The sequence below is a fragment of the Salmo salar genome, chromosome 27 (assembly GCF_965601325.2).
Source record: "Salmo salar chromosome 27, fSalSal1, whole genome shotgun sequence".
Lineage (NCBI taxonomy): Eukaryota > Metazoa > Chordata > Actinopteri > Salmoniformes > Salmonidae > Salmo > Salmo salar.
In genome coordinates this window covers 2,671,309-2,742,997 of record NC_138317.1, presented here as the reverse complement: position 1 = coordinate 2,742,997, position 71,689 = coordinate 2,671,309, and the positions used below count along the sequence as shown (strand labels likewise).

General features: G+C 44.2%; 3 protein-coding genes across 10 annotated transcripts in view; all 3 read left to right on the top strand.

Moving 5' to 3' along the window:
• LOC106588184 (secretory carrier-associated membrane protein 3) overlaps positions 1-3,294 on the top strand; it is a 7,146-nt gene extending 3,852 nt beyond the window's left edge. For all 3 annotated transcript variants that reach the window (XM_045709558.2, XM_014176920.3, XM_014176919.3), the window contains one exon: positions 759-3,294. In XM_045709558.2, coding sequence (XP_045565514.1) covers positions 759-911 — 153 coding nt within the window. In that variant the 3' untranslated portion in view covers positions 912-3,294. The remainder of the gene's footprint in view (positions 1-758) is intronic.
• Positions 3,295-6,581: 3,287 nt separating this feature from the next.
• On the top strand, positions 6,582-11,787 carry LOC106588183 (E3 ubiquitin-protein ligase RNF115). The gene is made up of 9 exons (XM_014176918.3): positions 6,582-6,736; positions 8,027-8,085; positions 8,350-8,410; positions 8,511-8,746; positions 10,317-10,385; positions 10,501-10,573; positions 10,676-10,769; positions 11,065-11,180; positions 11,534-11,787. The coding sequence occupies exons 1-9, from the start codon at positions 6,659-6,661 to the stop codon at positions 11,657-11,659; spliced, it is 912 nt and encodes a 303-aa protein (XP_014032393.3). The 5' UTR covers positions 6,582-6,658; the 3' UTR covers positions 11,660-11,787.
• Positions 11,788-14,967: 3,180 nt separating this feature from the next.
• Positions 14,968-62,623, top strand: LOC106588182 (histone-lysine N-methyltransferase ASH1L). 6 transcript variants are annotated; one of them, XM_082970311.1, is made up of 27 exons: positions 14,968-15,156; positions 16,157-16,248; positions 20,282-21,050; positions 22,072-26,509; positions 29,926-30,556; positions 30,741-30,914; positions 31,050-31,144; positions 31,233-31,306; positions 31,570-31,615; positions 31,817-31,925; positions 32,165-32,371; positions 39,228-39,374; positions 40,922-41,030; positions 41,701-41,856; positions 42,242-42,312; positions 42,429-42,592; positions 44,539-44,691; positions 53,558-53,612; positions 53,900-54,032; positions 54,729-55,013; positions 55,366-55,452; positions 57,757-57,847; positions 58,559-58,697; positions 58,812-58,984; positions 59,081-59,247; positions 59,626-60,070; positions 60,217-62,623. In XM_082970311.1, the coding sequence occupies exons 3-27, from the start codon at positions 20,481-20,483 to the stop codon at positions 60,306-60,308; spliced, it is 8,811 nt and encodes a 2,936-aa protein (XP_082826437.1). In that variant the 5' UTR covers positions 14,968-15,156; positions 16,157-16,248; positions 20,282-20,480; the 3' UTR covers positions 60,309-62,623. The 6 variants fall into 6 exon arrangements, with proteins under 6 accessions (XP_082826437.1, XP_082826436.1, XP_045565475.2 ...); XM_082970310.1 differs by having other exon boundaries at positions 16,154-16,248; XM_045709519.2 differs by having other exon boundaries at positions 14,968-15,244; positions 16,154-16,248; positions 41,701-41,850; positions 54,732-55,013.
• Positions 62,624-71,689: the final 9,066 nt, after the last annotated feature.

Genomic DNA, 71,689 nt, shown 5'->3' with positions numbered 1-71,689 from the left:
AATGAAGGCGAGGGATGGGAATTTAGCCGGTTTTAACCAGGCTAAAGGGTATTGTATGCTAGGGCAAATCAGGACAGTGTGGAGTAATTACAGTAGGTACACAATGGCTTGGAATTAGGTACAACATGGGGGAGGAAAGAATAGGATGAGGGTAAAAAGGCTACAACATATACACCTAGCTTCTCACATCTTTTTCATCTTGACCCAGTATGTCAATAAACATTTAGAATCGTCCACAGAAATTAAAGTAATTGTTTCGGATTTTCAGAGTATTATTTACAGTATTGTTTTCAGATTGATGGCGAGTATGGTGTTGAGATATGGAAAATTCCACGGCAACAGTTATACTGAGACTAAGATTCATCACTCTAAAAAGCAATGTCAAACAAAAACCAATGATTGCAAAGTTAAACAAACCTTGGAACTCTATGCACTAGGACTACTTTTAACAATTTCCACTGAATAAAACACAGTGCAGATGCAAAGTTTGGCAACAATATAACAGTTTGTGCTGTTTGTGCCGTCATTCTGTTACCAAACTTTACATCTGCACTGTTCTTGTGTAGATGTGTTTTTGTCAAATGTTTAGTGGAAATTATAAGTAGTCCTTGTTCATAGTATGGTTTGTTTAACTTTGCAATCATTGTCTTTTGTTTGACATACTTTTTTAGTGAAAAACGGAGTCTCAGTGTCACTCTGTTACTGTGGAATTGCCCATATGTATCATGTATCAAAGCCTGTCTTCCTCTCCCCTCCAGGTCCACTCTCTGTACAGGCAGACCGGTGCCAGCTTCGTGAAGGCTCAGGCTGAGTTTGCCACTGGAGTGATGTCCAATCAGGCTGTACGCCAGGCAGCTGCCAACGCCACTGCTTCTGCAGCTCAGGGGGCCTTTACTGGTGCGGCTCGATAGAGAGAGGGAAGGCAAGCAAGTAGGTCAAGGGAGCTGGTAGAGAGCGAGAGAGGGATAGGTACAGTATGTATGAGGGTGTATAGTACAAAAGGAGTAGGCAAGACTCAGGTGTTTTGATAAATTGTTACATCAAAGTACAGTGCCTTGCGAAAGTATTCGGTAATTTTTTGTGAAGAATCAACAACAAGTGGGACACAATTATGAAGTGGAACGAAATTTATTGGATATTTCAAACTTTTTTAACAAATAAAAAACTGAAAAATTGGCCGTGCAAAATTATTCAGCCCCTTTACTTTCAGTGCAGCAAACTCTCTCCAGAAGTTCAGTGAGGATCTCTGAATGATCCAATGTTGACCTAAATGACTAATGATGATAAATAGAATCCACCTGTGTGTAATCAAGTCTCCGTATAAATGCACCGGTTAAAGCGCAGAGAGCATCTTGAAGAACAAGGAACACACCAGGCAGGTCCGAGATACTGTTGTGGAGAAGTTTAAAGCCGGATTTGGATACAAAAAGATTTCCCAAGCTTTAAACATCCCAAGGAGCACTGTGCAAGCGATAATATTGAAATGGAAGGAGTATCAGATCACTGCAAATCTACGAAGACCCGGCCGTCCCTCTAAACTTTCAGCTCATACAAGGAGAAGACTGATCAGAGATGCAGCCAAGAGGCCCATGATCACTCTGGATGAACTGCAGAGATCTACAGCTGAGGTGGGAGACTCTGTCCATAGGACAACAATCAGTCGTATACTGCACAAATCTGGCCTTTATGGAAGAGTGGCAAGAAGGAAGCAATTTCTTAAAGATATCCATAAAAACTGTTGTTTAAAGTTTGCCACTAGCCACCTGGGAGACACCAAACATGTGGAAGAAGGTGCTCTGGTCAGATGAAACCAAAATCAAACTTTTTGGCAACAATGCAAAACGTTATGTTTGGCGTAAAAGCAACACAGCTCATCACCCTGAACACACCATCCCCACTGTCAAACATGGTGGTGGCAGCATCATGGTATGGGCCTGCTTTTCTTCAGCAGGGGCAGGGAAGATGGTTAAAATTGATTTGAAGATGGATGGAGCCAAATACAGGACCATTCTGGAAGAAAACCTGATGGAGTCTGCAAAAGACCTGAGACTGGGACGGAGATTTGTCTTCCAACAAGACAATGATCCAAAACATAAAGCAAAATCTACAATGGAATGGTTCGCAAATAAACATATCCAGGTGTTAGAATGGCCAAGTCAAAGTCCAGACCTGAATCCAATCGAGAATCTGTGGAAAGAACTGAAAACTGCTGTTCACAAACGCTCTCCATCCAACCTCACTGAGCTCGAGCTGTTTTGCAAGGAGGAATGGGCAAAAATTTCAGTCTCTCGATGTGCAAAACTGATAGAGACATACCCCAAGCGACTTATAGCTGTAATCGCAGCAAAAGGTGGTGCTACAAAGTATTAACTTAAGGGGGCTGAATAATTTTGCACGCCCAATTTTTCAGTTTTTTATTTGTTAAAAAGTTTGAAATATCCAATAAATTTCGTTCCACTTCATGATTGTGTCCCACTTGTTGTTGATTCTTCACAAAAAATTACAGTTTTATATCTTTGTTTGAAGCCTGAAATGTGGCAAAAGGTCGAAAGTTCAAGGGGGCCGAATACTTTCGCAAGGCACTGTAGGTGAAAGGGGTGGGACTTGAGTTTGTGATGCATGCACAGAAGTGATGCTCCATATTTAACACTTAATTAATAGCCGAGCGGTTCAATTATCTGTGGCCAATGCTATCATGGTTGCTAAAGTGAGCTGTAAAAAGTCAATTGTCTTGATATCCCAAATGAGAATGCCTACCTATTTACACACACTATCTTTGCCAAAATCACAACTGTAAATGAGAAAAACACATTGTTTTGGGTTGTAATATTATTGCTATTATTATGTTATGTTGATGCTGTATTTGGTTGTCATGGTCGCCATTGTTCTTTCTCGATTTTAATAAAAATCAGTTGATATGCTCAATATTTTCTACTTCCCTTTGGTCACTTCACCAATACAGTATCATTAGTCATGTCAGTAACCTAACCTAAAATAGTGTATGTGTAGGCCTATTACGTCTAAGACTAATATGGGCAGAGCATGTTATTCAGTGTTGTATATAATGTAGAGTTTCTGAAAACCTCTTCAATGGACTGATAAAGATGTACTTTAGTCTTCCCTACAGACTCCTGGGAAACTACATCAATGATGCATTTCTTGCAATCCTTTTAGTCATCACTTCTGTTATTTCTGTAACTTGTGTTTTAATATGCTGAACAAAAATATAAACGCAACATGTAAAGTGTTGGTCCCATGTTTCTTGAGCTGAAATAAAAGATTCCAGATATGTTCCATTCGCACAAAAAGCTTATTTCTCTAAAATGTAGTGCACATTTGTTTACATCCCTGTTTGTGAGCATTTCTCCTTTTCCAAGATAATCCATCCACCTGACAGGTGTAGCATATTTATTTATTTTTTATTTGTTTATTTTACATTTATTTAACCAGGTAGGCAAGTTGAGAACAAGTTCTCATTTACAATTGCGACCTGGCCAAGATGAAGCAAAGCAGTTCGACACATACAATAACATAGAGTTACACATGGAGAAAAACAAACATACACTCAATAATACAGTAGAAAAATAGGTCTATATACAATGTGAGCAAATGAGGTGAGATAAGGGAGGTAAAGGCAAAAAAGGCCATGGTGGCAAAGTAAATACAATATAGCAAGTAAAACACTGGAATGGTAGATTTGTAGTGGAAGAAAGTGTAAAGTAGAAATAGAAATAATGGGGTGCAAAGGAGCAAAATAAATAAATACAGTAGGGGAAGAGGTAGTTGTTTGGGCTAAATTATAGATGGGCTATGTACAGGTGCAGTGATCTGTGAGCTGCTCTGACAGCTGGTGCTTAAAGCTAGTGAGGGAGATAAGTGTTTCCAGTTTCAGAGATTTTTGTAGTTTGTTCCAGTCATTGGCAGCAGAGAACTGGAAGGAGAGACGGCCAAAGGAGGAATTGGCTTTGGGGGTGACCAGAGAGATATACCTGCTGGAGTGCGTGCTACAGCTGGGTGCTGCTATGGTGACCAGTGAGCTGAGATAAGGGGGGACTTTACCTAGCAGGGTCTTGTAGATGACCTGGGGTCAGTGGGTTTGGCGACGAGTATGAAGCGAGGGCCAGCCAACGAGAGCGTACAGGTCGCAGTGGTGGGTAGTATATGGGGCTTTGGTGACAAAACGGATGGCACTGTGATAGACTGCATTCAGTTTATTGAGTAGGGTATTGGAGGCTATTTTGTAAATGACATCGCCGAAGTCGAGGATCGGTAGGATGGTCAGTTTTACGAGGGTATGTTTGGCAACATGAGTGAAGGATGCTTTGTTGCGAAATAGGAAGCCAATTCTAGATTTAACTTTGGATTGGAGATGTTTGATGTGAGTCTGGAAGGAGAGCTTACAGTCTAACCAGACATCTAGGTATTTGTAGTTGTCCACATATTCTAAGTAAGAACCGTCCAGAGTAGTGATGCTGGACGGGCGGGCAGGTATGGGCAGCGATCGGTTGAAGAGCATGCATTTAGTTTTACTTCTATTTAAGAGCAGTTGGCGGCCACGGAAGGAGAGTTGTATGGCATTGAAGCTCGTCTGGAGGGTTGTTAACACAGTGCCCAAAGAAGGGCCAGAAGTATACAGAATGGTGTCGTCTGCGTAGAGGTGGATCAGAGACTCACCAGCAGCAAGATCATATCAAGAAGCTGATTACACAGCATGATCCTTGCATAGGTGCTCCTTGTGCTGGGGAAAGAAGGCCACTCTAAAATGTGCATACATTTCATAAATGTTTTTCCGTACTGGTCCCCCGTGGGAATTGAACCCACAACCCTGGCGTTGCAAACACCATGCTCTACCAACTGAGCCTCACGGGAACACAATGCCACAGATGTCTCAAGTTTTGAAGGAGTGTGCAATTGGCATGCTGACTGCAGGAATGTCCACCAGAGCTGTTGCCACAAAATGTAATGTTAATTTCTCTACCATAAACTACCTCCAATGTCATTTTAGAGATTTTGGCAGTACGTCCAACCTGGCCTCACAACAGCAGAGCACGTGTAACCACGCCAGCCCTGGACCTCCATATCCGGCTTCTTCTTGGACTGTGACCAGCCACCCGGACAGCTGATGAAACTGGGTTTCCACAACCAAAGAATTTCTGCACAAACTGTCAGAAACCGTCTCATGGAAGCTCATCTGTATTGCTCGTCTTCCTTATCAGGGTCTTGACTTAACTGCAGTTCCGCGTAGTAACCAACTTAAGTGGGCAAATGCTGACCTTCGATAGCCACTGGCATGCTGAAGAAGTGTGCTCTTCACGGATTAATCCTGGTTTCAACTGTACCGGACAGATGGCGTTGTTTGGGCGAGTGATTTACTGATGTCAACGTTGTGAACAGAGTGCCCTGTGGGGTCATGGTATCAGCAGTCATAAGCTACGGACAACGAACACAATTGCATTTTATCAATGGCAATTTGAATGCACAGAGATACCTTGATGAGATCGTGACACCCATTGTCCTGCCATTCATCCGCCGACCATCACCTCATGTAGCAAGAATCTGTACACAATTCCTGGAAGCTGAAAATGTAACATTTCTTCCATGGGCTGCATAATCACCAGACATGTCACCCATTGAGCATGTTTGGGATGCTCTGGATCAACGTGTACTACAACGTATTCCAGTTCCCACCAATATCCAGCAACTTCGAACAGCCATTGAAGAGGAGTGGGACAAAATTCCACAGGCCACAAACAGCCTGATGAACTCTATTCGAAGATGTCGTGCTGCATGAGGCAAATGGTGGTCACCAGATACGGACTGGTTTTCTGATCCATGCCCCTACCTTTTTTTAAGGTATACATATCTGTATTCCCAGTCATGTGAATTCCATAGATTAGGGCCTAATTTATTTATTTTAATTGACTGATTTCCTTATGAACTGTAACTCAGTCAGATCTTTGAAACTGTTGTATGTTGCGTTTATTTTTGTTCAGAGTACTTTAAGGGCCAGTTTACCTGACACCAAATCATGGACTAAAAAGCATGCTCAATGGACAATCTCCATTGAAATCATTTTTTTAGTCCACACTACTAAGCTTCAACTGTGACTGTTAAAAACTGTTTTTATTTTACCAGTGTATTCTGATGTTTTGGATAGTCTCATTGGTTGGCCTGTCATGTAGCCTACAACTGCAGATTTCGCTTCAGCTATTTCTTTCGAGAATCAGTCTTGTGGTCAACAAGTGAAATCGGTTCTGTATTAGAGCAGTTTACATGTCGTGTTTATTGGCACAATTTTTTTGTTGTAAATGTTGACGGGACCCCTAGCCCTATGTATAACCTAGGCTGTTGCAACATTGGTTTGAAGATAGCTGCAATAATCTCAAATAGCAACACTTGGTTGAAATTTGAGCAGTATACATTTGATATGTATCACCTTGGGAAATACGATAGAAGCAGTCAGAACAATATGTTAACTAGCAAATGTTAATTTAAAATCGGGAAAATATGTTAAACAAATGGTAGCCTATAGTAAAAAAATATATTTTTTAAACTATCCTATGGACTGGACTGACATGACCCTTCTGACAAATGCCCCTACGCCTTCCGTCGGCTTGAGCTACCATACAGACGTCAGTGACTGTATGCTACCGTGAAGATGGCGGAGGCTGCGGCGGCACCACAAAACCGTTTTTTCTGTCACTGTTGTAAAGGTGAAATCGACCCTAAACTCCCGGTGAGTTGACAGAAGTGATTTTCTTCCTTCCTTTCCTGTCCGGTTCTGGACCGACGTTTCTGTATCAGTATTAGCTAGCAACGCCTCCCGAAATACATTCTAAGAAAATAAACATTTTTATCTGAAACTGAATGTGATTGATAGAATATAATATTGTCATTACTAAAATACAACGTTATAAGTGTTGTTGCATGGAGTGCGCGCCGTTAGATAGATTGGTTGTTGCGAAGAAATCTGGTGATCCAAGTTTTGGGTTTGCTTCGTTGCCATATTTAGAAGCACTACTGTGTCACCAGCTTGTAGTCGCAAGTGTCAACTGCATGTGAAAAACATTATTGCTGCGTTCAAGTGTTAGTCGGAACTAGGAAACTCGGAAACTTCTGAGTCGCCAACTGGTTGAACTCGGCTCGTGTAGGCTACTCCAAACAGTTAGCAAGTCGGATATTTTTGAGTTTCCTAGTTCCGACTAGCATGTGAACGCGACATTTGCATGGAAGGGGATGGTGCTGTGGCAGGCAGGGTGTCTCTTGTCAGCACACCACCAGGCGCACCAGCGCGTTTGTCGAGCAGCTGACACAGTGTTTTTTTTTTTTTTTTTTTTTTTTTACATTGACATGAACGCGCATCTTGACGTAGTGGACTTGATACCGCCAAGTGTGTTCCTTTTGTATTTTCATGTTATGTAAGGGGCGCAACTTTCACTGGGGATGGGGACATGTCCCCCCCCACATTCTGAAATTGCATTTTTGGCCTACCCAGTTTTATTATTGGAATGTGATACAAAACGTGACAACGGTGTGCTTTAGTGCCATGCGGAATAAAAAATGTATAATAATTATTATGCCCTCCCCACTTCTAAAACCAAAGTTGCACCCCTGTGTTATGTCATCATGATTTGAAATAAATAAAATATCAAATCAAATGTTATTGGTCACATACACATATTTAGCAGATGTTATTGCAGGTGTAGCGAAATGCTTGTGTTCCTAGCTCCAACAGTGCAGTAGTATCTTAACAGTGCATTAGTATCTAAAAATGCTTCACAACAATACACACAAATCTAAAAGTAAAAGAATGTAATTAATAAATAAATATTAGATCGAGCAATGTCGAAGTGACATTGACTAAAATACAGTAGAATAGAAAATAGTATATACACATGAGATGCGTAAAGCAGTATGTAAACATTATTTGAACATTATTAAAGTGACTAGTGTTCCATTATTAAAGTGGCCAGTGATTCCAAGTCTATGTATATAGGGCAAATATAAATTGCATTTTTTTCTCAAGGAATTCACATGCCCCAGGTGTGAGTCTGATTTCATTGAGGAGGTGACAGAAGACTCCAGGTAAAGTGTTCAAATCTGTGCTGTTTGTTTTTGTGCTGTTCTGCTTATAGGGGCCTATAGTATAGGGGCCTATACTGGACATGCAATATCATACTATTTTAGGTACAGTATTATGTGCAATTTCAGTTTCTGATATATCTGATATAATAATATATATTAGACTTATTCAATGAAAATAGTTTTACTTAAAAAAAATATTGTATTTGCATTTCTCTTAATGTATTAATTTACAATAATTGAAATAACTTTGTCTTTGTCTTTCAGTCTCTTGGAGAACAGCAGCACTGCAGAGGCCAATGATGATACAGGCACACTCTTTTCAGAGGTACCTGAATGTCATCACAAGTTCTCTTTATCTTTTTCTATCCTTTTCCCCTGTCTTAAACTTTAATCTAAATGTACTGGTCTGCTCTCCCTTCTCCAAGCTGTGGCAGCTGCTGTTTATGGAACGCTCTGCTCTCCTCTTGGATCCCTCCACCTCTGAGTCTGAGTCTGACCAGAGCCATCTACAGGCTGCCGCAGTGGAGGAAGAAGTAGAGGGCCCTTCTGAAGTGCCTGTGGCCTCTGTGGGAGGCACAGATCCTTTAGTGCCTGAACCGGAACGCCCCTCTCGTCCGCCTAGCCAGGGGAGGCGACAGTCCCACACGCCAGCAGTGGAGGGGTTAGTGGAGATGACCAATTACTTATCACTGATCTTGATCTGTCTACAGTGTAACGTTATTACCTTTATCCACTCACTCTCTATTAGCTACCTTTCATGGTTTTGCCCCATGCCAAAGGGTCCAGGCAGTTATAGCTGATGGCTTTTATTTCAGTTGGACGTCAAGCCACCTTAGAGGCAACGACCACTGATTTTGCAATGTTATCTAGCTCTCCATGTCAGTTTTTAGGAAGCTATTCTCATTCGATTCAAGAGCCTGTATTGATATTGAGACATTGTACTGTTGTATAATAACATCCTATAACATGATTAGACTAATGGTGGTTATATAATCAAAGTAGTCCAAAATTAAATATTTCTTTTCAGTTTATCACAGAATATAATTTCACATATTAACAACAATATATTTCAAACACTATTAAACTATTTGGTCCTAAAAGGTATTATGTTACACTGTAACTACATAATTCTATTACATTATATTACATTGTTATTACAATCAAGTAGGTATTGTCTTTCTACATGGCCTTCAGAAAGTATTCATACCCCTTGATTTATTCCCCATTTTGTTGTGTTACAGCCTGAATTCAAAATTGATTAAATATAGATTTTTTTCTCACCCATCAAAACACATCAGTGAAAACATGTTTTTAGAAATGTTTGCAATTGTAATGAAATACAGATATACTGTATCTCATTTATGTTGGTATTCACACCCCTGCCAATACATGTTAGAATCACCTTTGGCAGCGATTACAGCTGTGAGTCTTTCTGGGTACGTCTCTAAGTGCTTTCCACACCTGGATTATACAATATTTGCACATTATTCTTTTTAAAATTCTTCAAGCTCTATCAAGTTGGTTGTGGATCATTGCTAGACAGCCATTTTCCAGTCTTACCATACATTTTCAAGCCGATTTGAATCAAAACAACAACTAGGACACTCAGGAACATTCAATGTCATCTTGGTAAGCAACTCCAGTGTATATTTGACCTTGTGTTTTAGGTTATTGTCCTGCTGAATGGTGAATTTGTCTCCCATTGTCTGAACCAGGTTTTCCTCTAGGAATTTGCTTGTGCTTAGCTCTATTTTTATATTTTTTTATTTTACTTCTTAGTCTTTGCCGATAACGTGATGCAGGCACCACCAATATTGAAAATATGAAGAGTGGTACTCAGTGGTGTGTTAGATTTGTACAGAGATGAGGTAGTCATTCAAAAATCATGTCAAACTATTATTGCACACAGAGTGAGTCCATGAAACTTATGTGACTTGTTAAGCACATTTTTACTCCTGCACTTATTTATGCATGCCATAACAAAGGGGTTGAATACTTATTGACTCAAGACATTTCAGCTTTTCATTTTTAATTAATTTGTAACAATTTCTAAAAACATAATTCCACTTTGACATTATGGGGTATTGTGTGTAGGCCAGTGACACAATCTCAATTGAATCCATTTTAATTCAGGTTGTAACACAAAATGTGGAAAAAGTCAAGGGGTGTGAATACTTTTTTAAGGCACTGTATGTGCAAAATAGATTGAATCTCTCTGCCTATTTCTTTAGTATTGTGCAGCAGTTTTTGGCTGGTCTGTTTGCCAACAATGGAAATCCAGGCATCGCACCAGCTGCACTGTAAATAAGTATTTTTTTAATCTCATAATTATTATTTTCATTACTTTGACTCTTTCAAGGCATGTTAAGCATCGCTCTCTCTCTCTCTGTCTATCTCTCACTCACTCACTCTCAGGTCTGGCATGCTCCATTCAAATCCAGGGGACTATGCCTGGGGTCAGGGAGGTCTAGACGCAGTTATCACAGAGGTCAGTGCTCTAACCAGGCGCAAAATCCAGGCTTTAATCATGGCAGCGCGCTGAGTCACAATCTATCTCTGTTTCTTCATTTCTCAATTTCCTCCACTCTAGTTGTTAGGTCAGTTTGAGGGCACAGGTCCACCTCCTGCAGAGAAGGAGATGATCTCATCCCTCCCCACAGTCAACGTCTCTCAAGAACAGACAGGTGTGTTCCAACCAAGCTGCAACACCAAACCCATAGGCTACCACTCACAGCATTTATGGGAATGGAGGATGTGGATCTTGCTCAGTAGTAGTGTACAGTATACCATCTGCAAAATAGATTCTCAAAATTGTGACAATATTTAGTTTTATTCTGAAAAAGAAAAGGTGAGGTGGTCTTTACCCAGATAAGCACCCCGTTCAGAAGCCTTTTAGTAGTGCCGGCATTACTAGTCAATGTTCTCTCTCTTTATTCTAAAATGTACACAATGAATGAACCCTCCATGCCTCTTTCTCAGATAGCAGACTGGAGTGTCCAGTATGTAGGGAGGAGTACTCCATGGGAGAGTCTGTCAAACAGCTGCCCTGCCTCCATTATTTCCACAGTGACTGCATAGTGCCATGGCTTGAACTGGTAAGCAGGGGAAGGGTTGACTGGTGGGGTTTACAACACCACTGTATTTCAATTGTCATGGAAGGTTAGTGTGTGTGTCATTGGGGTCACATATACTGTCTTGAGGTAGGGTATTTGGTTATAGTGTTCTGGAGGTAACCGTGTGCCACACACAAAGGGGTGGTTTCCTGGACCCCAATCCTGGACTAAAATGCAAGATCAATGGAAAATCTCCATTGAAAGCACTTTTTAGTCCAGGATTAGGCTTAATCTGTGTCCGGGAAACCGTCCCACAGTGCCCATAAGTTTTGAGACTTAACTTGTAATGTTAAGCATGTTTTGTCACATCTCACGTTTGTGTATCTCTCCCACAGCACGATACCTGTCCTGTGTGTCGTAAAAGTCTTGACGGCGTCGACCAGAGCATCCAGCCCCCACCAGAACCCCCAGAGCCCCTCTCCATCAGGACAGACCCTCAGGAGGAGAGACAGGCTATTTGAGGATTAGGCCTCCCTCTCTTCTACCTGTCTGGCATCTCTTCTTCCCTTTACTCCTGAACGAGGCTCATCTCTATCCTCATGCCTCGTTTTTGACCATGCGTTTATTGAAGAGACATATTTCAATTCAACTGTGCCTCATTGTCAAAATTCAACTCTCCTCAAAAATTCACTTCACAATGCATTTACTAGGGAACTTTGATTGACTTTAGAAAGATCCAATATGCCTGCAGTATCACCTCACCTGCAAATGGTTCCAACTGTTTTCTGACAAAATGTTATGGATTCGATTAGTTGATAATTTGAGGGCAAAAACCAAAATGTGCACCCCTTGGGGTCCCCAGGACCGAGTTTGGGAAACCCTGGGGTATTGGAATGAAAACACTGAGAATCTCAATTGCATACTCCTCACGTCCTCTCACCTCGCCTCCTTATCAAACCCATTGGAGGAGAAGGTCAGAGGGGCGGGACATCTGGCTTTCTCATCCAATGGGTTTTGAGGAGGCGAGGAGAGGACGCGAGGAGTACGCAATTAAAATTCTCCCATCTCCCGCTTCCTCTTAATCTCACATAGCAGTATTTGTTAATAATGTCCACCTCTCTTTATGGCCCCTATTAAACCCTAATAATGTGTTCTTTACACTATCCACCTCCTTCATGTTCTAACTTTATGCACTTTTCTAATGCATTAGTATTTTGCCTCTTTCAATCATTCTGTTTTTAATGTGTACAAGTCACAGCAAAATAATAAATATGTTTTTAGTATTTGATATATTATGATGGGCCTATATATGTATTGGTATGTATATATGATATATGTGTATATGTGTATATACATGTAGAGTACCAGTCAAAAGTTTGGACACACCTACTCATTTAAGGGTTTTTCTTTATTTTTTACTATTTTCTACATTTTAGAATAATAGTGAAGACATCAAAACTATGAAATACCACATATGGAATTATGTAGTAACCAAAAAAGTGTTAAACAAATCCAAATATATTTTAGATTTGACATTCTTCAAAGTAGCCACCCTTTGCCTTGATGACAGCTTTGCACACTCTTGGCATTCTCTCAACCAGCTTCATGAGGTAGTCACCTGGAATGGATTTCAATTAACAGGTGTGCCTTGTTAATTTGTGGAACCTCTTTCCTTCTAAAATGTGTTTGAGCCAATCAGTTGTGTTGTGACAAGGTAGGGGTGGTATACAGAAGATAGCCCTATTTGGTAAAAGACCAAGTCCATATTATGGCAAGAACAGCTCAAATAAGCAAAGAGAAACGACAGTCCATCAGTCCAATTTTGAAAGTTTCAAAAGCTTCAATTGCAGTCACAAAAACTATCAAGCGCTATGATGAAACTGGCTCTCATTAGGACCGCCACAGGAAAGGAAGACCCACAGTTACCTCTGCTGCAGAGGATAAGTTCATAAAAGTTACCAGCCTCAGAAATTGCAGCTCAAATAAATGCTTCACAGAGTTCAAGTAACAGACACATCTCAACATCAACTATTCAGAGGAAACTGCGTTAATCAGACCTTCATGGTTGAATTGCTGCAAAGAAACCATTACTAAAGGACACCAGTAAGAAGAAGAGACTTGCTTGGGCCAAGAAACACAAACAATGGACATTAGACTGGTGGAAATCTGTCCTTGGTCTGATGAGTCCAAATTTGAAATGATTGGTTCCAACCACCATGTCTTTGTGAGACGCAGAGTAGGTGAATGGATGATCTCCGCATGTGTGGTTCCCACCGTGAAGCATGGAGGAGGAGGTGTGATGGTGTGGGGCTGCTTTGCTGGTGATGCTGTCTGTGATTTATTTAGAATTCAATGCACACTTAATCACCATGGCTTCCACAGCATTCTGCAGCGATACACCATCCCATCTTGTTTTCACTTAGTTGGACTATCATTTGTTTTTCAACAGGACAATGACCCAACACACCTCCAGGCTGTGTAAGGACTATTTGACCAAGGAGAGTGATGTAGTGCTGCATCAGATGACCTGGCCTCCACAATCACCTGACCTCACCCCAATTGAGATGGTTTGGGATGAGTTGGACCGCAGAGTGCAGGAAAAGCAGCCAACAAGTGCTCAGCATATGTGGGAACTCCTTCAAGACTGTTGGAAAAGCATTTCAGCTGAAGCTGGTTGAGATAATGCCAAGAGTGTACAAAGCTGTCATCAAGGCAAAGGGTGGCAACTTTGAAGAATCTAAAATATATTTTGCTTTGTTTAACACTTTTTTGGTTACTACATGATTCCATATGTGTTATTTCATAGTTTTGATGTCTTTACTATTATTCTACAATGTAGAAAATAGTACAAATAAAGAAAACCCTTGAATGAGTAGGTGTGTCCAAACTTTTGACTGGTACTGTATATGTTTGTTAACGAATACATCCGATTGGCAATGAGGTGATAAAATTGAAGATAATAAAAATGGTCAAATTCATAAAGCAGGAGTGAAAAGCAGTCATTGAATACCACATGTCCTTCACTCTACCCATTGAGCGCCTAGTTCCAGAGAATGTCCCAAATGGCACCCTATTCTCTACACAGTGCACAACTTTTGCCCAGGGTCCATAAGAGCCATCTCCCAGTCCCGCTTATTTTAAGACAAGGACCAATGATATGCAAGAGTTTGCATGATCGAACTAAATTGACAAATTAAAATTGAATTAAACGCTTTCTGAATTTTTAACAAAGGCAACTGGATTATATTTCTAAATAGACAGATTTATATCCCGTCTCTAAATTTGAGTCCCACGGGAGTATAGACGCTTAATTTTGGATAAACATATCCAAGAGCGCACACAAACACTGCCTTTCGTTTTCTCGTGCAAGGTTGTCAATTATGCATAATAATAAACAATTAGACTATATTACACAGAGACAACATGAAAGTTGAATCTCTTCTTCCAGTTCACGTAGTGCGTTGCTACGCCGTTGTTGCAGAAGTTCTTCATTTCACTTTCAGAATCAAAAATAAAATAATAATAGGGGCATTTGGTGTAACACCGCCTGGATAAAGTGTCTAGTAGCCTACCATACGACCTCTGCCTCCTCCCGCCCAGGTTCGCATTAGATAACACAGGCACAAAGTAGATTGGCTATATTGTAAAAATCTTTGAAAACAAAAATGTGCTTTTTGGTCTCCATTTAGGGTTAGGCATAAGGCTAGCAGTGTGGTTAGGCTTAGGTTTAAAATCAGATTTGAAGAAGATAAATTGTAGAAATGTATATTTTTGGCGGGGTTCATGACTTTATGTCTGTCTTAACTAGTGAGGACCCTCACCCCGCTGCCCGTCTCCTTCCCTCCCTCCATGTGTGACTGAGAATGCCCGTGTTGTACTGACGTAAACGATACGGGCTTAGCAGACATGGAGGCCCGATTAATGACCGAGGCCCATTCCGACACGTCTCGGCTCAACTAACGTTGTGTTGGAGAAGAGTCCAGTCGTGTTTGGAGATATCAAAGATACCAATTGCTGTGTGAGGAAAAAAAAACGTCGAGGGGGAAGAAATAGAGGGAGATCCATTTCGGGTCTCTTGATTCAACGCAGCCGCCATTTTGTTGACAGTTCGTGTTTATTTTATTTTATAACGTACACAGCGCTGCATCTATTTTATTTAAATCTATCTGCTTCCTTAAATATCGTTAGCCTCTTTGCTATTGGATTTGTCTTTACTCCTTCGATAGAAGACTATTCTAAGGCATGGCTTAACTAGCTGACTTGCTAGCTTGTTAGCTAAATGTAATTGCATCGTTAGCCGTCATAGTTTAGCTTTAGCTACAAAGCTAGCACGAGTGGCTAAGCGAAAATGACAGGTTATTCAGTTATTTGGTTTAGTTTGTATTTCCTTATTCGTGAACTTTATGAAACAAAACGGAGACTATCAAATTATGTAACACTGTCAGATGGATACATTTCCCACAAGTACGGCCACGTTGCTAGAAATACAAGTTATCATAGCAAGGCAGCCCAGATGATGGCTTGATAGTGAGCACAATTGATACAATGTAACATAGGTTATTATTGGACGACAGATAGCTTGTTACAAAATTTACATCGTTCTCTTTGAATATATACGTTGTATCAAGTCACTACCGCACGCGCAATATTTTGTTGCCTCGTTCCAAAAAAAAAATCATTCTAGATTTGGTAACAATGTAATAATTTGGCGTCTTTTGGCGTCTGTCTAATAACTTTCTGTTTTTGGTTATATTTCTCTTGTAAGCAATATTCTCATGCGTTAGGACGTCGGTTGGGGTCACTGCTAAGCTATAACTACAATATTAGCTTGTTAGCTATTTAGTTATAGCTGACCACTTTGCTTATAACAGCAGTACTATTATCAAGTCGAAACGTTCGCAGTTGATGCAAAAGAGTTTGAAATGGGTACATGTCTGAATTCATAATTGATCTACCAAAATCGGAATGGAGGTATAATTTTGACATTTCTGTCATCTGCGTTTTTGACAAATCAGCAGTTGGGAACATAAATACTGTGGCGACCATGTTGATACGCACGAAGGGAGGATTTCGATCCACATAATGTGAACACTGTTGTACTCCTACGGAGGTGAGTGGATGCATAATCTGAAAGATTTAGCGACTATTGTAGATGTTGATATTGTCAATCCATATGGTCAATCTTTATTATGCAATATGTATTTTGATGGATAGCTCTTGGGCTCACAATCCCCCACACCCATCGTTACAGCGCATAACGATCAAACGTTCTTGCACGAGGTGATTTGATATTGTAGAGGTGCTCGGCACTTTTACATTGCACGTATTTGTAAATCAAATTCATATGTTTTGAAACCGTGTTAGGCTATTTGCGAAGGATTAATGTTATCCAGAATCCTTGGGACGTTCGTACCCGAACCATAACCCGTATCTAACCCTAACCATTTTCAACTTCAACGGGGTAGAGAAGTCTCAACGATCTCGGATAGCAAGGACCATTTGCGATGTGGATGTGTTGATATGGCCAAGCGATGTTGAAAATGGACAATCTTAATAATTTTAACTCCGTGACAGTATGTTTAGCAAGGCTATATTTTACTAGTAGGTTAAAGGCTAATTCCGCCACCTTTCAACCTCCAATTCATCATCTCCAGCAATAAGCCAGTGTCTACATATGTCAAAACAGCACGGATCTGTGGTAAAAAATATAAAAGGTCCCAAAAAATATGCTTATGTTACATCACAGGGGGGATTATTCTGAAATGTGCACTTATGTTGACCCTGGTATTGTACTGGAGATAAAGAAAATGAGATTGAAAAGTGGTGAACTTTCCCTTTAAGTTAGGGAAATGAGAGTCTGTTATTAGTGGTGCTGAAGTATAGTACAAAACGTGTATATACTGTAAAGAGATAAGGATGTAGGCTGCAACACTTTTTGGACTCCTACGGAGGTGAGTGAATGCATCATCTGAAAGATTTACAGACTATTGTCCTACTTTATTATTTGCACCTGTCCACAATGTTATACAAGCACACTTTTTCACATAACCTGGAAATATTCAGTCAGAGTATCATCTTCAGTTAACCTTTTTTTATGAATGGTTTACTGCACTTCTATTGTAGGCTACTTACAACAAGTGCATCCAACAGGATGACTGGCATAGGGGTCACCCTGCCTACCCCGAAGGACCTCGGGCAAAATAATTTGAGTGAACTTGTTTTGGGCTGATGATGATACAGTCGTTTGGGACCCCGATTTATCAGGAATCTTCTGAAAAATCAGAAACCATGGCCTTTTTGGTTTTGTCACCTCCTTCGTTAGTCGTTTTGTTGTGAATTTAGGAAGTATGCAGTCTAGCTACTCGGTCTATTATCAACAACACATAGGTAAAGATCACATCACCTGCTGTTGTGGCTGAGGCTTTGGTCTCATTTATTGTAATAACTAATAACAGTTTGGAAAGATGTATAATAATTGACTGAGTCAACGGCCAATGATGATTTAAAAATGAAAACCTTTAGAGATAGGTCCTGTCCTGAGAATGCTATCGAGGCTGCTTTCAATACTACGCCATTGGGAAATCAGAAGTTATTAACGTGTGCTAAAGGAGGGAAAGAGAGAGAGAGAGAGGGGAGGGGGCTTTCCAAATTGTTTACTATGTTCCCATTTCATCGTATTTCTCGGTCATTGTCATTCTATGAAGAGTTTCTCCTGCGAATTCTGTAATTCCATCCCTTTGCTCTCTTGTCACCTGCTGTTTCCTGGTTTGGAAATGATTCTTTGATCTCCAACTTCTCCTTTTTTTGTAGGAAAAGGAATATTCCCCACATCACTTTACTAAATCTCTTTATGTGCATAAGACATTAGCGCTACGTTGAAATGTACCCTAATAGAAAGAATGTGACATTTCCTTCTGTAACATCAGTAGGAGTAATCTTTCTGAATGTTAATTGTATCTCTAGAGTAGTAGGCTAATACATAATATCACTGTCCTGAGAATAACTGTCCCACTGACCGGAGAATGACCATTAGTGTAGGGGCAGAGAAGGACACATTAGAGCTGCTCTCCATCAGCATTTTGATATATTGCGATGTAGGCCTAATATGCAGAAAGAGAAAAAAAGTATGATCTTTGGTCAGTCTGTTTTGAAATATTAAACTAGGTAATGGGCATAGTGTAGTTCTGTTCAAGCAAAACACCTTGTATGACTATAAGAGTGAGAGAGATGTTTTGACTAACTTGTCCGGCTTTACTCTAGTCTTGTCAATAGAAATTTACATCCCTTGCTACTACAGCAGCTTATTTTTGGCATACCAGCAGTCAGATCAGCAGAAGCTGCAAAATGAATGCGAACACACTTACACTTCTTGAAGCAGCGAGTATCGAAGAAGGAGGGTAATGATTGTCACAGAGTGGAGGACATGGGGAAAGGGGAGAGAGAGGGAAGGGTGGGGGGAGAGATGTGTTTTCGATTAGTAGATAAACAGCAACTCAAGTTTGTCTGCTGTTCCTAGAGTGAAAGGGAGCAAAGTTTTATTTTTTACATTTAGACTTTATTTAACTAGGCAAGTCAGTTAAGAACAAATTCTTATTTACAATGACGGCCTACACCAGCCAAACCCGGACGACGCTGGGCCAATTATACACCTCCCTCTAGCACTGAGATGCAGTGCTTTAGACCGCTGCGCCACTCGGGAGCCCTCAGGAGGGAGGTGTGATTTGAGTAATGTATGTCAAATCAAATTGTATTTGTCACGTGCTGATACAGATTCTTACTTACAAGCCCTTAACCAACAATGCAGTTCAAGAAATAGAGTTAAGAAAATATTTACTAAAAGTAAAGTAAAAAATAAAATAAAACGTAAGACAAAATACAGGTTAGTCGAGGTAATTTGTACATGTAGGTAGAGGTAAAGTGACTATGCATAGATAATAAACAGCGAGTAGCAGCAGTGTATGTGGTGGAAGTTTGAGGCGTGGAGTGAGTAATTGAAGTAAATAGAGAAGTGGGTGTGGGGAAACACCGGCAAGACTCCAAGTTCTGGACCACAGTTATTGTGATTCTGCAGAAAACGTCTGCCTCCCCCAAGCCCTACTAGCTACTAGTAAAACAATCCAGAACAAGTAGTCTCGCAAGCTTCTGAACGTTGTCGATTTTAGCTCTCTGACTGCTTTATCGGATGACTTACCCGACGCACGCTCTGGCTCCACTAAGTGAATTTGTTAGTGCTTTCTGCCACAGTAGGGCAGGCACACAGAAACTGTCAGCATGCTGCTCTCTCTCGCTCTCTCTCATTGGCTGCTCCAGAGTGGTTGGGAACACTGGCCGCATCCTCTGTCCCCCAGAGAGCCCAATGTGCTGAGGTCACAGTTCTGAATTGCCTCCAAATGACTTCACTCGGAGAAAGCACCTGCTTTGGGCGAGCCCGCATTAAATCACTCAGTGGACGTAGGGAGCCGGAGCAGACCATTTCTTTCATACGGACACTTCCCTCCTCCAAGAACACAAATGGGAACTTTGCCGCAGCACTACACTGTGAGCATTATGAGACACATTTTCAATAAAACTAATAAGATATCCATGGGGGATGGTTAATTTAGCAGCTTATCACAAATCACCTGGGTAGTGGTGGTGGGGTCTGTAGCATGATGTACTAAAGTATCTGAGGGTCAGAACGAAGAAGTCAGTGCTGATCTAGGATCAGGTCCCCACTGTCCATGTAAAAACTGATCCTAAACCAGCACTCCTACTCTGATACGCTTGATAGTGGCATACAGACCTGGAGGGCTGTTGGGAGTTGTAGTTCTCAGGAGGATGCCTGTTATTTCGTTCTTGAGCAGCAGGACTACACCTCTTGTCGAATAGATGCCCATTTGTCTAAATAGGTCACAGATTGAGGGAAGCTGTAAGGACGAACACATCCATAAAAAGTCACCTAGAGATGAAGGACAGCCACTAAGGAAATAGATGATACAAATATTTCACCTTTGTCTCGTCTCCCTCACTATGGTAAAGGATGCCTTGCAGTGCTTATAAATGTATTTTGTTTTTGATAAAATCTCTTCTGTTATCCGTTGACTAATATCAAACTCTTGTCTTTACTATTCCCCACCCATCTCTACCTGTCTTTCTCTCTACAGCTTGAAGGACGGAGAAAGAGGGCTGGGCAGCCAGGAAAGGAGCAAAGCCATCAAACAAGGATTGCTTTTCAGCTTCCCCAATATCCCCTTTCCCCCTTCACCCCTATCCCGTCTCCTTCTGCACCACGGCTTTCCCTAGAAACTGTACCTGGCGTCCCAAACATCCCTCCCTAATCACCCCTCACCCCCTAAATCTCTGATGGATCAGAGGACTCAAGGGGGGCCTGCTACTCCACCCCCCCTCCTCACCACTGCTCCCCCAGGAGAACGAGAGAAGGAAGGAGGAGGTGGGAAGAAAGATGAGGAGGAGGAGAAGAAGGAGGAGAGAGAGGGGTCGCAGAGGGACTCCTCTTCTGCTGCAGGTGGAGGAGGGGGCTCCGGTGAGCAGCAGCCACCCCAGTTCTCTGTCAAAGAGACTAGCCTCCATGAGGGCAATGTCAAACTCAAGATTGGCCTGCAGGCAAAACGCATGAAGAAGCCACCCAAGATTCTGGAGAACTACGTGTGTCGGCCGGCCTTCAGGGCTACCGTGAGACCAAGCGGGCGCGGAGGTGGCCGGGGGAGCCGCGGAGGAGTAGGGACAGGCGACGGGGGCAACCAGACCCAGAGTCCTCCACACGGCAGGGAGAGAGAGCAGAGTCCTGGCATGAACCGACCCATCCCATTGTCTTCATCTCCCTCTGCTGCTGCCCCTACTCCTCCTCCACCTGTTCCTGCTCCTTCTACCACTTCACCCAGTCCAGTGAATGGGAGTACTCCAGCTAAACGGGTAAGCAAGGAAAGTATGTATTATGCTAGTACGTTGATTAAAAAAAACATATCCCTGTCAAACAAGGAATCCTATCCAAAGAGACTATTAGGAATTGCACAAGACGTGTCTGGCTTTGGACTGTGCCAGAAATAGGCTAAGCAATACTGACAGCCAGGCCACATATATGAGAACATTTCCAATTCTTCCAACGCTGTTTCACTGGTTTGAATTCACAAATTATATTTGTTACTTGTAAAGTTGATTTGCTTCATATTTGACACAATCATCTCAGTTTCTTTGAGTGTATTCATTTTGTGTCCCATTCTGGCTTGTCTCCCCTTCCAATCAGGCCCTGCTTCTCTTCTCCCTTCTCTCTGCTCTGCTCTGTCCTAGTCTGTCCCGAATACGTTTTGAGTTTAGAGCAGTGCTCTCCAACTCTGTTCCTGGAGAGCTACCCTCATGTAGGTTTTTGATCCAACCTCAGCTATAGCTAACCTGATTCAACTATTCAACCAGCTAATTATTAGAATGAAGTGTGCTAGATTAGGATTAGAGCAAAAACCACAGGACGGTAGCTCTCTAGGAACGGGGTTGGAGAGCCCTGGTCTAGAGGATCTTCCCCTCTGGGCAGAACTGAGAAGCAGTAGAGGACAGGAAATCCAAATCAATGAACTACAGTTTACATAGGGATTAACAAAACCTGATTGGATTTCATATAGACTGTCTAGGTTGCCTTATTGACAGGGTTGTGCTTTAAGCCTGCTTTATGTGGTTGTCAAATGCTTCTTTCTGAACAAAATTTTCACTTCCAGATAATTGCTTTCCAGATAATTACCAGAAAGCATTGCCTGGGTTTGGATACATATCAGAAGATTACAAATGTCAAAATAGTTAGACTTTTTTTTTTTTTAAGGGGGAAAAAAGCTTTTTAGTGAAACACAACAATGCCTTTCTGGGAACTGCCTTTCTGTGAAATGGGTAGGCCTTATCTGCAATCAATGGCCTTTTAGATTTTAATATTTGTATTCTCTTTTCGCAGGGTCTTCCAAAACTGGCCTGCAAGTCGGACAAATTTGAGGCGAAGTTGGATGGAAAATCCGCCGCCTCTACGGAGAGACCGCTGAATCTTCATCGTCCTTTGACAGACGGCAAAACGCACCATGCCTCTGGGAAGAAGACGCCCACGCCCCAAACCAAGTCCCCTACCTCCTTGCCCTCCCCTCCTGCGCCCCCATCACCGGAACCCAGTGTGGAAGCCGCTACTAAACCTCCTGGGTACACTTACAGCAGTGAGGGTCTGAGGGAAAAGGACCGGGGTGTTCCTAGTTGGGGCGCTCCTACTGTCACTGAGAAACTAGCGCAACTCATCGCCACCTGCCCTCCCTCAAAGTCCACCAAGGTGAAACCCTCCAAAACAACTCCCTCTCCCACCACCCACACCACTTCTAATTTTATGGCCCCCACTCCAAAGCAGCGAGACCGCGCTATGGCCAACAGGGCGACCTATTCTAGAGCGGTCCATCTAGCTCCACCCCCTCCTGTCTCGCGCCCTCCTGGCCGCCCCTATGGCTCCCGGAACAATAAAGACAATGTTTTGGAGAAGTCATCCACCCCGCCTGGGAAAGAGGAGGCAGATGGGGCCAGCAAGTCTAGCAGCAGCAACAACAGCAACAGCAGTCGCAGCAGCAGCCCCACATTAACTTACGGTGGCGGCAATAACCGCCTGGCAACAATTTCAAAGGACATCAACGACAGCAACAGTAATGGCGCGAAGCCACTACAGTCACGTCTTACTCACTGCCCACCGCCTCACTCTGTCTCCTCCTCTTCCGCTTCACCACCTCGTTTGTCTTCCTGCTCCTCTTCAGAGAAGGGGACGGGGAGCGGGCCAAGTCGCCAGGGCTCCCCTGCCTCTCAAGGACACCACTCCCGAGACCGAGACAGTTCCTCCCAGGCAGAGGAGAGGGAGAGCAGTGAGAGGGAGCAGGTGCGTGACCGGGACGGCCCCAGAGACTTAACCAAATGCTCCCTTCCTTCAGCATTAGGCAAGCAGGAGGCCAAGGACAAGGGGGCTAATCAGTCACTCAGAGGGGAGAGAGGCAAGAGCTTGAGCCCCAGTAAACGCAGTCCCAACCCCATTAAACGCAATCCCAACCCCAATAAACGCAGTCCCAACAGGGAAAGAGATGGTCACACCAGCGGTACCTCCAGTCCCCCTGAGTCTGTGAGACGGACTGCCTCGCCACCAGAGACCGCTGGCAACCATTCACCCCCTCCTCTCAGAGACGAGTCCCCTGGAGACGAGTCACCGGGCTCGCCCCCAGAGCAGGAGAACAAACCCCTGAAGAAGCGGCGAGGCAGAAAGCCCCGCTGGACCAGAGTAGTGAACCGGACACAGAGGGCGGGCCAGTACAGCCCCGTTGACCAGTGCGAAACCATCATGCCTTTATCCTCCTCAGGCCTTGATACTCCCCCGCCCATACGCAGGCCTGTAGGACGGCCTCCTAACCCCAATAAGGTTAAGCCACCCGCCGTGTCTCAACTCTTTCCTCAGCCAGCCAGGAAAAGGGGACGGCCCAAGTCTAAAATGCCAAGGCTGGATGCCCCCACTCGGGGACGTCCCCCTCACAAGCTGGCCCCCTCTAAGGTATTTTCTTTACACAGGTCGAAAGAGGAGCAGGACCCCCCTGTTCTCCACCCAGAGGTAGATCTGAATCCTCCCAAACCTATGCCCAGGAAGCGGGGGCGACCCAAACGCCTGCCCCCTACCTTGCCGCAGGAGGGTCAGCCCCCCACTCTGGCACCGGAAGCGGGGGACGGGAAACAGTTCCGGACCAAGGGCAATGGGCAGCTCATCATGAAGACCATCATAGGCAAGATCAATAAGATGAAGAGTGTCAAACGCAAACGGTTCCTCAGCCAGATCCTATTAGGACCAGGGTCGGGACCAGAGCAGGAGCCCCCCAGAGGAACTGCCAGTGGGGTGGTGGGCCAGGTAGCAGCTGCAACCCAGTCACTGTCCTCCTTGGCTGCTTCTTTCGGAGGCAAACTGGGACCCCAGATCAACGTAAGCAAAAAGGGGACGATATACATGGGGAAAAGGAGAGGGCGCAAACCTAAAGCGCCAACAAATCCCTCATTGGCAGCTCCAACACCACCCACTGAGGGGCCTTTCCTGTCCCCAAATACCACTTCGCCCCCCCACCACCATCAGTCTCAGCCGCAGCACCAGCTCCCGTCTGCCGAGGTATTCCCCTCCCCCTCGCTCTCCCAGTCCAGCGGAGGCCAGAGTCCCATCAGTGACTCCTGCTTTGTGGCGCCAGGGGCAGTGCACTTCCTGACGCACCCGCACTTCCACAGCCACCACTCGTTCCCCTTCCCTCCCCCGACGTTCTCAGCCCCCTCCCCTCGCACTCTGGGGCCTCTGGGCTCCTCGGCTGCCGTGGCCTCCCAGAAGAAGTCGTGCCGTGGCTACCATCACCACCACCATCATTACAGGCAGCACTACCACTACCGTAAGCTATCCCCTCCTAGGCCCCTCCACCCCACCTCCCCTGCACCTCTGAGTGAGCTGAAGGAAGCCACCCCCTCTCCTGTCAGTGAGTCTCACAGTGATGAGACTGTACCCAGCGACAGCGGCATAGGAACAGACAACAACAGCACTTCTGACCGGGGTGAGAAGGCCGGTGGGGCAAGTGGCCTAGGTAGCGTGGGGATACCACCTGGTATGGCCAGTGGACTGCTAATGCCAGGGGTGATGGGCTCAGCCGTGGGGTTAGGGGTTGGGCTAAACCCTCGCGGTGGACTAAGACACTCGTCCTCAGTGCTGCTGGAGCACCCCTCGCCCTCTCCGTCACCACTGGGGGCGAGGTCCTCACCAGACCCCCGCAGGCCCCACCTGGCAACCCCTCCCTCTGCACTAGTGGGCCACAAAGAGAAACACAAGCACAAATGCAAGCGCCGGAGTCACGGCTGCCCAGGTTACGACAAGCTAAAGAGGCAGAAGCGCAAACGCAAGAAGAAGTACCTGCAGCTGCGCTCCCGGCGCCAGGACCCTGACTTCCTGGCCGAGCTGGATGAGATTGTGGTGAGGCTGAGTGAGATCAGGATAGCGCACCGCACCCCTGCGCTTAGGCTGGGCAGTGGGCTGGGGATGCCCCCGGGATCTGCGGGGGCGGGCAGAGTACCAGGGGCGGTAGGCAGGGCCACTGGGGCCATAGGAGGCGCTGGCGGCCCCCCTCCGCATCACTACCTGCACAGAGACCTGCTTCCAACCATCTTCAGAATAAACTTCAGTGGCTACTACTCCCCCCACCCCTCGTACCCCTGTGACTCTCTGCACTACGTCCGCAAGCCAGACCTGAAGAAGAAACGTGGGCGCCCTCCCAAGCTGCGGGAGTCCATGTCAGACGTACCATTCGTTCATGGGCTGGGGTTCCCGCTATCTAGCGGTGGGTTCTACCACCCATCCTACAGTGTTCCATACTCCTCTGGTCCCCTTGGTCTGGGCTACTACAGAGGATACCCCCCAGCCAGTGCCCTGTACCCCCATCACCAGAACTCCCATTCTGCACCATCCCACCACACCCATCACTCCCCCTCCTTCCCCCCACCACCTCCCTCGTCCTACGTGCACCACCACCACCCGTCACACCTCCTGCTCAACCCCTCCAAATTTCACAAGAAGAAACACAAGCTGCTGAGACAGGAGTTCCTGGGTGGGGGCCGGTCTCCCGTGCTCTACCCGGCAATGTCCTCAGAGCTGTCGTTCGGCTGGCATCACAAACACAAACACAGACACAAACACCAAGAGCGCTGCGCAGAGGACGACGGGGAAGAGGGAGGAGGAGAGAGCCGAGGCGAAGCCGAAATTTCCGAGAGCCCGGGGTCAGGAAGGGGAGAACGCGGGGCCGGAATGGCCGAATCTCTGCAGCGCTGTCGCTTTGGAAGAGACTCCACCCCTACTACCACCAGTGCCAACAAACAAGCCACGGCCACCTCGGCCAACTCCCCTTCCTCGTCTTCCTCTTCCTCAGCTGAGAGGTACAAGCGCAAGGAGACATCCCTGTCCTTCCTGGGGCCCTCTCGCCTGGCCCAGGGCAGTGCCAGGCCCAGGGCCCACCAACACGTAGAGTCCTGGTTCAGGATGGGCAGCTCCGAGGCAGACTACGCTAAGCTCTCCCGGAACCCCGCAGCGGTCGGCCAGAGCCCGTTCACAGACGGCCAGGGAGAAGATCCAGCGGGCTGCTCAGACAGCGAGGAGGAAGACGAGGAGCCCCTCACACCCACAGACGAGGCGGATCCCAAGTCCCAGGACCCTCCGCACCACACCAACCTGTTCGCCACCGCCCTGACCCCTACCTTGCTGAGAGGAGGCCGAGGCAGGAAGGGAGGGGCGGCAGAGAGTTCTAACTTCACCCGGCTGGAGCGGATGCTGAGAAAGGAGCACTCCACGTTAGCAGAGAGGAGAGAGATGGGTGAGTCATTGTGACAGGGCTTTCTGTTAGAGAGCGATATGCTGAAATACAGTGAGCTCCAAAAGTATTGGCACAGTAAAAATGTTTAGTTTGTTTTGGCTCTGTACTCCAGCACTTTGGAATTTAAATTATACAGTGACTAAAGGTTAGTGTAGACTGTCAGCTTTCATTTACAAACTTGTTGGATGCATTTTCTGTTTGTTTTGGTGGTGTTTCAGATTATTTTGTGCCCAATAGAAATGAATGGTAAATAATGTATTGTGTCATTCTGGAGTCACTTTTCTAACTTTCTCACGATTCATTCATGATTATCCATCATCATGGTAGCATCCACATTAATGTAAAAGTGTTTAGAAACCTATTCTATTCTTATTTACACTGAACAAAAATATAAACGCTGCATGTAAAGTGTTGCATATTTTTGTATAGTTACAGAAATATAAACGCAGCATGTAAAGTGCTGCATATTTTTGTATAGTTACAGAAATATAAACGCAGCATGTAAAGTGCTGCATATTTTTGTATAGTTACAGAAATATAAACGCAGCATGTAAAGTGTTGGGTCCCATGTTTCATGAGCTGAATGAAAAAATCCCAGTAATTTTCCATACGCACCAAAAGCTTATTTCCCTCAAATTTTGTGCACAAATTTGTTTACATCCCTGTCAGTGAGGATTTTTCCATTGCCAAGATAATCCATCCACCTGACAGGTGTGGCATATCAACAAGCTGATTAAACAGCATGATCATTACACAGGTGCAGCTTGTGCTGGGGACAATTAAAGGCGACTGTAAAATGTGCATTTTTGTCTCACAACACAATGCCACAGATTTCTCAAGTTTTGAAAGAGCGTGCAATTGGGATATTGCTAGAGAATTTAATGTTCATTTCTCTACCTTAAGCCACCTTCAACGTCATTTTAGAAAATTTGGCAGTACGTCCAACTGGCCTCAACCGAAGACCACGTGTAACCACGCCAGCCGAGGGCCTCCACATGCGGGCACATTGGTAGCCAGGTTGACCTCCCCTGCCCAGTCATGTGAAATACATAGATTAGGGCCTTATACATTTATTTCAATTGACTTATTTGCTTATATGAACTGTAACTCAGTAAAAACTTTGAAATTGTTGCATGTTACATTTTATTTTTGTTCAGTATACATTAAAAATGACACAATACATTATTAACATTCATTTCTGTTGGGCACAAAATAATCTGAAACACAACCAAAACAAACAGCAAATGCATCCAACAAGTTTGTAGTCACAATGTAATAATTGCATGCTAGGAATATGGGACCAAATTCTACACTTGACTACTTTAATACACAGAAGTGAATTTTTCCCAAAATGGGTGGATGATGTACAAAAACTACTGTCATTTCTAAACGGTTCGCCCGATATGGATCAAAATACCCTCAAATTAAAATCCCTGTGCTATTGCTCTGAATGTGAATTCTGCACCAAAATCTTTCTTTGTATTTCTTTGGAATTCAACCCAAATTGAATCTGACATTGTGAAGGTTATTGAATTGTGTACCAAATTTACTTTAAAAAAAAGTTCTGCTGCTAGTGCCTCAAGAATTCAGCTTTCTGTTTGAATGATGTCCGCTTAGCTTCATTTCTTGGCAATAAGTAGTGAAATTGGCCTGGTATGCATAGTCATGAGTGTCAGTATTGATTCCAGGGTTTTGTATCCATGCAGTGACCACTTTACAAACCTCCATATGGCATAGTGAGCACTGAACACGGGGTGCGTCCCAAATGGCACCCTATTCCCTTTATAGTGCACTACTTCTGACCAGAGCCCTGGTTAAAAGTAGTGTCCTTTGTGGGGAATAGGGTGCCATTTGGGACACACCCCGTGTTCAGTGCTCACTATGCCATATGGAGGTTTGTAAAGTGGTCACTGCATGGATACAAAACCCTGGAATCAAAACTGTCACTCATGGTTATGCATACCAGGCCAATTTCAAGATATCTCTGCTGAATCTCAGTGTTCAATGACTCATTATAAACAGGGTGGTTCGAGCCCTGAATGCTGATTTGGCTGAAAGCCATGGTATATTAGACCGTATATCACGGTTAGGACCAAAAATGACTTTTTACTGTTTTAATTACATTGGTAACCAGTTTATAATAGCAATTAGGCACCTCGGGTTTTGTTGTATATGGCCAATATACCACGGCTGACTGCTGTATCCAGGCACTCTGCGTTGCGGCGTGCTCAAGAACAGTCCTTAGCCGTCGTATATTGACCATATACCACACCCCCTCGTGCCTCATTGCTTAAATGTATCCTTTACAAATCCCTTGGAGGAACACAATGCCATCCCCTGTATGTACATCTACCCTCCACCGGCCCTGACATTAGAAAGCCCTAACCAGTGATTAAGGCCTTGGCAGCATAACCCCCATAATTACTTAAACTGGCCCTGCTTTTGTGTGGTTGTCATTGTAGCCTTGTAGGATGTCCAGCGAGATGTTCTATTTCCATAAGAATAGTTTACTCGCCGTGATAGTTGAGCTGGACGTTTTGGACGTATTTCGTAGGCTTCCCCATCAAAAGCTATCAAACTGAAAGGCTGCGTGCGTCTCTGTCTTAGATCCCTGTGTAAACACTACACCTGCTCTCAGCTAATATAGGTGAACAGGGAAGACTGGGTGATTTGGGTAATGATTCAGCTCCATCAAGCTGCCTGGCTGCCATTGACTGAGATAAGTGTGTGTGTACTATGTGTGAGAAGGCCAGGTACGCTCGGTGGAAGGCTCCTGGTGAGGTGGCATGGTGTAGTTTGAACCCAGCCAGGGTAATCCAGGATTAGAGCTCAGGACACAGGGTCGTCCTGCGGTCACCACCACCATGGAGGTAGCCTAGTAGGCAGGGGGGCAGAGGGTGGGATAAACCACACACAGGAGTATGAACCAGAAAAGGGGGGAGGCAGCAGGGGGGATGCTGGAGTGGCTTGGTGTCGATTGGGCAAATTGACACAGTCCCCCTTTATTTATAGTAGGACCGTTCACTAATGTGATGGACTTAATGCAACACTTTATGGCTTGAAAGGAAAAGCTGAAAAAGTATGAAGTCGTTGTTCATTACGTGACATAGTATTTCAGTTTGCTGAGGTGGGCTTAGCCTATATGTTTATCCATAATGAGCTGCATTTTGGTGAGGGAATTGGCAGTGGATGTCAATGGCAAATGTAGTAATTTCCTTTCAATTTAAGGTTAAGCCTTGATAATTATTAGATAGCATTACAAGACCGACAGAGGAAATATGTTGGCCTAACAGTGGAACTAAGCTAGGGCTTGGAATGGATAATAAATATAAGTTTATAAGTGTCACGTTGCAGCTTATTCCTATGTTCATCATCTAATTCCCCTCTCTTCTTTCTATTTGTCTGTTTCTGTGCAGGCGGTACATCAAGTGTCCAGACCCGAGCCGACCATTCTACCCCTGAGGACCACCTCAGGCAGCACCACCACCACCCTCCTCTGTTCCACTCTTCCTCTTCCGCCTGCCTCTCTCATTGTGGACACAACTCGCCGTCCCAGGGCTGCTGCCTGGACGATGATGCCTCCCCACCACACCACTCCCACCGGGCCCAGCCCTCCAAACACAGCCTGCACCACGTCAACAAGATCCTCCGTGCAAAGAAGCTCCAGAGACAGGCGAGGACAGGCAACAACATGGTCAAGAAGAGAGGCCCCGGGCGCCCCAGGAAGCATCCCTTGCCTTCCCCGCCCCCGTCGCCACCCCCTCTGGCCGAAGTGACCCAGACCAGGCACCGGGAACGTGGAGGAGGAGCGTGGAAGGGGGACACCGTGACGGACGCGATCGAGTCGGTGATCCAGGGCCAGTTCAGGAAAGGCCAGAAGAGGAAGCACTGGGAGAGAGACAGGGAGGAGGAGGAGGAGGAGGAAGGGGAGGAGGTGGATGAACGAGCTCTGGACAGGGAGGAGAACCTGGGTGGCCTGGGGATGAGGGCCAGTGCTGAGGGAGGAAGTGGTTGGCTCACCCAAGAGGAGCTGCACAGCTTTCGCAGGTAAAACCACCACCACTACAAGCCAACACGTGATTGTAGCCTCAACGATGAGAGTGGAGAACCATGATTATGCTGCAGCTTACTTCCATAGGCAGCGCTAATCTTAGATTTTAGCAGCTGTATATATATATAGGAGACTATCAAGCCAGTCATCACTATAAACTGAGTCTTTGTTCTATTTCAGTGCTCTGGAGGGGAAACCAGATGGCCCCTCCTCCCCGGAATGTCCGGGCACCGTCTCCATGGAACAAGCTCCACCCATGCCTATAACCAGCCAACGGGAAAAGAGAGCAGCCAGGCCTCCAAAGAAGAAGTTCCAAAAGGCGGGGCTCTACTCTGATGTGTACAAGACGGCAGAGTGAGTCCCATCATAGAGAAACACAGACATGTCAAATCTGGATATACCCGGTTTTGCTTACCAAAGGTCAAACCAGGAATATTTAAGGGCATATATGGACATCTCACTCTCTTTTTGTTTCTGTTTCTCTTTCAGTCCTCGTAGTCAGCTCCTGCAGATGAAGAAAGAGAAACTGGAGTACACACCTGGGGAACACGAGTATGGGCTTTTTCCTGCCCCTATCCATGTCGGTGAGTGTTCTTGCCTGCAAGCACACACACACACACACACACACACTTTGTCATGACTTGTTACTTCATTTCTCTCTCCCCCTTTCAGGAAAGTACCTAAGACAGAAGCGCATTGATTTCCAGTTGCCTTACGACATCTTGTGGCTGTGGAAACATGACCAGGTGATCACTGCTAAGTGTTTTCCCCCTCAGAGTCGACAAGCTATAATAGCTTTAATAGGGATTTGTCCAATCTATATAAGGATTTGTCTCTTTTATGATGTAAGGCCTGCGATAGACTAGCGTCCTGTTCAGCAGGTGTACTTGAACATCAAGCTGCCTCACGATACATAAACAGGAGATGGGCTCCTGGACTATGAGCAGTTCTAGCTCGGACAAGGCTACTTACTTATGATGTAATAACCTACATTTCTTGGTGGTTTTAGCTCTACGAGAAGCCCGATGTCCCCCTTTATAAAAAGATCAGATCAAGTGAGTACACAGTCTTAAGATCCAGTCGCTTAAATTATAATGTAACCAAACGCTATTTAATGCTGTGTCCCAAATGGCACCCTGTTCCCTATATAATGCACTACCAAGTTGTGCACTATATAGGGAACAGGGTGCCATTTGGGACGCTGCCATGGTCTGGTCAAGCTATTGTGTATATGTCCTTGCCTTGTGTAACTGTAGACGTCTATGTGGATGTGAAGCCTGTCTCGGGTTATGAAGCCACCACCTGTAACTGCAGGCCTTCCGGGGAAGCCATCGACAGAGGCTGCCTTGACGAATGCCTCAACAGGTATAAACACTGGTGTTGGAGACTAAAATAGACCGGCACACTGGTATATGCTCCCAGGCGTGCTATGTTTATCTACAAGGAAAACGCTTTCGACCCTGCTTGGGTCTTCAATTCTACATAAATGTTAAGAAATCTGCCTTGGAATAGCATCTCAAGATGTGAATTTAATTTAATATGAATAAATAATCTTGGTGTCTCCCACTTGGCTGCAATATAAGTATTTTCTCCCACTCCCTCAGGATGAGCTTTGCCGAGTGCTCCCCCGGCACTTGTCCGTGCGGGGAGCAGTGTGACAACCAGCACATCCAGAGGCATGAGTGGGTGCAGTGCCTGGAGCGCTTCCGTGCCGAGGGCAAGGGCTGGGGCATCCGCACCAAGGAGCCCCTCCGCTCAGGCCAGTTCATCATTGAGTACCTGGGAGAGGTCGTCAGCGAGCACGAGTTCAGGTGAGATAGATTTGAATGCATGTATGGATATGTGGGTCATTCATACAACATGACATAAACTCATCAAAAAAAGAAACGTCCTCTCACTGTCAACTGCGTTTATTTTCAGCAAACTTAACATGTGTAAATATTTGTATGAACATAACAAGATTCAACAACTGAGACATAAACTGAACAAGTTCCACAGACATGTGACTAACAGAAATGGAATAATGTGTCCCTGAACAAAGGTGGGGTCAAAATCAAAAGTAACAGTCAGTATCTGGTGTGGCCACCAGCTGCATTAAGTACTGCAGTGCATCTCCTCCTCATGGACTGCACCAGATTTGCCAGTTCTTGCTGTGAGATGTTACCCCAGACTTTTCTGTGGGGAATGGCCCTAGCCCTCACCCTCCGATCCAACAGGTCCCAGACGTGCTCAATGGGATTGAGATCCGGGCTCTATGCTGGCCATGGCAGAACACTGACATTCCTGTCTTGCAGGAAATCACACACAGAACGAGCAGTATGGCTGGTGGCATTGTCATGCTGGAGGGTCATGTCAGGATGAGCCTGCAGGAAGGGTACCACATGAGGGAGGAGGATGTCTTCCCTGTAACGCACAGTGTTGCGATTGCCTGCAATGACAACAAGCTCAGTCCGATGATGCTGTGACACATCGCCCCAGACCATGACGGACCCTCCACCTCCAAATCGATCCCGCTCCAGAGTACAGGCCTCGGTGTAACGCTCATTCCTTCGACGATAAACGCGAATCCGACCATCACCCCTGGTGAGACAAAACCGCGACTCGTCAGTGAAGAGCACTTTTTGCCAGTCCTGTCTGGTTCAGCGACGGTGGGTTTGTGCCCATAGGCGACGCTGTAGCCGGTGATGTCTGGTGAGGACCTGCCTTACAACAGGCCTACAAGCCCTCAGTCCAGCCTCTCTCAGGCTATTGCGGACAGTCTCAGTACTGATGGAGGGATTGTGCTTTCCTGGTGTAACTCGGGCAGTTGTTGTTGCCATCCTGTACCTGTCCCGCAGGTGTAATGTTCGGATGTACCGATCCTGTGCAGCTGTTAGTGTCTTAACGACCATTCCACAGGTGCATGTTCATTAATTGTTTATGGTTCATTGAACAAGCATGGGAAACAGTGTTTCAACCCTTTACAATGAAGATCTGTGAAGTTATTTGGATTTTTACGAATTATCTTTGAAAGACAGGGTCCTGTTATTTTCACAACCGGAATTATGGGCTCATTAGCTGGCAGTACCCGGAAAGGGCTGGGTTTTGATGACTTAACAAGTTGTAGGTGTGTCGAGGCTTGACCCCCCTCACTGGCCAATCAGAACGTGCTCCATGGCAAACAATGTGGTTGCTTCAAATTGTGCATTTAGGGATTTTTTATATTTCTTTAAACGATGAGAAACAAAATCATGAAGTTACATGTGAATTCACAATGCAGATATGGTCCTGCGTATGACCTCTAGGGGGCAATGCAGTTCACTCTACCGCTGTCATGGCTACCAGATGGCGCTCACCTTACTGCTGTCTCTGCGTTGCACCTCTCCATGTTCTCATTGGTCAGTACATGGGACTTCATGTCCCACTTCTCATCAATGTGATGGCCCTTTGCAGTGGATGTATGACAGCGTGTCCATAGACATTAACAATCTGTTGTTAACCTGGGCTGGCACAATTACTGTATAACCTCGTAACCCACGGTTATGGATGAAGACCATCATGAAAATAAAAGAATTGTCATAACCCTTTAAACATTTTTTTTGTGTGTGTGTTTGGAACCAACAGCTGAAGATGGGACTGCCGTGCATTTGTGCGGTTGAGTCCATTTCTCCCGTAACATGGACTCTTAACAACGTGATGAAACTTTGTTGCTCCTTGCTGAAACAAGCAAATAAGTATTTGGTTGCCTAGGCAACACCATGCAACAGCAGCGCACATAGAAATACAATGAATAGAATGTGCTTGGAACCTCTAACCTTGGCAATTTGACTGGTAAACTCATGGGTACACTCGCAATGGCTGCCTGGTATTGTGGTGCAATAATTTCCATGGTAATGTAAAATGGTAATTCAAATGATATTAACTGATGTGGCTCATGCAATGGAATGTATTTTTTGTTGAATTAACAAATCATAGCACATATTTTATTTCCTGCTTTGCTCCTATGGGTACACTTGTAACCCATTATGCCATCACTAACTTGATTGGGGACCTTCGTTCTATTCATTCTATTTCTATGCCAGTGCATCCAGTCAGAGGAGGGGAGAAAATGTGCGTAAACTCCCCCGTTAGTTTTGTTGTTGCCATTTAAATGGTTATTACGGGGACCGCAGTCATTTGGCTGGCCAATTACCGTCATCCAAAATTCCATGACTGTCTCAGCCCTATTGTTAAGGTCGCGTATGGGCTGTTTGAGAGCACACGCTTGTACTTGCAGAGCAGTCATTGCACAATTTCTCCATCCGCTGCATATCAACTGCAATCATTTCTATAATCAGCACTGTGTCATTTTCTCACGCCGTCCATTATTGCACTTCTTTTGTGTGAAGAGCCTGTCAAATGTCTGTTTTCAGGGACCTGCGCTGCTGCCAGGAACGGTTTGAGTCTCACGGTGCCTCTGTTTCAGATGGTTAAGCATTGCAACTGTACTGCCATTAGCTTAATTCCACCTTTCAAAATGTGCATTTCACCACCTTCTCATTTAACTCAGTATTGCCATATCGGACTTCCCTGCTGTCGCTTCCCTGTCTCACTCTCTGCCATTTTTCCAACCGTTAACAACGATGATGTGCGGAGGGCTTTATATCCGTGGCAAATAAAAAAAAAGACTAACTCTAATCAAATTGTAAGGTATACGCTGGGAGTCAAACAAGTGCAGGTGGTGAGTTTAATAATAAACGGAACATTGAACAATATAACAAGCACAAGTAACGTATAGACATGAAACACATAAACAATACTGACTGGGGAAAGAACCTAAGGGAGTGCCAGATATAGGGAAGGTAATAAGTTGTGATGCACCGATATGACATTTTTAGCCGATACCGATATTTGATATTTTCCTTGACAAAAAAAAAACGATACCGATATTTCGAATTTTAGCGGCCTTTTAACCATTCTAGTACAGTTAAATAGTTAACACACACACATGGACACAGCGGTCTAAGGCACGACATTCAGTGCAAGAGGCGTCACTACAGTCCCTGTTTCGAATCCAGGCTGTATCACATCCGGCCGTGATTGGGAGTCCCATAGGGCGGCGCACAAGTGGCCCAGCGTCGTCCGGGTTTGGCCGGGGTAGGCTGTCATTTTAAATAAGAATTTGTTCTTAACTTGCCTAGTTAAATAAAGGTTACACACACATACACACACACACACACACACACACACACACACACACACACACACAAAACACTGATCAAAAAGTTATTTTGTTGGCATTTACGAATGTCCCCATTACCAGTAAAACATAATCAAAACCTATTTCTTTCACTTACTTGCTGTGCTGTTTCATTGTTCATTTGTTCAGTCATTTCACTCTCAACCAGGATTTCTATGGAGCTCCGTTTGGGTCTTTGCGTGTCAAAAAAGAAAACAATGACCAATAGATAACTCTATTTGACTAGCCACAATAAGGATTAGCCACAATAGTGGACTTTGCGGTTAGCCTTCAAAATAAAAAGTATGTCATTGACAGTGAGGTAAATCAATACAAATAGTACAATTATGCCATAATTGAATAGATCATGCTAAACGAGGTTGGAATGTTGTTATATAAAATCAACAAAAGACAATCATTTGTTAATTTGACAAAAATCTGTTGAAATCACACTGGATCTATTATACTTTAGAATTGCATTGGGGGCATACTTATTTCACTGTACAGCCCTACCTATGGATTGTGGATCAATGACATGGGGTATCAGTCTACTCAGTGACACCCAGAGAACATTAGCGTCGTAGCTATTATTGCCGGACTCTGAAACAACTGTGAATTGAGCCACATCTATTGTCAACCTATGTGTATTGAACACTATTCCCGAGGAAAAACAATACTGCGTGGATGTTTTGGAGTCTGATAAATGTATTGGGTATTGAGTAGACTTATACCCCATTTCATTGATCCCCAATCCTTAGGTAAAGCTGTACAGTGCAATATGAAGATCAATACACACAATATGCTGACTGGGGAGGTGATTTCACACAGTCACAGTCCTGCGATAAGAGCTACAACGCTAGTATTTGCGTAAACTCAGTTGTGTTCTGTAGGTGTCACCGAGTAGACTGATATCCCATTTCATTGCTTCACATTCCAACCTGGTTTAACATTATCTAGTCTAAATATGGCATGAATCCACCAATTGTAAACTTCTGCATCATGTTCAAAAAGGTACTTTTATTTTGAAGGCAAACCGCAAAGTCCACTATTGTGCCTAATCCTTATTGTGGCTAGCATCACAACACATAACCCGGTCCGGTTGAGCCTCACTAGCCAGATGAAGCTAGCTGGCTGCTTATAACGTTAGCTTTGGGCAACAGGGTTAAGTAGCTGGCTAGCTATTTATTTTCATGAACTGAAGTTCAATTTCAACAGGCGAACAACAAGTGGCAACCTAGCTAATACTTACTCACAAGGATTCCTAAATCATTGCTAAGAATAATGGAAATGACTGCAGTTTCTACCGGTCATTGTTTTCAGGCTGGTTGTATTGGTGCTAGCTAGGTACCAAGCTAAAGCTAGCTACCCCAGAAGTTGTGGTCAAACAAATGATGCTTTATTACTAACGCGGTTTCGTGGCCGGTGTTTGCTTGTTTGCAGACTTTTTTGTACAGCTTTGACAGTGCTACTGTATCTTTTTTGACATGCAAAGACCCAAACGGCGTTCCATAGTATGTCGTGAAGCTAATAGCAGTGACGCTATTACTGTGTAACTCCGGTAGGGCAACATCTGAAAAATAGCGTACTTGAGATTGTGTAACTGTGCTTGACCAATCGGCGAAAGCCAACATCACCCACGACAGAGAACGGTTGATTGTCAAAGGCAATGAATTCCAGTATCTTGGCTTTAACGGATTTCACCTTTTGAGTTGTCTCGCTGAAATGTTCTTACTCTTTCAAATGACTGCTCGACTTGTTGACTGCTCGATCCACACAGCAGACATTGTGGGCTAAGTTATGAATGCTGTGTTGCACGTGTAGCGCAAAATTTTACGTGCCGCCATTACTGCATGTACCTACGTTATATAGGTATGCACGTCAGCTTTGACATCGGTTTTGCACATCAGCGTTAAATGTTTGCATTTTTAGCTCATATTGGCTGATTCTGATATGTTCACCTATATATCGTGCATCCCTAGTAATAAGTGAGGTACTGGAGTCCAGGTGTGCCTGATGATGACATGCAGGTGCGCATAATGATTGATGCCAGGTGTGTGTAATGATGGATCCCAGGACCGGTGACGGGAGTAGATGTGACACAAATTCTAATCAAAACAAAACAACTGGTTTTAAATAGGCTCTGTCTAAATACAGTTACAGGCACCATAATTGCTCCCCGTGGGCATATAATATTAAGGTAGACTATGGAGGCTTTTACACACATCCAAAATAATAATGGAAGCTGGCTAAAATAATCATTCAAAAGGGAATGTCGGCTCATTGTTTTGCTTCTCCCAAACTAAATCTTTCGATAAAGCTTTGGTGATTCATATGTATTTCAAAGCAATCTCATGAGCCAAACCCATTATTGATAGGCTGGGCTTTCCATGGCACTGTGTGCACATGTAGGCCTAAATGTGTTTAAATGCATAACGTTCACACTTCTATACAGAATAGGAGGCTCCTGTCAGTTGTATCCAGTGACTCCCCTATATGCGTGTAGTGTTTAAAAAAAAAAGATCTATATATAATGGAGATGTACAGACTGATAGACCCCCCCCCATTAACCCCCCCCCTACATTCTCTATAAAGAATCTGTCGTTGATATGGTGGAGGACTGAATTGTTAGGAGGATATTGGCACCCCTCCCACTTCAACGCAAGACCACTGATCTTAGACAGGTCAGGTAACGTGCTTTTGACACTTGCACCTCCTTAGTGCCATTTGAAAATAGAGCCCTTAGTCTCCCATTGACATCAATTTATAACTATGTGAAAATTCAACTTAGGGTGCGTTCGTAAATTCACTCTGGAGTGCCAGAGTGCACTCTAGGCATTAGTAAATTCAGAGCGTTGTCAGATTGTCCATTTGTAAATTCAGAGCGTTTCCCCCTCAGATCATTCAGAGCGCACACTGGACGCTCTGGCCGAGGAGTAGGGTTGATCCAAACGTTCTGACCTCACAATGCCAGTCAAGCACCCACGCTAACTGGCTAAAGTTGGCTAACTTGCTAGCTACTTCCAGACACAAACACCTCACTCTGACCATTTTACTCGCCCTAGCAGAGCTGGTTAGGCTGTTTTTATGTTATCCAGAGTGTTGGTGACTGTAACTGTGCTCCTAGCAACAATTTAATTACGCTTTTTTTGCAGAGGTTTACTGACACCGGCAATATTCAACGGGTGTTGAGCGTTCGTAAATTCATCAGTTATTCTGCGCTCTGGCACACTCAGACGAGAGTGCTCTGAAATCGGAGTAGATAGCTAGAGCGAATTTACGAACGCACCCTTAAGTGGAAGTTAGCAAGGATTCGCCGCCAAATGTATTATTCTTTCGTGTTAAATCATTAATATTTTTGTGGGCCTTTTGAATGGTTCTGTGGTGTTCATCTGTATTCCTAAACTCTGCTTTATATTCTCATATCCATGTCTTCTAATGTCCCTCTCTCTCCCCCTCTGTGTGTCCTGTAGAAGTCGCATGATGGAGCAGTACTTCTCCCACAGCGGCCAATACTGTCTGAACCTGGACAGCGGCATGGTGATCGACAGCTACCGGATGGGCAACGAGGCCCGCTTCATCAACCACAGCTGTGAACCCAACTGTGAAATGCAGAAGTGGTAAGTTATTAGGACTACTACTAATACTTCAACAACATGCCATTTCGCAGATGCTTTTATCCAGACCGTCTGAGCGGGAATAGAACTTGCGATCCTTGGCATTATAAGCCCCATGCTCTACCAACTTAGCCACACAGTTCAACTCTAGTAGTGTTTGGGGTTCACTTAGGAATGGTTTCCTGGACACAGACCGAGCCAACCGACATGCTTGCGCACTTGCTACTTACTGAAAAGCATGTTCAATGGATATTCTCCATTGAAAGTCCTTAGGCTAATGTCCAGGACACCACCTCTAGTACAGTAGACAGTCTGTTAATAACACACAATGGTACGATTTACTAAGTGTCTATAAAGCTTGTTATTTTTTACAAGGAATAATACATGAAAGGTAGAACACAAGTTAAACCAAGGTTACGATATTGAAAGTAAGTAAAACAGGAGGACCTCAACATGTTAAACCCACCGTTTAAGTGAAGAGGAATTTCAGCAACTCTTGGAGGACAGTTGAAGTTAATAAAAAGCTTCTTTATTGTTAAAAGTTGTGTTAATACCAAAAGGGCCTGAACACAGACTGTAAAAACGGTTAACGACCTTTGAGAAAAGACACCTGTTTTCCTTCTTGAATGTCCAGTGAGTAAACTAGGACACAGCGATCTAACAACTGTCTCTCTGTAGTGCTGTGGGGTGTTGTGGAGTGGGCCTTTCCAGCATGAAGCCAGTCCTCCATCTTGTCACAGAATAGTGATTATACGACGTTGTAGCTGGGGTCTTGGATACAGCTGTGTTAGTGCCCCTAGACAATGTGCTGAAACTGCTTTTTGTCCTCCCAGAAAGAGTACATTAGACAGCAAAGTGCAGCCTACACGGTTGTACTGTGCAGGGAGATTAAAAAAGTGTGTTCCCGAAATGGCACCCTATTCCCTGTATAGTGCACTTTTGACCAGAGCCCTATGCACTGGCTGTGCCCTATGCTCAAGTTCAAATCAAATCAAAGTTTATTTGTCACGTGCGCCGAATACAACAGGTGTAGACCTTACAATGAAATGCTTACTTACCTTTTTTGCGCAATTGGTTGGAGCCTGTATTAGGTGAACAATAGGTAGGTAAAGAAATAAAACAACAGTAAAAAGACAGGCTATATACAGTAGAGAGGCTATATACAGTAGCGAGGCTACATACAGACACCGGTTAGTCAGGCTGATTGAGGTAGTATGTACATGTAGATATGGTTAAAGTGACTATGCATATATGATGAACAGAGAGTAGCAGTAGTGTAAAAGAGGGGTTGGCGGGCGGGACACAATGCAGATAGCCCGGTTAGCCAATGTGCGGGAGCACTGGTTGGTCGGCCCAATTGAGGTAGTATGTACATGAATGTATAGTTAAAGTGACTATGCATATATGCTAAACAGAGAGTAGCAGCAGCGTAAAAAGAGGGGTGGGGGGAGGCACACAATGCAAATAGTCCGGGTAGCTATTTCATAGCCTGCCTGGGCAAATCTGAGTTCTCCCTCACTCTTCTTCCCTCGTGTCTGTTGCTCCTGCAGGTCAGTGAATGGGGTGTACAGGATCGGCCTCTTTGCCCTCAAGGACATGAGCAGCGGCACGGAGCTCACCTACGACTATAACTTCCACTCCTTCAACACCGAAGAGCAGGTGGGTGTGGCGGCACATGAACCATTTTCCCCGATCCACTCCGTTACAGCCCCAATTTAGCCTTGTTCCAGATCGGTTTGTGCCGCAGCAAAAAATCTATCTTGGTCGTTTTAGCATCCAAGAGCCCACTCTCCACTGGGTTTGGGTTTCGATCTCAATTTTCCCACACCTGTTCCCTTTTCCTGTTTTTGGCACACACTTCACATTCCTTTACCTGTGTCACCTCTTACCTTGAACTTCTCTCCCCTTTCATCCCCCCTCTACTGCTGCTTACTTCTCTTGCTCTCTCTCTCTACTTCCCTCTCTTACTGTACTCCCCTCTCTCTACTCCCCTCTCTCTTGCTCTCCCTCTCTCTCTCTACTCCCATCTCTCTCTCTATCTACTCCCCTCTCTCTCCCCCCCTCTCTACTCCCCTCTCTCTCTACTCCCCTCTTTCTTTACTCCCCTCGCTCTCTCTACTCCCCTCGCTCTCTCTAATTCCCCCTCTCTACTCCCCTCTTTCTCTACTCCCCTCTTTCTTTACTCCCCTCGCTCTCTCTACTCCCATCTCTCTCTCTATCTACTCCCCTCTCTCTCTACTCCCCTCTCTCTCTCGCTCTCTCTACTCCCCTCTCTCTCGCTCTCTCTACTCCGCTCTCTCGCTCTCTCTCTCTCTCGCTCTCTCTACAGCAAGTGTGTAAATGTGGCTCGGAGGGCTGCCGGGGCATCATCGGAGGGAAAAGCCAGCGAATCAACGGGATGCCTGGAAAAACAGGCGGGGCACGGCGGCTGGGTCGACTCAAGGAGAAACGCAAGTCCAAGCACCAGCTGAAAAAACGAGTGCGTGTAAGGGAGAGAGACTAGAGGAAATGTAATATCAGGTGTCTTGCTACTGCCGCTACAATGGGTCTTTGATATTTACCGTCATCAAACGTTTTAACACAGCGTTTTTATGGAGCCTAAAGGCAAAGACATTGTATTCTGGTCCTAAATCAGTCAAGTTTTTGCCATGTCTTTAGCTCTGTAACTTAGAGAGCGGCTAAGTTTATTTTAAGGGCACTGTGTATGTAGAACAGAGTGATTCTTTGTCTCAAAGGAGCTTTTTGTGGGGCGGAAGGTTCGATTAAAAAAATGACACAATGGACTTGAATAGTTAGAGGGCTGGACTGAACAGCAGCATATGATCAGTACTCCTTTATCTCTAACTTTCCCCCTCTTCTCTTTTCCCAAGGAGGAGGATTCAAGTGACAGCAGCAAGTTTTATCCCCACCTTCTTATGAAACCCATGTCCAACAGAGAGAGGTACACACACAGCACACGTGCCAAACACACCCCATCCACCCTTCACGCACACATACCCACGCAAACAGAACACACACACTCACCACTGTCTCTCTCTCTCACTCTCTGTGGCTCAGGAACTTTGTGCTGAAGCACTGTGTGTTCCTACTGAGGAACTGGGAGAAGATGAGGGAGAAGCAGGAGCTGTTGAAGAGGGAGGGCGAGAGGGAGGCCAGTGGCGGCCTGTCCATCTACACACGCTGGGGAGGAGTCATCCGCGACGACGGAAACATCAAGTCAGGTGTGTGTGTGTGTGTGTGTGTGTGTGTGTGTGTGTGTGTGTGTGTGTGTGTGGGGGGGGGGGGGGGGGGGGGGGGGGGGGGAGGAGTCAAAGGTGTGTGAGACCCACATGTGCAGGAGAACAGAACTAGAATGAATAGAATAATCATTCTACACTGAACAGAAATATGAACGCAACAGGTAAAGTGTTGGTCCCATGTTTCATGAGCTGAAATAAAAGATCCCAGAAATGTCAAACATTTTGTGCAGAAATTAGTTTACATTCCTGTTAGTGAGCATTTCTCCTTTGCCCAGATAACCATCCACCTGACAGTTGTGGCAAATCAAGAAGCTGATTAAACAGCATGATCATTACACAGGTGCACCTTGTACTGTTGACAATAAAAGGCTAATCTAAAATGTGCAGTTTTGTCACAAAACCCAATGCCACAGATGCCTCAAGTTTTGAGGGAGCGTGCAATTGGCATGCTAACTGCAGGAATGTCCACCAGAGTGGTTGCCAGAGAATTGAATGTTCATTTCTCTACTATAAGCCGCCTCAAACAAAAACATCATTTTTGAGAATTTGGCAGTACGTCCAACCGACCTCACATCCACAGACCACGTGTAACCACACCAGCCCAGGACCTCCACATCAGGCTTCTTCACCTGCGGGCTCGTCTGAGGCCAGCCACCCGGACAGCTGATGAAACTGAGGAGTATTTCTGTCTCTAATAAAGCCCTTTTGTGGGGTAAAACTCATTCTGATTGGCCCATGCCGAGTCATGTGAAATCCAGAGATTAGGGCCTAATGAATTTATTTCAATTGGCTGATTTCCTTACAGTTCATTTAACTCAGTAAAATCATTGAAATATACTGCTCAAAAAAATAAAGGGAACACTAAAATAACACATCCTATATCTGAATGAATGAAATAATCTTATTAAATACTTTTTTCTTTACATAGTTGAATGTGCTGACAACAAAATCACGCAAAAAAAATCTATGGAAATCCAATTGATCAACCCATGGAGGTCTGGATCTGTAAGCACAACCCCCACCTGTGGACGTTGGGCCCTCATACCACCCTCATGGAGTCTGTTTCTGACCGTTTGAGCAGACACATGCACATTTGTGGCCTGCTGGAGGTCATTTTGCAGGGCTCTGGCAGTGCTCCTCCTGCTCCTCCTTGCACAAAGGCGGAGGTAGCGGTCCTGCTGCTGGGTTGTTGCCCTCCTACAGCCTCCTCCACGTCTCCTGATGTACTGGCCTGTCTCCTGGTAGCGCCTCCATGCTCTGGACACTACGTGACAGACACAGCAAACCTTCTTGCCACAGCTCGCATTGATGTGCCATCCTGGATGAGCTGCACTACCTGAGCCACTTGTGTGGGTTGTAGACTCCGTCTCATGCTACCACTAGAGTGAAAGCACCGCCAGCATTCAAAAGTGACCAAAACATCAGCCAGGAAGCATAGGAACTGAGAAGTGGTCTGTGGTCACCACCTGCAGAACCACTCCTTGATTGGGGGTGTCTTGCTAATTGCCTATAATTTCCACCTGTTGTCTATTCCATTTGCACAACAGCATGTGAAATTTATTGTCAATCAGTGTTGCTTCCTAAGTGGACAGTTTGATTTCACAGAAGTGTGATTGACTTGGGAGTTACATTGTGTTGTTTAAGTGTTCCCTTTATTTTTTTGAGCAGTGTATATTTTTGCTCAGTATATTTCTATATGCAGGAATGTGCCAGGGGTAAGTTTTCCCAAAAGCTTTGTAGCACTAAGATAATATTTCATCCTTTCCCTACAATAGACTGATGATGACGTTAGTGCTACACAGCTTTTCGGAGAAACCCCAGTTAAATCCGGAATATGAATGCTGTTTTTTGTATGTGGCGTCAAGGGGAGTGTTTGTGATGGCTTGTCGACTCAATCGCTCTGTGCGTGTGTTCCTTTGTCACCGCAGACGTGTTCCTGACACAGTTCTCGGCGCTGCAGACGTCCCGGTCGGTGCGCACACGGAGGCTGGCGGCGGCCGAGGAGAACACGGAGGTCACCCGCACCGCCCGCCTGGCGCACATCTTCAAGGAGATCTGTGACATGATCACCAGCTACAAGGGTCAGTGACACACCCACACATGCAACACATACACACATTTGTGCTCGCGCACACATCTAACACGCTTACACACACACCTTTATTTAACTAGGCAAGTCAAATTCTTATTTACACTGACGGGATATAATATTAGCACAATGAATAGGCCTACACTACAAATGGAACAACATTTTTAACACATCTGATTTGTACATAATACATTCAGTGACCATACCATAATCATTTTGATCTAAATACGCTAAATAAAATCACCATGTCTCAATAAAAAAAAAAAAAAAAATGGTCTATTTTTCTGTGCGTTGATTGGTGGGGAAAAACAGGTCTACTAGCCTACTGTAGGCTACACTACTTTTTTTACGTCAATATTCATTCAGATCCATTAGCTTGTATCAATAGTATCAAAAGAAAGGTAGATAAGGAAAATCTAAGTTTCAGGGAAGAATGTACAGAGAGATATGCGTTCATCTCACCATCTTTTCCCAATGCGAAGCCAGTGTGTTTTATTTGCAATGAAAATGTCACTGTTTGCAAATAGTTCAATCTCAGAAGTCATTATTAATCTAAGCATGGAACTTTCAAGTGGCCTTCCCGCCCCAGACGGTGGCCCGAAGCAGGAACGTTGAAGCGTTAACTGCAAGCTACACGCACAGCTTTTTGGGCTGACATTCTGTCACTTAAACGGGTTAAATCTGCAGTTTACAAGGAAGAAGGAAAACCCCTGTGGACATGGTGGAAAAACTTGAGGCCTTTACTAGGAAGCTTGAGTTGTTCGATTTGGACTTGTCATCTGGAAGGCTACTACACTTCAGCACACTGAAGGAACAACAGGCATGGGACCAGGCCGCAGCATTGTCACACAGGGGATGGAAGATTTCATCAAGCAGCTGAGGGACAACTTCTCCACCAGATTTGAAGACTACAGCATGCCCAAGGATATCATTGCGTTTGTACGTGATCCTCTCACAGTCCGCCCAGGCGGAGAATACTCCTCCCTTGCTAAGAAAACGATACCGTCGCTGGACGAGGCCGCAATTCAAACTGAACTGATTGAATACCAGACATCGAGCCAGATCAGAGATGCGATCAGTAGTAGTAGTAGTAGTAGTCCTTGTGTGTGTTTTGGCATGCTCAGAGGAATACAGCACAATATAGAAACTTGCATTTTATGTGCTAACAATGTTTGGATCGATTTACACCTGTGAGTCGTTTTCCTCTATGAACATAATATAGACTCACGACAGGAACCGGCTTTCACTTAAGTCAATCGAGGACTGCCTGCGCATCAAAATCTCATCCATCTCACCCGACATCCACAAGATCGTGTCCGAGGGGAAATGCAACTTTTCACTTTAAGTACAGTAAGTAACTTAGTGGCCTATATGACTGTAGTTTAGTAAATTCTAGCATTATTGTGAGTGCTTATCCAAGGATATTTAGTTCTCAAGCTGACAGTATTTTCTGTTTGTTCTGTCTTTACAGGAGCAGGCTATCCCAATACAGACATTCAGACACAAACATCAATTTGTTTTCTTTCAATTATTGTTTTATGTAGGATGCTACCTTTTTGGCCAGTTGCAGTTGTAATTAGGGCTAATAAAAACAAATCCTGCTTCTATTAGTCCATATATTTTCTTATTGTGGAAGGTGTTGTTAAGCCTCATAGCCTACCTTAGCCAGTTAAGTTATTTAATGTAGGCCTAGGCTCGGATGAAATAGACTCCAATTAAGCCCTCTTGTTGTTTGTTTGTAAAGTCAAATTAAAATGAAGATTATTGTTGAAGTTAATTACTTGACTGGTGTAGTTTTTCTCCATCTGTTGCTGTGCAACACTTGCATAACAAGTTAGTTACAGTACCAGTCAAAAGTTTGGACACACCTACTCGTTCGGTTTTTCTTTCTTTTTAAAATGTTTCTACATTGTAGAATAATAGTGATGACATCAAAACTATGAAATAACACATATGGAATCATGTAGTAACCAAAAAAGTGTTAAACAAATCTAAATATATATATATTTTTTATTCTTCAAAGTAGCCACCCTTTGCCTTGATGACAGCTTTGCACACTCTTGGTATTCTATCAGCCAGCTTCACCTGGAATGCTTTTCCAACAGTCTTGAAGGAGTTTCCACTAGGGTTACACGATATATCGGTGAACATATCGGAATCGGACGATATTAGCTAAAAATGCTAACACCGGTATCGGCCCGATGTGTAGTTTAACGCCGATGTGCAAAACCGATGTCAAAGCTGACGTGCATACCTATATAACATAGGTACATGACGTAATGACGGCACGTAAAATGTTGCACTACACGTGCAACACAGCATTCCTAACCTAGCCCACAATGTCTGCTGTGTGGATCGAGCAGTCAACAAGTCGAGCAGTCATTTGAAAGAGTAAGAGAATTTCAGCGAGACAACTCAAAAGGCGAAATCCATTAACGCCAAGATAATGGATTTCATTGCCCTTGACAATCAACCATTCTCTGTCGTGGGTGATGTTGGCTTTCGTGACTGGTCGAGCACTGGTACACACTACCAAGTGCGCTATTTTTCAGATGTTTCCCTACTGGAGTTACACAATAATAGCGTCACTGCTATTAGCTTCACAACATACTATGGAATGCCGTTTGGGTCTTTGCGTGTCAAAAAAGATACACGTCAAATAATACTATTTGACAATAACACTATTTGACGCGTTAAATAACACAGTTCTCTTATAGAATGTTGTGTGTTATGAATTTGCACGTGCAAGCCAAGCACCACCACTACTATCAGTAGCACTGTCAAAGCTGCAAACACCGGCCACGAACAATGTGTTTACAATACCACGTTGGTAATAAAGCATTATTTGTTTGACCGCAACTTCTGGGGTAGCTAGCTACCTTTAGCTTGGTACCTAGCTAGCACCAATACAACCAGCCTGACAACAATGACCAGTAGAAATTGCAGTCATTTTCATTCTTAGCAATGATTTAGGAATCCTTGTGAGTAAGTATTAGCAAGGTAGCCACTTGTTGTTTGCCTATTGAAATTGAACTTCAGTTCATGAAAATAAATAGCTAGTCAGCTACTTAACCCTGTTGCCCAAAGCTAACGTTATAAGCAGCCAGCTAGCTAGCTTAATCTGGCTAGTAAGGCTCCACCGAACCGGTTATGTGTTGTGATGCTAGCCACAATAAGGATTAGGCACAATAGTGGACTTTGCGGTTTGCCTTCAAAATAAAAGTACCTTTTTGAACATGATGCAGAAGTTTACAATTGGTGGATTCATGCCATATTTAGACTAGATAATGTTAAACCAGGTTGGAATGTGAAGCAATGAAATGGGGTATCAGTCTACTCGGTGACACCTACAGAACACAACTGAGTTTACGCAAATACTAGCGTTGTAGCTCTTATCGCAGGACTGTGACTGTGTGAAATCACCTCCCCAGTCAGCATATTGTGTGTATTGATCTTCATATTGCACTGTACAGCTTTACCTAAGGATTGTGGATCAATGAAATGGGGTATAAGTCTACTCAATACCCAATACATTTATCAGACTCCAAAACATCCACGCAGTATTGTTTTTCCTCGGGAATAGTGTTCAATACACATAGGTTGACAATAGATGTGGCTCAATTCACAGTTGTTTCAGAGTCCCGCAATAATAGCTACGACGCTAATGTTCTCTGGGTGTCACTGAGTAGACTGATACCCCATGTCATTGATCCACAATCCATAGGTAGGGCTGTACAGTGAAATAAGTATGCCCCCAATGCAATTCTAAAGTATAATCCATCCGGTGTGATTTCAACAGATTTTTGTCAAATTAACATATTATTGTCTTTTGTTGATTTTATATAACAACATTCCAACCTCGTTTAGCATGATCTATTCAATTATGGCATAATTGTACTATTTGGATTGATTTGCATCACTGTCAATGACATACTTTTTATTTTGAAGGCTAAGTGCTAATAAGTCCGCTATTGTGGCTAATCCTTATTGTGGCTAGCTTCACATAAATGGGTGCGACCACCATTAATCAAATAACAACTGTCTTATAAATTAGGGTTATTTTAGATGATGATACCTAGCTATATAGTTAGCTTGCTAACTATAGCTACTGAAACAGATTGTCGATTTGCTATGTTATTGGGGAAGAACATTGCTTGCATCCATGAGCTAGCTAGCTTTTTTTATGACCAGCACTGATGGTGCGCGAGACAAATTTACCAGCATCATATCATACGTATCGATGAATCGTTGTGGCATATGAAATACGAGGGATAGTGTAATCAATGTGTAATAACTATGTAAAAGTATTACGTGACGTGCAGTCATATTTAGGTCCTGATTGTTGACCAATCTTATTTCACACGTCAAATAGTGTTATTTGATGTGTATCTTTTTTGACACGCAAAGACCCGACTGAACAAATGAACAATGAAACAGCACAGCAAGTAAGTGAAAGAAAAAGGTTTTGATTTGACTGGTAATGGGGACATACGGAAATGTCAACAAAATAACTTTTTGGCCATTGTGGTGTGTGTGTAACCTTTATTTAACTAGGCAAGTCAGTTAAGAACAAATTCTTATTCACAATGACGGCCTACCCCGGCCAAACCCGGACAACGCTGGTCCAATTGTGCACTGCCCTATGGGACTCCCAATCACAGCCGGATGTGATACAGCCTGGATTCGAACCAGGGACTGTAGTGACGCCTCTTGCACTGAGATGCAGTGCCTTAGACCGCTGCGTCCGTGTGTGTGTGTTAACTATTTAACTGTACAAAAAAAATGTCATATCAGTGCATCACTAGTTCCTGTATATGCTGAGCGCTTGTTGGCGGCATTTCCTTCACTCTGCGATCCAACTCATCCCAAACCATCTCAATTGGGTTGAGGTCGGGTGCTTGTGGAGGCCAGGTCATCTGATGCAGCACTCCATCACTCTCCTTGGTCAAATAGCCCTTATACAGCTTGGAGGTGTGTTGGGTCATTGTCATGTTGAAAAATAAATGATAGTCCAACTAAGCGCAAACCAGATGGGATGGTGTACCGCTGCAGAATGCTGTGATAGCCATGCTGGTTAAGTGTGCCTTGAATTCTAAATAAATCACTGACAGTGTCACCAGCAAAGCACCCCCACACCATCACACACTCTCCTCCATGCTTCATGATGGGAACCAGACATGCAGAGATCATCCGTTCACCTACTCTGTCTCACAAAGACACAGCGGTTGGAAACAAAAAATCTCAAATTTGGACTCATCAGACCAAAGGACAGATTTCCACCGGTCTAATGTCCATTGCTCGTGTTTCTTGGTCCAAGCAAGTCTCTTCTTCTTATTGGGGTCCTTTAGTAGTGGTTTCTTTGCAGCGATTCAACTATGAAGGCCTGATTCACACCGTCCTCAGAACAGTTGATGTTGAGATGTGTCTGTTACTTGAACTCTGTGAAGCATTTATGTGGGCTGCAATTTCTGAGGTTGGTAACTCTAATGAACTTATCCTCTGCAGCAGAGGTAACTCTGGGTCTTCTTTTCCTGTAGCGGTCCTCGTGAGAGCCCGTTTCATCATTGCGCTTGATGGTTTTTGCGACTGCACTTGAAGAAACTTTAAAAGTTCTTGAAATTTTCCAGATTGACTGACCTTCATGTCTTAAAGTAATGATGGACTGTTGTTTCTCTTTGCTTATTTGAGCTGTTCTTGCCATAATATGGACTTGGTCTTTTACCAAATAGGGCGATTTTCTTTATACCACCCCTACCTTGTCACAACACAACTGATTGGCTCAAACGCATTAAGAAGGAAAGAAATTCCACAAATTAACTTTTAACAAGGCACACCTGTTTATTGAAATTCATTCCAGGTGACTACCTCATGAAGCTGGTTGAGAGAATGCCAAGAGTGTGCAAAGCTGTCATCAAGACAAAGGGTGGCTACTTTCTTTTTTTTCTTTTTTAATCTTTGCCAAGATTGTAGCGTCATACCCAAGACTCGAGGCGGTAATTTTATGCCAAAGGTGCTTGAACTAAGTACTGAGTAAAGGGTCTGAATACCTATGTAAATGGTTTATTTCAGTTGAATTTTGTTTATTTTATCGTTCTAGAATAAGTCTGTGGAAATAGTCAAGGGGTCTGAATACTTTCTGAATATAGTGTATTTCCACAATGGGGTTGGAATAATATTATGAAAATCATGATACTGCCCTTTTAGTGTAAGCACTGTTGGAAAATTCTGCCTGATATTTCCGCCTGTTGGTGGGATGGAGTTTTATGCCTGCCTGTTGACTGGTCTCTTAATTAATTACATTAGTTACTAAACCAATTAGAAAGAGTTCCAAACCTCTGCCAATAACAGGTAGTTTTCATTTTTTTTCCAAAATTCTTGATTGAGATATTGCTATGTGCTAAGAAGCTTTTGTTTTGTTTTTTTAATGAAAAAAATATCACAGTAAGGTACTTTGTTACACAGAAATGATTTGATATTGAGATAAAAACATCTGCATTGGTCCTTTAATGCATAGGCTACCTTCAAGTTTATTTGCAAATGTACCTGCAAGATGTTGCTTATGGTTCTCTCACCTCAAGTTAAATATATCCCACCCCAGGATTGAGAAAAAATGTTGGTCCCATGTTAATGTGATGAAATGAAAAAAATCCCTGAAATTTTCCATGCGAACAAAGGCTTATTTTGCTAAAATGTTGTGCCCAAATTTGTTTACTTAAATACTTTGTTTTTTTAAAATACTGTTGGTGCGTATTTGTCCTTTGCCACCTGACAGGTGTGGCATGTCGGGGGGCTGGTTGAACGGCACGATCATTACGCGGGTGCGCCTTGTGCTCTGGACAATAAGGGGCCGCTGAGGTGTGCGGTTTTGTCGCGCAGCACGATGCCACGGGTGTCTCGGGTTTTGGGGGAGCGTGCAACTGGCATGCTGGCTGCGGGGATGTCCACCAGAGCTGTTGCCTGCTAACTGGGTGTTGATTTCTCTACCATAAGCTGCATCCACAGAGGAGTGTTTCTGTATGTAATGGGGCCCTTTTGAGTGGAGGGGGATCGTTCTGGTTGGCTGGGCCTGGCTCCCCAGCGGGTGGGCCTACCCATGGCTGCGCCCCTGCCCGTCATGTGATATCCATGGATTGGAGACGGATTAGTTTGTTTCGGTTGGCTTGTTTCCTTATGTGGACTGTGTCTCAGTGGAAACGTAGAAATTGTTACATTTATATTTTTGTTCCGTATATTAAGGTGGTGTGAAAAACTGCAGATCTACATAGAAAGGGGCCTGAATGGAGATGCACAACAAAAAGCATCCTTTATTTCCTTGTTACAAACACAAACGACCCAGCCCAAACAATGTGGTAGCGTTTTCACTCAGAGGACTTTTAACAAAGGCTCCTTTTTATCCGACTTCATCGCCCTCGTTGTTATATTGTGAAACCACCAGCTACATCAGATAAGCTAAAAATAATGGTTATATGAACACTCACAAAGCAGGTTGAAAGTTAGTGACAGGAAACCATGTGATGTTGAGAAGCAGCTGTCACACATAAGTAACTACACAGTCAGTCACTGCGTAGTTACAAAGATCTAATAGTAATTTCAGTCAGGTTCATTGTCGGGTTAAAATGAAATAACAGCTCAATGTTTATTGAATTATTTGGGTTGTTTACAAAATGTGTCAGTACAGTCACAGTATCAATAGTATTATATAGCATTCAAAAGTGCAGGTAGGTAGCCTAGCTGTTAAGAAGACAAAAAGGTCACTGGTTTCGAACCCCCAAACTGACTAGGTGAAAACTCTGTCGATGTGCTCTTGAGCAAATTGCTCCTGTAAGTCACTCTGGATAAGAGTGTCTGCTAAATGACTAAAACATAAACATAACATAAAACATACTTCGAAGAATTTCAAATATATTTTGATTTGTTTAACAGTTTTTTGGTTTCTACATGATTTCATATGTGTTTTTTCATGGTTTTGATGTCTTCACTATTATTCTACAAATAAAAACCCTTGAATGAGTAGGTGTGTCCAAACTTTTGACTGCTACTGGTGTTTACAGCCTTCCCTGTAAACACCAACCACCTCTCCAGCATACACACACTCACACTCTCTCGATCACTTACTCACAAACTTGTGCACACACTGAACTCCTTCCTGTATTGAACACGATAGGAGACAGAGAGCTGGTTTCAAGCGCAGAGAGCAGCAGGTGTTTATTGGAAGGGACCTTAGGAGAAGGCAGGTAGCTGGGTCCAGGGGCAGGCAGAAGGTCATACACGGTAGGTCCAAAATGGCAACAGTACAGGCAGGGAATAGGCAAAAACTATCCTACACGGCAGGAGTGAAGGACGGGAAAAACCAGTGCTCCGAGAGAAGTGTGTCTCAAAACAAACAATACCTCACAGTGATGGGGTGCAAGGAACTGAACTAAATATTGTGGGATGATGACATGCAGGTGTGTGAACAGGTGATTTGAATTCCGGTGATTGGGATCTGGACAGTGAGCTGGAAAGTGGTCAGCGTTCTGGGGATCTACGTGTTTGGGAGTGTGAGCTGGACGCAGACGTTACACTTCCCATGAACTTCCTAGTCTCTAAACATCCCTGGTGCCTTCAGAGAAACTGCTGGTCAAATGGCAAAGACATGACAAAGTCAACACTTCTGTGTAACGCAACCCAGTCTCAACAGGACTCAGTCCATGTGCGTGTACTGACCACTACTACTGGCTTACCTGTTTGGCTTTTGCTTCTACAAACATCTGCTGTTGTAGATCTGATTGAAGTGTGCAGACTCATTTTTCCCTGAGTATATTTAGGCACTATAAAAGTAGAAGGTACTCTGCTGAAGATAATCTCTCTTTCCGTAGACTCAGCTGGTCAGACCCTTGCTGCTCCACTGGTAAACCTACCCTCAAGAAAGCGGTATGTTTTTGCTTGTTTGTGTGTGCATGCTAGCTCTTTCATCGATGTTTACTGTATGTAGGTGTGTTGTGCAACGCTTTGTGTGTTATCCAACACCCTCAGCGTGTTGGATAACGATCATGTTTGGAATCATGAGACAAGAGGCACAGTTTTGACTCTCACCCCATGACTTTGTGTGTGTGTGTGTGTGTGTGTGTGTGTGTGTGTGTGTGTGTGTGTGTGTGTGTGTGTGTGTGTGTGTGTGTGTGTGTGTGTGTGTGTGTGTGTGTGTGTGTGTGTTACCCCAGGAACACGCAGTACTATGAGAAGGTGTCAGACCCGCTGGACCTGAGTACCATTGAGAAGCAAATCACCACAGGGCACTACAAGACCGTGGAGGCATTTGACACTGACATGCTCAAAGTGTTCCGCAACGCAGAGGTGGGTCTCCCAGAACCCTCCTCCTTATTGGATATACACAGCCACTGATCCTTTACACACACACCTAAACATAGAGGACTCTTTTTTACACACACACCTACACACAGAGGACTCTTATTTACATTTGTGTTGTGTGGAGGATGTGTGAGTACCACTCAAATCCTTTGAAGGGTACTCAACCCTATAGACAGGTGGGTTATTTAGCAACAAAACCCAATGTGTGCGCAACCGTGGATCAAAACAGGCGGGTTTAGCTTTAGAATCAAAGGATTGTTGACAACATGTAAACTATATTTCCTCTCCAAATCATTATTGAAAATATGCATACATTTGCACAATGAGCACTTGTCTCCCAAATACACCATTACAGTTGGTGGTTAGCTAGCTACCAAATTTTTGCCATATTAGCATAGACGTGACGAGTCAAAACGCCTCACAAGAAGACATGGTATCAATAACAAGACACAACAAGCTGATACGAGTCACGATTCCCCACATGGCAGCTTCTTGCCATTGTTGCTATCTGTCTGAGAATGTATCATTTTGCAGGGGCTTAGAATTCTAAGTGGGATTCTGGAAGTCTGGTCGAACTTGTTTAGGTTGCTGTGGCGTAAGCTGGTCTTTTACTCCACTTTACAACACACAAACTGTATTTTCCAAATTCAACGTCATTGCCCTATGCTCCCTCCATCCTAGCAGAAATACTACGGGCGGAAGTCGTCAGTAGGGAGGGACGTGTGCCGGCTGAGGAAGGCCTACTACGGCGCGCGCCACGAAGCCGCTGTCCAGATTGACGAAATCGTCGGAGAAACAGCCAGCGAAGCGGACAGTTCGGATTCGCTGGAGCGAGACCACGCCCATCATCACCACCATCACGGAGGGGGCTGGCCGGGCTCTCACGACAAGGACGATGACATCATCCGCTGCATCTGCGGCATGTACAAGGACGAGGGCCTGATGATCCAGTGTGAGAAGTGCATGGTGAGAGAGCGTGGGATACAGCCTAACATTGCAGGCTCCGAGTTGTGTTGTTGAAGTTTAACCTGTTGTTGAAGGTTAGCCTAACTGGATATGGATAAAACTGAATATCAGTTCCTTACTTAATCCCTGAGGCAATATACAGTTTGGATTCCAGGCTAGTTGAATGTAGTGGGACCTGCCTGATGATTCTGAGTGAATGGTGAGTGTTTGTTCCTGTCAGTGGAAGCAATGTTTTGAGACCACGAGTTTATTGTGGGAAAGATTACTAAGTGTGGTAGTCTAATATATTGTTAGCGTTAGTTTTGGCTGTGATTGTAGTGTCAGGGTAAACGGTGATGCGTCTGTCTCTCAGGTGTGGCAGCACTTTGACTGCATGCGGCTGGAGGCGGAGGTGGAACATTACCTGTGTGAGCAGTGCGACCCCCGACCTGTGGACAGGGTGAGTGTTGTCCCCCTTAACCTAATCTCAATCACACCCCATGGTCTATAGAAACCAGAAGTTGGAACAGAACAGAAAACTCAATTTTTTGGGGGGGGGACAGAATCAGAACTGGGAACAAAAGTGATCTATACTATTCCGGAACAGAACCGTTATATTAAAAGCATGGGAACTGGTTAATAATGTTATTTTACGTTCCGGGCATTTTCCAGTCCCACCAAAAATGCAACAAAGCACCTATGCAAAGCCCTCACTAAATGTATTCCAGTGTCTGCTGCCAGCAAAAAATCTTTGCTAGTGTGTGTGTGTGTGGGCTACCAGCCCCTCCCTCGCCGGAGCATAGACTACTGTAGCCTACTGATGTTACAAGTGTGATTCTGAAATTAGGGAGAGACATTTTTAATTAGAGATGAACCTTTTCAATGATAGTTAAGGATACTATAGTTATCACATTTCACATTGGATTTATTAACTACAGAAAGCTAAGATATGTTTTTATTTCTGGTGCCTCTCTGCACACACACATGTTAGCTAGCTAACTAGCTCTGGTTCAACATTTAAGCCAACTCTCGGAAGGCCAAAGACATTCAAAGTTCCTTCGTAAAAGCCACGCCTGCGTAGGTATAATTCTGAGGGGCCTGATTCAGATAATGCATGTCATAACAAGATGCCCAGCACTTCAAGCCAAGCCTCTTTCTCCACCATCTCTTGCTCCCCACCCTTGTCTGTCCAATGTGTGTAAACAACTATAGCTTGCCCGCTCCATAGCAAGCTGCTCTATCTGCACTGATTGGTGAAGTAATTCAATGTCGAGCTAAATGTTAAAGAAATATATGATTTCAGAGGTTTAAAAAGGAACAGAAAGGAATGATATAAACCATAACTTTTTTTTGTGTTCCAACCTTCTAACTTTATTTTACTGGTCAGAACAGTGGAATGAAACAAAATGATTCAGAATGAAACAATTGGGAAATTATTTCCATTCCAACCCCTAAAAGAAACCCACTGGAAGGTCACAGGTGGATTATCAGACGATGGGTGTTTCTCAATATGCATACTACTATTCTCCACACTCATGTTCCGAGTGCATTTTTTGTGGATGCTCTCTTGAGTGCGTTCTTGTGAGGACGAGTGTGGATAAAATATTACATTTGAGAAGCACTCGCACTCCCCCTACTGTATTACATCACTCTTCACCTCCCCCATTCACTGAACGTAATAACCTGCACTAGCCAGCTAGTTTAACAGGCAAAAACTACCTTAAGATAATGTTTTGCAAGGTAGATGACTGTCAGTCCTTCATGGTTAGCTAGTTACCAGTTCTTTGTAGCTAGATAACTAGCCAGTTCGCTCTATTGACTTACAATGGGCTTGCGATCTACACACACTAAAGTGGGTATTGTAGGCAGGTAAACATGCCAAAATGAGTACTGTATGTATTAATGTATCAAGATAAAATATTGCAATCAGGCAACATATGAGATGTGAATGGGCAACATTTCATTCCGAAGTCTGAGTTTATTTTCTCTCGCTTGAGCTCAAATAATGGCCGCCATTAATTTCAATAAACTTTTGCGCCGCATACTTTGATTTGGAACTCATTCTCCTACCCTCCCGTGCTTCAATTTGCGTGCTCATAGCACAGTAGTATGCATATTGCGAAACAGCCCATGAGAGATGTGTTCAGTCAGTGAAGAAAAAGGTGATATGCACATCCCAAAAGTAAGATGATCAAATTGCAGTTTTGTTAAGTGCATTTAACAGTCACAACACACTTTACAGAAAGTGTAAATAAAGGGGCAATATGCAGTTGAAACTAACAAAGCGTCACCCTGCCACTGATTTGGAAACAGTGGAGCGATGGGGGTGTTCAACCAATCTCAAATGTATACACAGAGCAATGGATTCAGGGACTGATCATCCATGATATCAAATGTACAGTTTTAACCATGTTTTGAGGCTACACAGTATTTGTTTACAATTACATTGCTTACCAACAATGGAGTAAGACAAGCTTATATTTTGGTTTCTGATAGGGAATGACAGTTGAACTAAGCTCATAAAGCATTTCATAAGTTATATTCTTCAAGAATCAATGGGTATATAATCAAGTCCAAAAATGGATGTACCAATCGCAGATTGCTCCTTGTAAATGTATCAGGGAATAGGGTGCCATTTGGGACATAGCCATTGTTGTTTCAGGCACTCCACTCCTTACAGGTGGTTATTTCAAAGGAATGCTTTGTCTTTTGTTTCATCTTCGTGTTTGATCTGATGTCATATCCTGCCCCGTTGGTGCTCCAGGAGGTGCCAATGCTGCCCCAGCCCAGCTACGCCCAGTCTGGCTCAATCTACTATATCTGTCTGCTGCGAGACGAACTGCTGCTGCACCAAGGTATGGATGGGGACTATAACCATGGCACCTTATGCCCTATATAGTGCACTACTTTTGAACAGGGCCCTGCTCAGAAGTATAGGGCTCTGGTCAAAAGTAGTGCATTATATAGGTAATAGCGTTCCATTTCGGACGCAACCCCATGTATGAGGCCACATCAATGTTGTAGTGAGTTTTTGTGTCAGTTGCACAGCTTGCCACATGGAATAATTGTTGTATAGCAACTTGGGGTGTGATAAATGCGCCTTATATCGGCTTCCTGAGTGGCGCAGCGATCTAAGGCTCTACATCGCAGTGTTGCGGCATCACTATAGCCGATCCCAGGCTGTATCACAACCGGCTGTGACCCAGCGTCGGCCGTGTTTGGCGAGGCTTTGGCCCGGGGGGCTTTACTTGGTTCATTGCGCTCTAGCGACTCCTTGTGGCGGGCCGGGGGCCTGCAGGCTAACTTCGGTCGTCAGTTGAACAGTGTTTCCTCCGACACATTAGTGCAGCTGGCTTCCGGGTTAAGCGAGCGAGTGTTAAGAAGTGTGGCTTGGTCGGTCATGTTTCGGAGGACGCATGACTCAACCTTTCCGGAGCCCGTTGGGGAGTTGCAGCGATGAGACAAGATCGTAATCATGAAGTTGGGGAGAAAAAAGGGGTATTTTTTTTTTTTAAACAAATGTATAAATAAAAATCATGATAATGCTATGTAACCTGTCTGACCAGGTGACTGTGTGTACCTGATGAGGGACAGCAGACGCACCCCAGAGGGACAGCCGGTCAGGCAGTCCTACCGTCTTCTGTCCCATGTCAACAGAGACAAGCTGGACATCTTCCGCATCGAGAAACTCTGGAAGAGTGAAAAGTAAGGGAGGGGAAGGGACTGCCCCATTGAGCCAGCGCTGAGCAACATCAGCGATTTCATTGCTGTATTTTTGCCTCTGACTCGCTCTTGTCTCCTTGTGTGGGTGTCCTATAGGGGTGAGAGGTTTGCCTTTGGCCATCATTACTTCAGGCCCCACGAGACGCACCACTCGCCCTCGCGCCGCTTCTACCACAACGAGCTGTTCCGTGTGCCACTCTACGAGATCATCCCTCTGGAGGCCGTGGTTGGGACCTGCTGCGTCCTCGACCTCTACACCTACTGCAAAGGTGAGACTCACGCATGCACACACACTTTGTAAGGGAGATCAAAACAAACACACATAATTACCTAACCTGACCTGTGGTGCGTTTTTTTTTCTTCAGGACGGCCGAAAGGAGTGAAGGAGCAGGACGTGTACATCTGCGACTACCGCCTGGACAAGTCGGCGCACCTCTTCTACAAGATCCACCGCAACCGCTTCCCCGTGTGCACTAAGCCCTATGCCTTCAACCACTTTCCAAAGAGGCTGGCCCCCAAGAGAGACTTCTCGGTAAGAGGGTCGAAGAGGAGGGGCGGAGTGGGGGTTGTTTGTATTGAAGTGTCCGTATGTTGTTTCAGTGAGGCTAGTTTGATGAGGTAGTATTGATATAAGGTTTCGTTATGGGCTTGAATTGAGTCCAATCAGAGAAGTGTATCAAAGTGGTTTTATGAAAGAGGTTGATTGGGCACCAGTGATGACTGATATGTGCCTACCATTCTTTTCCTGGGTGTTTTTGCAAACCGTTAGTTATCCTAAGAGAGAAGATTGGGGTCCAGCTTTATACACAGTTAGTAAAACAAATTGTTAATAATCCCAAAAATGAAGTCCTGTATGAGCAACTTGTAAGTCAAATTAAAGAGCCTTTGTTCCTTCCCAACCTCGCCACAGCCGCACTACGTTCCTGACAACTACAAGAGGAACGGGGGGCGTTCGGCCTGGAAGAGCGAGCGGCCCAAAGGAGTTGGAGGGGCCTGTGAGGACGACGCTTCCCCATGCGACCAGGGTGACGACTTCCGTCCTGAGAGTGAAAACGTGAGAGCGGTGGATGGGGACATGGACACTGCCCATGAAGAACCCACACTCCCTACCTCTGCCCAACCCACGCGACCAGATGGGCCAAGGGAGGGAGAAGAGGAGGAGGCGGGGCAACAGGTAGAGGAGCATAGGGAGCTGGAGGAAGGTACGGCAGAGAGAGGGGTTGACGTGCTGGAGCTCCTCCCCTCCATGTCTTCCTCACCCCTCCATCACTCCGGACTGGGCAGGAGGGAGGCGCAAAGGGATCGGCTAAACAAGATTCTGCTGGATCTGCTACACAGAACACCCAATAAGAACGGTGAGCAGGCAATGAGAAAACGGGTATTACGACAGAGGGGTGGTTTGATGAAGAATGGAAACTGTTGAATTGATGAGGGGGAAATATCGGACAGTTAACTTAATATGTCATTGGTGTTTGGTAACTTCTCTTTCTTCTTCCAACAGCCATAGATGTCACTTATCTTCTAGAGGAGGGGTCAGGACGGCGATTACGTAGACGGACACTTGGATTTGGAGACTTTGTGGGTAGAAAATGATGTTGCCACTTACCTGGCAAGCACATTCCCCTTTCATTTACTTGGGAGAGGTGGGGGGGGAAATGGAAAGAGAGGGAAGACGACATTTACAAAGAGAAGGTGACCACAAAGTGAAAAGGTTGGTCCCCTTCTCTGGCCCCCCTTCAGGTGGTGTCCCCTCTTCCCCAACCTTTCATCTCAAGTGATGAAACAACTCAACAAATAAATGGTTTGAAGCAGTGCACTCAGCAGTCGTGATCATTGATAACGGTTTTGTAGGGGACCCAAGGACTTCTCAGGAGGGTGGACCCAGACTTATTGAAGTACGATGCAAATGCATATTTTATTTTACATTTTTTTACATAGGAAAATGTACCCCATGCACTTAAAAATGCGCATTGAACATATATTCATCAAAGACAGCCCTGTTACTTGGGACAGAGAGACAATTACATAGGTGTCACATTATCCATACATTATCCATACATGGCTCATCAGTGCAACCTTGAGCCAATTATTTTTGATGAGCAAAATAAAGGAACAAAGTGGTACTGAACATGGCTGTGGCATACAGCCATAGACTCATATTGACTTCGTTTTTTAAGCAACATCAAATGGGAATGAGAACACTGGCGACTGGCGCCCCCTAGTGGGACTAAGTGGTGATGACAAACTAAACGTAGGGTTAATGTACCAGGACTATGCTCAGAGGCTATGCAGTGTACAGTAAGCATACACTGTTGACAATGAACTAGGAGAGAAGCAGCAGGAACAAGGTTGGTCAACTGCACTTTGGTACCATGGATATTGTTGGCGCTCTGTAACACAGTATTGGATAATGCAGTCTGAAAAGCAAGTTAATAAGTATATTATCTTATATATATATATATATATATAATATAGGAACAGAGAAGGAAGGATGGGAGAATGGCTGGTGGTCTTTGGGAAGATGGAGTGTACGCTTTTGGTCAGTCAAGTGTCTTGTTCGGTTTGTGAGGCAGTCCACTTCACCCCTCTTTCTGAAGTACCTGATTCACCAGCTTAACTAAGTCAGGTGGCGGAACACTGGCTCTTACTGTAACGCCTCAGAACGCCGTGATCCCTGACTGCCTTGCGTGAGTGTGTGCGTATGTGTATGCACATTTATGTGTCAGTAATCTGCCAGAATTCTTGAAGAAAAAAAGAAAAAAATTAAGGGCTTGATGGCAATTAACATTTTATGGGAAATTATGGAAACCTAAAATGTATCGTGATGGTCATATTTTCATATATTCTGTGAGGGGTATTTGTTGGGAGGGAGGGAATTCTAGCTGTACATTTTATTCTTCAAATGTGTTCTGGTTGCCATGGAGAATACTTTTAAATAATTTGTGTGATTTGATGAGATTTCTTTTTTCCAAACGCTTCTGTTTAAAATGGGACTTTGACTGAAATGTCCTATCAAGATGGACTGACAGGATGAGAGAGTAAAGAAACTGACAGAAAGAGGACAGAAAGTTGTACAGTGCCAAGTTATGTATATACAGACTGGGATAATGTGAGAAGTGTCTCCAAAAGCAATATCTTGATAACAGATTTTGTGTATTATTGTATTGTACAGAACTCAGACCCATATGTATTATTATAATGATTGTCTGCCATTTGTATTACTATAATCGAGACACTTAAGCTTGAAGGAGAAAGAAGAGGTGTTTTTGTCCAGTAAAATGTACCACAACTGTCCTAATGAATGACATAAGAACTTAAACTGAATTTTTGTTCCCTAAAAATGAAATTCATCTATGTACTGCATGAGCGAGAAGAATGTCAAACGAACTTCATAAAAGGCATTGGGACATAACAGTGACTCTGAAATTACATCGGTCGCTGTAATAATTAATATCAATAATTTTACTTATGAGGAGAAAATATGCTCCTTGTTTTTGCTGCAAAGTGTTGAACACTAAAAAAACAAACCAACATAAAAATGTTATGATATTATGAAAGATGACAGAAACAAAGGTATAACTGTCAGCTAAATATGTTCTTCCTTTTTGGTTCTGTTTTTGTGATAGCGGTCATAAATATGATGCTTGTGCTTGTAGGCTATTTGTGTGTTATGTGTGATTTTTTTAGTTATTTTTAGACAATCACAAAATAAGATGCAAGCATTGTAAATGGACAGACTGGCAGACATTTTGTGATGTGTACAGTTTGTCAACTTCTTCCACTCGTTAAAAGTTTGTAATTATGATTCTAAAGTCATGAAAATGCTGTTGGTTTTTACTTTTTGTTTTATATTCTATTTGGGTTTTTTTTGTTTGTTTTTTAAATAAAAAGCACTACATTATTGTGAATGTTTATTTTGCCTTGACTTTTTGATCATGTTTAAACGTTCAATTGTGTTCTGGATTTCCTTAATATAATTCAGGTGAATTTATAAGCAGGGGTGTAGAAAAGCAGTATGAGGGTCTGTTCCCAGGTTTAGACGATAGGTGGCCGCCGGTGCATAACATACAGTTGAAGTCTGAAGTTTACATACACCTTAGCCAAGTACATTTAAACTCAGTTTTTTTACAATTCCTGACATTTAATCCTAGTAAAAATTCCCTGTCTTAGGTCAGTTAGGATCAGCACATTTAAAGAATGTGAAATGTCAGAATACTAGTAGAAAGAATTATTTATTTCAGCTTTTATTTCTTTCATCACATTCCCAGTGGGTCAGAAGTTTACATACACTCAATTAGTATTTGGTAGCATTGCCTTTAAATTGTTTAACTTGGGTCAAATGTTTTGGGTAGCCTTCCACAAGCTTCCCACAGTAAGTTGGGTGAATTTTGGCCCATTCCTCCTGACAGAGCTGGTGTAACTGAGTCAGGTTCGTAGGCCTCCTTGATCGCACATGCTTTTTCAGTTCTGCCCACAAACGTCCTGACTGATCTCTTGAGATGTTGCTTCAGTATATCCACATAATTTTCCTCCTCATGATGCCATCTATTTTGTGAAGTGCACCAATCCCTCCTGCAGCAAAGCACCCCCACAACATGATGCTGCCATCCCCATGCTTCATGGTTGGGATGGTGTTCTAAGGCTTGCAAGCCTCCCCCTTTTTCCTTCAAACATAACGATGGTGATTATGGCCAAACAGTTCTATTTTTGTTTCATCAGACCAGAGGACATTTCTCCAAAAAGTACCATCTTTGTCCCCATGTGCAGTTGCAAACTGTAGTCTGGCTTTTTTATGGTGGTTTTGGAGCAGTGGCTTCTTCCTTGCTGAGCGGCCTTTCAGGTTATGTCAGGGCCTCTTTGCTTGACATCATGGGGAAATCAAAAGAAATCAGCCAAAGCCAAAATAATTATAGACCTCCACAAGTCTGGTTCATCCTTGGGAGCAATTTCCAAATGCATGAAGGTACCATGTTCATCTGTACAAACAATAGTACGCAAGTATAAACACCATGGGACCACGCAGCCGCCATACCGCTCAGGAAGGAGACGCGTTCTGTCTCCTAGAGATGAACGTACTTTGGTGCGAAAAGTGCAAATCAATCCCAGAACAACAGCAAAGGACCTTGTGAAGATGCTATTGTTTGTTCAGATGAACATGGTAAATTTATTCATTTGGAAATTGCACCCAAGGATGAACCAGACTCTGCAGGTCGTCCTCCAACTGGTTAGATCACCTTGGGCCACATTTATAAACGTTGTGTGCGCACAAAATATGCCCCAAAACAGTTTTCACGCAAAGGTTGGCATTTATAAGAACTGAACTTGACTTGAGAATGCGCTTATCTTTGCGCAAACTTTAGACCATGTGAACGCACAGTTTCTATTGCATTGCAAGAAGGCAAAGGTAGCCTAGTAGTCTTGTGCAAATGGGGAACATATGATGACTTATTCATAACCAAACAGGTAGCTAAATATAACAAGATGCAATCATTTGCTCTTAGTGAGAAAAGCGAAAATCTGTTTCCTTTGCGTTCTAAAATAAGAAATCTATTTCAGATTATTTCATTTCCATAATCATTGCAGAATAAATTCCTCATCTTTTCTGGGTGTGATGGTTTCATACTCATGAAATAGCATATAGGCCTACAAGTAAGGATTGGACCCACTTCACGGTAGTGAATAGGCTAGATAAACTACCGGTATTTTGCTCTATGCGATCCATAACCAGAGCAAATTTACTAGCTACGTCTATCAACAGTTGTCGCAGTGATATTCTATTGAAATGGATACTTGCACAGTGGAGTCTTATGTTAAGACATGTGGCTAGCTAGCTAAACAATGAACTATAATCTCAACTCATGACGTTACTACCCTGCATGAATCTGCAGGTAGCTAACCAACCAGGTTCAATGTTAGCTAGATAACATTAGGCTATAACTAGCAAAGCAAATGGCTCTGAGATACAAATATTAAGATCGTACATGTAATGTTAGCTAGCGAGCCAGACAGCTCATGTTAACTAGCTAGCTAACAGTACACTAACTTGAAATGAAAACGACTTTGTAAAAATTAGAAATGTATAATATCTGAAAATGTAGCTAGCTAGACTATCTTACCTATATACATCATGGATGGATGTTTCTCCATGATTGGCTGAGATAATTAGTGGGCGATGAGTCAGTATTTGTAGGTAATCCTGTCTAACGCGGCTTTTTAAAAAATGTATCAGGTAGTAGAACTGCATAAGTGTTGCTCTCCACTTTCTGTAGGACCGAGAGGAATTAGAGTATGATAGCTAAGGAGATGGAGAAAACACCTGTCTCCGGATTACATCTTCAAACTAAGGGCAACCATGGTATATGTGACAGGGCTAGCTGGAAGGTTGCATTCTTTTTCTGTGGCTAAACCAACTAGGCTCGTAATTTAACAATGCTATATTTACAGATGGCATACAGGTCTGTTATTAAGGCACATGAACCTTCACATGTTCCAAAAGGCATTTCTCCCAAAAAACGCATTTTGATAAAATAAAAAAAGTTCAAATGGCTATCCTGTGAAGCAGTGACCCGCGACATACGCCTAGTTTCCTGAAACGAGTCACATATACGGAAATTAGTCAACTGAAATAAATTCATTAGGCCCCAATCTATGGATTTCATATGAGTGGGAACAGATATTAATCTGTTGGTCACAGATACCTTAAAAAAAGGTAGGGGTGTGGTTCAGAAAACCAGTCAGAATCTGGTGTGACCACCATTTGCCTTTTCAGCTTCCAGGAATTGTGTACAGATCCGTGCGACATGGGGCCGTGCATTATCATGCTGAAACATGAGGTGATGGTGGCGGATGAATAGCACAACAATGGGCCTCAGAATCTCGTCACGGTATCTCTGTGCATTTGATAAAATACAATTGTGTTTGTTGTCCGTAGTTTATGCCTGCCCATACCATAACCCCACCATGGGGCACTCTGTCATCAAAGTTTACTTCAGTAAACTGCTTGCCCACACAACGCCATACCATCTGCTCAGTAGAGCTCAAACCAGGATTAATCTGTGAAGAGCACACTTCTCCAGCATGCCAGTGGCCATCAAACATGAGCATTTGCCCACTGAAGTCGGTTACAACACCTAACTGCAGTCAGGTCAAGACCCTGATCAGGATGACGAGCATGTAGATGAGCTTCCCTGAGACAGTTTCTGACTGTTTGTGCAGAAATCTTTCGGTTGTGCAAACTTAATTTCATCAGCTGGTGAAGGAGCCCGGATGATGAGGTCCTGGGCTAGCATGGTTACACCTGGTCTACGACTTTGGAGGCAGCTTATGGTAGAGAAATTAACATTCAGTTCTCTGGCAACAGCTCTGGCGGACATTCCTGCAGTCAGCATGCCAATTGCATGCTCCTTCAAAACTTAAGACATCCGTGGCATTGTGTTGTGTGACAAAACTGCACATTTTAGAGTGGCCTTTTTTTGTCCCCAGCACCAGGTGCAACTGTGTATTGATCATGCTGTTTAATCAGCTTCTTGATATGCCACACCTGTCAGGTGGATGGAGAAATGCTCACCAACAGGGATGTAAACAAATTTGTGCTTGACATTTTTGAGAAATACGTTTTTTGTGGATCTCTCATGAAACATGGGACCAACACATTACATTTTACGTTTATTTTTTTGTTCAGTATAATTTGACTGTCCCGGATTTACATTTCTATGTTACGTCTAGTCTATGAGACCAGGCTGTACTTGGACACCTGCTCCCCACAATTTCCCACTCTTCCACATGGGGGACGAAGGTTTTTGCAGAACAATTGTGCCACTGTTCATGCATTCAAAATGTTGGCGCACGGAGAAGACAAGTTTCCTAGATGAGCAAGACGAGTTACGTGGCCACCGGGCCACAAGCAAAACATTGGGACAAATGCATAGAAAGGTGGATTTCTGAGGAGGAATGGAGGGGAAAAAGAGGAAGAAGAGGTTGAATGTACTGAGGAAAGCAGAGGTTGGATTTTAATTTGTGGAAGATGGCAACAGAAATGGAGATGAGGTGTCAAAGAAGATTGGTGTCAAGTGCAAACAGAGTGAATCGTGCAGCATCGTGTTCTGGAGGTAAAATGGAAGTGAATGAGGGTGAGTTAAGTGAAGTGGAGGTGAAGAGCTCGAAGCCCTAGCCTGGCATCGATGGACATGATAAAGAAGAATCTGGTCGAGTAGGAGTGACATTTTTGGAGAAAGTGGATCCTTGCCTTTTGGTGGATCCATTTGTGTTTTTAATTTTTTATTGTATTTAACCTTTATTTAACTAGGCATTTCAGTTAAGAACAAATTCTTATTTACAATGACGGCCTACCCCGGCCAAACCCTAACCCGGAAGACACTGGGCCAATTGTGCGCTGCCCTATGGGACTCCCAATCACGGCCGGTTGTGATACTACAGACCCTGGTTCGATTCCAGGTTGTAACGCCTCTAGCACTGAGATGGAGTGCCTTAGACTGCTGCACCACCTGGGAGCCCCAATTTATTGCCCGGCACTAGGCGTGAACTCAAGATGCGCAGAGTTGAAGCGTGCTGCTCAGACCCCTTCGCAACAGCAGTTCACAGTTTCAGTGTGGGTGGGAAAGGAGTTGAGTGCAGTTGAATCGTTGAAGGTAACCTGTAGTGGTGCCCTCTTAGGAACAGGGCACCATTGAAAGGAGTGATTTCTGGGATAGCGTTAGGTGTGGAGGTGGGGCAATTGAAGTTGAAGAATCCTATTGTTTATGACGCGCCGCTGTTTGGTGCGACGCAGACCGAGTGGTGAGCGTGGTGAAACAGAGGAGTCACTGTCAGTCCTTTTGAATTTTGAGTCAGAGTTTTTTACCCAACAACGTCATGTTAGGGTATATCAGTTATCCTGTTAGAGCTTTTGTACCGAATACACTGAGCTGTTTCAGGTGCAACATTTATGGTCATGGTGCAGCAGTGTGTAGGAGGGAGATTCCAAGATGTGGGAAGTGTGCAGGAGGGCATGGGACAGAGGATTGTGAAGTTTCGGTGGATAAAGTTGTATGTGTCAACTGAAGGGATAACCATGTTGCTGGGTATCGGAAGTGTCCGGTGCAAGAGAGAGTGTGGCCATAGTCAGAGTAGTGTAGGTGTCGTATGCTGAGGCAGTGAAGAAAGTAGAGGAGGATGGGTCATGAGTAGTAGATCTGTGCCAGCACAGAGGGATTGACCAACAATAGATATATGCTTCAGTAAGGTTTGCTTCTTAGCGATCATAGCAATGGTTATCAACTGTTCCACAGAAATGGAACGGAAATCACAGAAAATAGATGTTGTGGTGGCAGCAGCAGAAAAGTATTTGGGTATACAAGATTTGACTTCAGAAGAGTTGCAGGGTGTATTGAGTGGTGGTGTCCCATCCTCCCAGGTCGTTGGCATGGTGCAGGAGCAGATAGGGACAAAGTCGTGTAATTGGGAAGTGGGTTTTTCATGAGTTGGAAGTTTTTATTATTATTATTATTTATTTGACCATTTTACTCTTTTCCCATTTTACATCAAAGGATAATGGATGTAAACTCAACAAAAGAAAAGAAACATCCCTTTTTCAGGACCCTGTCTTTCAATGATCATTCGGAAAAATCCAAATAATTTCACAGATCTTCATTGTAAAGGGTTGGAACACTGTTTCCCATGCTTGTTCAATGAACCATAAACAATTAATGAACATGCACCTGTGAAACGGTCGTTAAGACACTAAACAGCTTACAGACTGTAGGCAATTAAGGTCAAAGTTATGAAAACTTAGGAACTAAAGAGGCCTTTCTACTGACTCTGACAAACACCAAAAGAAACATGCCCAGGGTCCCTGCTCATCTGTATGAACATGCCTTAGGCATGCTGCAAGGAGGCATGACTGCAGATGTGGCCAGGGAAATAAATTGCAATGTCCGTACTGTGAGACGCCTAAGACAGCACTACAGGGAGACAGGACGGACAGCTGATCGTCCGAGCAGTGGCAGACCACGTGTAACAACACCTGCACAGGATCGGCACATCCGAACATCAAACCTGCGGAACAGGTACAGGATGGCAACAACAACTGCCCGAGTTACACCAGGAACGCACAATCCCTCCATCAGTGCTCAGACTGTCCGCAATAGGCTGAGAGAGGCTGGACTGAGGGCTTGTAGGCCTGTTGTAAGGCAGGTCCTCACCAGACATCACCGGCAACAATGTCACGTATGGGCACAAACCCACCGTCGCTGGACCAGACAGGACTGGCAAAACGTGCTCTTCACTGACGAGTCGCGGTTTTGTCTCACCAGGGGTGATGGTCGGATTCACGTTTATCGTAGAAGGAATGAGCGTTACACCGAGGCCTGTACTCTGGAGCGGGATCGATATGGAGGTGGAAGGTCCGTCATGGTCTGGGGCGGTGTGTCACAGCATCATCAGACTGAGCTTGTTGTCATTGCAGGCAATCTCAATGCTGTGTGTTACAGGGAAGACATCCTCCTCCCTCATGTGGTACCCTTCCTGCAGGCTCATCCTGACATGACCCTCCAGCATGACAATGCCACCAGCCATACTGCTCGTTCTGTGCGTGATTTCCTGCAAGATAGGAATGTCAGTGTTCTGCCATGATTAGCGAAGAGCCCGGATCTCAATCCCATTGAGCACATTTGGGACCTGTTGGATCGGAGGGTGAGGGCTAGGGCCATTCCCCACAGAAATGTCCGGGAACTTGCAGGTGCCTTGGTGGAAGAGTGGGGTAACATCTCACAGCAAGAACTGGCAAATCTGGTGCAGTCCATGAGGAGGAGATGCACTGCAGTACTTAATGCAGCTTGTGGCCACACCAGATACTGACTGTTACTTTTGATTTTGACCCCCCTTTGTTCAGGGACACATTATTCAATTTCTGTTAGTCACATGTCTGTGGAACTTGTTCAGTTTATGTCTCAGTTGTTGAATCTTGTTATGTTCATACAAATATTTACAGATGTTAAGTTTGCTGAAAATAAACGTAGTTGACAGTGAGAGGACATTTCTTTTTTTGATGAGTTTATATTATAGTCCAGTTGGGGGTGGTAATGCAACATATTGAATGCCAATCGCTGATAAACCCCAAAGAAGAAGAATACTCTCCCATGCAGAACAGCCTGAAGCTATGCCCTCCGACGATCCATCAAACAGGCAAAGCATCAATACTGGACTAAGATCGAATCGTACTACACCAGCTTCGACACTCGTCGTATTTGTCAGGGCTTGCAAACTATTACAGACTACAAAGGGAAGCACAGCCGAGAGCTGCCCAGTGACACGAGCCAACCAGACGAACTAAATAATTTCTATACTCGCTTCGAGGCAAGTAACACTGAAACATGCATGAGAGCATCAGCTGTTCCGGATGACTGTGTGATCACGCTCTCCTCAGCCGATGTGAGTAAAACCTTTAAACAGGTCAACATTCACAAGGCCGCAGGGCCAGACGGATTACCAGGACGTGTACTCTGAGCATGCGCTGACCAACTGGCAAGTGTCTTCACTGATATTTTCAACCTCTCTCTGTCTGAGTCTGTAATACCAATATGTTTCAAGCAGATCACCATAGTCCCTGTGCCCAAGAACACTAAGGTAACCTGCCTAAATGACTACCGACCCGTAGCACTCACGTCTGTAGCCATGAAATAATTTCAAAGGTTGGTCATGGTGCACACCAGCACCATTATTCCAGAAACCTTAGACCAACTCCAATTTGCATACCGCCCCAACAGATCCACAGATGATGCAATCTCTATTGCACTCCACACTGCCCTTTCCCACCTGGACAAAAGGAAAACCTATGTGAGAATGCTATTCATTGACTACAGCTCAGCGTTCAACACCATAGTGCCCTCAAAGCTCATTACTAAGCTAAGGACCCTGGGACTAAACACCTCCCTCTGCAACTGGATCCTGGACTTCCTGACGGGCTGCCCCCAGGTGGTAAGGGTAGGTAACAACACATCTGCCATGCTAATCCTCAACACGGGGCCCCCTCAGGGGTGCGTGCTCAGTGTCCTCCTGTACTCCCTGTTCACTCATGACTGCACGGCCAGGCATGACTCCAACACCATCATTAAGTTTGCTGATGACACAACAGTGGTAGGCCTGATTACCGACAATGAGGAGACAGCCTATAGAGAGGAGGTCAGAGACCTGACCGTGTGGTGCAAGGACAATAACCTCTCCCTCAACGTGATCAAGACGAAGGAGATGATCGTGGACTACAGAAAAAGGAGGACCGAGCATGTCCCCATTCTCATCGACGGGGCTGTAGTGAAGCAGGCTGAGAGCTTCAAGTTCCTTGGTGTCCACATCACCAACAAACTAACATGGTCCAAACACACCAAGACAGTCGTGAAGAGGTTTCAGCAAAACCTATTCCCCCTCAGGAGACTGAAAATATTTGGCATGGTTCTTCAGATCCTCAAAAGGTTTTACAGCTGCACCATCGAGAGCATCCTGACGGGTTGCATCACTGCCTGGTATGGCAACTGCTCGGACTACAGAGGTTAGTGCGTATGGCCCAGTACATCACTGGGGACAAGCTTCCTGCCATCCAGGACCTCTATACCAGGCGGTGTCAGAAGAAGGCCTTAAAAATTGTCAAAGACTCCATCCACCCTAGTAATAGACTGTTCTCTCTGCTACTGCATGACAAGCGGTACCGGAGTCCCAAGTCTAGGTCCAAGTGGCTTCTAAACAGCTTCTACCCCCAAGCCATAAGACTCCTGAACAGCTAATCAAATGGCTACCAAGACTATTTGCATTGCCCCCCCACACCCCCCTTCTACTATGCTGCTACTCTCTGTTATTATCTATACATAGTCACTTTAATAACTCTACCTACATGTACATATTACCTCAATTACCTCGACACCGGTGCCCCCGCGCATTGACTTTGTCCCGGTACCCCCGGTGTATAGCCCCGCTATTGTTATTTA

Coding starts and splice junctions, on each gene's coding strand:
- LOC106588182 (XM_082970311.1), top strand. CDS start 20,481: ATGGATCAGAGGACTCAAGGGGGGCCTGCTACTCCACCCCCCCTCCTC. Junction 55,014..55,365: donor TCCAGTGTGAGAAGTGCATG/GTGAGAGAGCGT, acceptor TCTGTCTCTCAG/GTGTGGCAGCACTTTGACTG. Junction 55,453..57,756: donor ACCCCCGACCTGTGGACAGG/GTGAGTGTTGTC, acceptor TTGGTGCTCCAG/GAGGTGCCAATGCTGCCCCA.
- LOC106588183 (XM_014176918.3), top strand. CDS start 6,659: ATGGCGGAGGCTGCGGCGGCACCACAAAACCGTTTTTTCTGTCACTGT. Junction 6,737..8,026: donor AAATCGACCCTAAACTCCCG/GTGAGTTGACAG, acceptor TTTTTTCTCAAG/GAATTCACATGCCCCAGGTG. Junction 10,770..11,064: donor CGTCTCTCAAGAACAGACAG/GTGTGTTCCAAC, acceptor CCTCTTTCTCAG/ATAGCAGACTGGAGTGTCCA.